Genomic DNA, 63,551 nt, shown 5'->3' with positions numbered 1-63,551 from the left:
AAGCATGGATTAAACCACTGTTCGCTCATTAGATATATACGAAAGCGAGATGCATCTGGTGAAGAAGAAAATGGGATATAAACCCCACAACAAAGTTTTAAATAAATAGCAGGAGCAAGAGCTTGCAAAATACTTGCTACTAAAAAAAACAGAGAAAGAAGAGATAAGAAAGGAGCATAAAATAAGATTGAAACGGATGAAAACTAAGTAAGTAAAGAAAAGATTGGATGGAGGAAAAAGTAGAATGATCGTTAAAGGAAAAAAATAATCATAATACGCAACAGGAATCATCATCAAAAGAGGACGAGTGCTATTGTCTTGTTTGTCTGTCACTGTATTCAGAGAGCAGATCCGGTGAAAAGTGGATACAGCACCACTTGTAAACTGTGGACTCAAGAAGACTGCACAAAAGGTGGTCTTAGCTATATTTGCCACAATTGCGACTCGGAATGATCCCAAAGCTAGATTTCCGCTTGATTTATGACTAATCAAAATGACAGAAGTGTTTCCTTTTAGTTTATTCACAGATTATTTTCGTTCGATTTGTTTTTTTTTTTTAAATGCCATTGTTTTTAGTTGTTTTTGTTCATTACATATCTGTAGACTGATTAATATTGTCATGCGGTGCCATAATTATTTTTAACACAAAAATAAATAATGAATAAAACGTCTTACAAAATTAAATATTGATTTATTTATGTGTTTCAACTGACCCCAATCACTGTTTCAACTGCCCCTGGTATGGGGACGGTTGAAACAAATCGGATATATTTTTTAAATTTGATCTGCCACTAAAAATAACACACCGGGTACTGAAATAATACTTCCCATTAGTAGACAGAAACACGGTCTTGTATTTAATGAATCTTCATCATCGCTTGACTTGTAAAGAGCAACGCTATGGACAATATAAGCAAAATTGTTTCAACCGTACCCAGTCTACCCTACTAAAATACCCTGTGAGTCCTGAGTCCAGTACCATTTCAAGTATTGTTCAATTTAAATGAAAAATATGGAAAAAAAAACCTTGTATAAGACCACTTTTGAGTTGATTAATGTAAAAATTACTATTTTCGAGAACTACAGTTCTCATCAACTAGTGAAAATACAAACTATGTGTTTTCATCTGTTGTTGAGAAGATCTGTAGTTCTCGAGACTAATCTCGTTTACATTAAACAACTCTTAATTTAACTCAATTTTTACATTATTCATAAATGTGGTTTACTACAAGCGTTTTATTTTTATATTAATACCATTCTGTTATTCCACAAATTCAATGTAAAATCAAATAAAAAATGTATGTTAAATTTACATTTTTATCTAATATGTTTTTGGTACGTTAGTTTATAATGTTCTCGTCAAAACATTAAAAAGACAACAACAAATATATGCAGTGAATAATGTGAAATAAGTGTTATTAAAAACAATAAAAGCTCGTTAATTCGAAATCGAATGGACTGATAAATTTAAAAATGATTATATGGCAAAATCGACAAAAAAGTCATTATTCATATATAAACTGATGACTTTTTAAACAAAATAAGAAAAGCTGTGTTTGAAATCGTAAATCATTATCTACCAAAAAATAAATCTCTAAAAAACCAACTTTAAAAAAAAATCTAATTACTTTTGTATTTTTTTCTGTAATTTTATTTTGAATTATCGAAGGTTTTGAATGCATGTTGTCGTTGAAGGGACCAGAATTTTGCCATATTTCAAAATATTTTTTTATTTATGGCAAAATTCTAATTTTGTTTGTTCGAATTAACGAGCGGTTGCTATAGATACATATATTAAAATATGTGAATGCTATTTTATCATTTGTTATTTCCATTTAAAATTTAACATAATCGATTAATTTAACGACCTTATATAGAATTTATATTTTCAAAAACTTATCCTGATATAATTTTTTTTATTTTATAAATACCTACGGTTTTATTTTTTATTAAAAAAAATGCATCCTCATCCATCCAAAAGATTCTATCGAATAAAGTGCCGTGGTGACCATTCTTCGGACATAGTTTGCAGCACTGAATATTATTGCTCAAAATTTAACTTAGGTGTAACTGGAAAAATGAATATAATTATGATGTTTTTATTATGGTTTTTAACATTATAGTCTGAAAGAGATCACTATGGCACTTGTTAGATAGGGACTTAAACTCGATCGACGATGTTTTAATATTCCATTAGAATAAATTATTTATCGATTTATCATTTCACTTCATTATTGCTTCGTATTAAACATTCATCAATAGCACATGACTGTTGCTTCTGTAAGTGAAGTTCCGCCCGTTGATAAACATACTATATCAAAGCAGTTTTTTGTCTATTCTTTAAACGGGGATGATTTTTAATAAAATTTAATTTTTACAACTGACCATTTTTCTTTAAAAATCTTAGTTGTATGTGTCGTAAAATTAGAAACAACACATTCTCCATGTAACAATATATAGAAGCAGTGCCTTCTAAATTGAATACAATTCGTTGCCTAAGTTTAGCTATGATACTTTATCTGCGATCGGTAAACCTTATTTAGTAGTTTAACAAATTTTATAATTGTATGTTATAACTTAAATCTATCCTTTTTATATAAATATTTAGTTTGTTTTATAATTCCTCCTCTTCCAACTCTTCCCTTCTTGATACTTCTTTTTCATAATGTTTCAAATGCTAAATGAAATTGTACAAAGTACTTTTTTATCATTTTTTCTAAAAAACTGTATAAATTAATAGCTATATAATTTATAATTCATAAATTTCCATTTGATAATTAAATGTAACTTTGTTTTAAAATCACTAAAAGTATTTTATTATAACTTAATTATAATGTCTACCGGTTTTGAAGCTAACCGCTTCTTTATCAAGACTGATTAATACTATTATTAATCAGTCTTGATAAAGAAGCGGTTAGCTTGGAAACCGGTAGACATTAAAATTAAGTTATTATAAAATATTTATAGTGACTTTAAAAGAAAGTTACATTGTCATTATAAATTAATATCTGTTAAACTGTGTTCTTTGTGATTTTTTAACCTTCTTGAATATTAAAATATCGATTTTTTTTAATTCATGGAATTTGCAATGATTACCATAGTAAAAGATTATTCGAGTTGCTAAATCTGTCTTGTATAATGTCATTGTACTATCTAGGAGGCACTGATAGAAGGGTAATTAAAAAAAATGTACATTACTCAACTAAATCATAGCAGTGATATTAGATATAATACTAAACACTTGTGTTGTCTAATCAAAGATTTTGAAATCTAACTAGTCATATTTATCATAAATACTCATAATTATTGTTAGTTATAAAATTGTGGTTGTGCATGATGAATTAGATAAGTCTCGATAGCTATACGTATTTCTGAACTATTATTATATACTTGTAAGGAAACAGTAGATGTGTTAATTTTAAATTGTTTGTATATTATGGATGTGTTCACACTATGTATTCTCGTTATTATTGTTAATTATTAATTATGAATACTTTTTACTGATCTTTAAAAAAAAGTTATTTATTTTAATTACGTAGATGGAATATTGGATTAAATGGCCAAAATATCAATAGACCTACAGCAAAAATATTGTATTTAAGCATTTAATTTTGTTTAATCACTTTTTTTAAAGTACCAAGCAATAATATAATATTAATTGAAATGGAAAGAAATATATTTATATATATATATATATATATATATATATATATGTATATATATATATATATATATATATATATATATATATATATATATATATATATATATATATATATATATTATATATATATATATATATATATATATATATATATATATATATATATATTATATAAATATATATAAATATATATATATATATATAAATATATATATATATATATATATATATATATATATATATATATATATAAATATATATATATATATATATATATATATATATATATATATATATATATATATATTTATATAAATATATATATTATATATATATTATATATATATATATATATATATATATATATATATATATATATATATATATATATATATATATATATATATATATATATATATATATATATATATATATATATATATATATATATATATTTATATATATATATATATATATATATATATATATATATATATATATATATATATATATATATATATATATATATATATATATATATATATATATATATATATATATATTTATATATATATATATATATATATATATATATATATATATATATATATATATATATATATATATATAACATATATATATATATATATATATATATATATATATATATATATATATATATATATATATATATAATACTTTAGCTTTGGATACAGGCCTTCCACAAACTCCGCCAGTTATTCCTACCTTTAGTAGTGCACACCCATCCCCAAGGTTCTTTACATTCTTTCCATTCTTTTTAAAGTCGTCATTCAGTGTTTATGTGGTTCCCTTTGCTCCGCGCTTCCAAAATTAGGATCCGGTTCTCAATCATGTGAACAGATTTTTAAGAGCTAGTCGTTCATGACCCACGACTACTCAAGTGTGGCATTTGAAGGAAAAATATTTGATTTAAAAGATTGATATCAATTTCTGTACTTTTCGACCAATTCTTTCATCTTGAATCAATAATGCAGTTAGAGATTATCAGCACATTGAATACCAATCCACTCCCTATGCTTACTCTCGAAAGTAGGCGAAAATCATCTGAATAAAAACCGTTCTCTTAAATGAGTGCTCTTTCCTACATTCATTCTTCATTTCTTTTCCCATATTGTGGCAATTTCCGTCACTTTGAGCTCACTCAATAGCGTCAGATGTATCCCATTAAGTGTATTGTGCTAATGGTTTCAAAAATCTGTAACCCAGGACTGATCTTATTGTCTTATAATTATCGATCAAGCCAATACCGTGCCAATTCGATGCGGTGCCCTATGCACAATTGAGTGTAGATGAGGTGATTAGAGGCTTTTAACTTTCATTGGTTGGCTTCCATTTAGTAATTTTAAGATTAACAGAATAAAACTTATCTGCTAACATTCCAATATTAGAATTTTAAAACTTTTTTCATTGTACCAATCAGTATGTGAATTTTCATTTAACTATTCATAATGAAACGAATTTAAAAATTAAGAAGTTTATTTTAAAAATTCTACTATAGCAATATTAAAAATAGGTTCATTATTAAGTTATGAAAGTAATAAAATTATATTTAGTGTAATATTCGTGTAATTTCATCATGAATTCTCTAATTCCGCCTATTCATTTGTTTCTTACTAATACAAATTTTAAAATATATACAATACATATATATTCGTTTTGATTTATTTTCACCCCAAAATGTAACTCCGATTCCTTAATATTCAGAATTTAAAAAAATATATATCGAAATATAAATTTATAAAGCTTTCTTCTTTTAAATTTAAAGAATCATATTATTTATTTAATATAACTCTTGTACATAATGAATGTACATTGCTGGGATTATTGTTATTAGATATTTGCAGGCAGGTGTGTGAACGGGTTCAAGCAAAATGAACGATCCGTTTTAAGCAGTTATTATGTTTGACCCGGTACCTATACAGAAATGACTCGGTCGTAATCCGTAGACGTCTCAGCTGTAGAATTCGTCTTAAAAAACACCATAGGCACCTTGCACTCTAAGGTAGGCATTGAAGTATCGTCAATGTACAAGCAGAACTCACTAAGTTAAGGAAACATGTTTTGAGATATTCGAATTTAAAGGTTACTTCCTAAAATACTTTTTTTAATAGGCAGTGCACGCCAGTTTGATTAAAATATGTAATCGTAATCATTTGTGGATTCTCATCGAATTCAGAATTCAAAATTTTAAATAATAATGTATTACAAACGCAAATTTGAAACAAATAAATAAATTGTGCACTCTACCCGTATACTGACGATATCTACACGAATCTTGAATTCGTTGTCTTTTTCTTTCTTTGTAAATGTATATAAGAGGAACAAGAACAGATACATATTTCACTCTGATCATCATCATACTAAGCTTACAGTACTTTAATGTAATGATGAGATTAAACGAATAAATGTAATAATCGATGGAGAATGATATATGGAAACGAATGAAAATGTTCGAGATATTTCATATTTTTAATAAAATACCGTGCATTCAAATGCTGTCGTTGAAGGTGTGGAAATCATCATTATTTAAGTGGGAGATTATTTTTATCGACAAAGGTAGGAATATCATGAGAATTACTGTAAACTGGAGGAGTCATCGAAAGAGATCAATAAAATGGTGTTTGATCAAGTAGTTTCTGATGTTTGTCACCCTTCGTAGTGTAATTGTCAGCACGCTCGGCTACCGTGCTGGAGGTCCCGGGTTCAATTCCTAGGGGTCAAATAAATATGATTTTTTCACTGTATTTTTATTCAACAAGATAACACTGCGTTTATATGATGCAGTGCTCTATGCACCTTCGGGTGGGGATGATGTTTTGAAGAAGTTTTGAAGAAATGTGAAGAAATGAAGTCAGTTCGATTTATTTACTTAAATCAAATTGACTTTTTGCTGTTTATTCTACTCGCAGTATTTGCATCTAGCGGATTTGGTTAGAACTGACTTTTAACATCTCCCATTCTAGAATGAATATTTTTAAATGGATTGAATACTCGAATGCGATAATAGAATATCTACTATTTTCATTCGTTTAATCCCCTCACTACTTTCACAAAACCGCTGCCGATCGCTGCATTCTTCCTGCCCGTAGGTAGATTTTTTATTTCTTTTCTACTCATACCATATACGTAACAGCTGTACTCTTCTACTCTTTCGTGGGAACCGAAAAATGCGAAATGTGGAATGTTTTAAGTGGGATACGTAGGTACTTGTAAATACTAGTAAATAGTAAATATTTTCGTGTCGGGTATACAATTTGTTCGTCTGGTGCCGGGATAGCGGGTTTCTCGGCGTCCGATAAATATATTTATCGGGATATTTACCATAAAATTACAATATTGGAATATATTGCTAATAAAATTCCTACCGACAAGTAAATACATGTTTGTGCTATATTTAAATTTTAATCGCGAGTGCGTCAGCTGCGCTTGATTTGAAATAGATCGTATTTGAATCCCGTGATATTTGACAGGTGGTGTCGTCTCGTCGTTCCATGTGAATTATTTATTGTTTTTTACTACTAAATATGTCGGAAACTGAAGCATCAGTCGGTGAATTAGTTACCGGAGAAGATATTAGACCAGACAGTGCGAGTCTTTTGCAAAAATGTTGCTGGGTTTGCTATGGAACCGAGTCAGACGACACATTAGCATCCTGGGTTCAGCCTTGCAATTGCAAAGGAACTAGTAAATGGGTAAGTTTGAAAAATATAATTATACAATATTTTGTTTTAAATGCTTCACCGTGATTATTCGGTAATATTTCGGCAACAGATCTCATCCAATAAGGCTACAAAAAAATCTTTACATATTGTCTGACTTATGTAAGTGCAAAGTGCGTGAAATTGCGCAAATATAATTCTTTTTGAATTAATATTTATTTTCAAATTATTTCTCGAATAATCGAATAATATTATATATTTTACATTCTGATGTCGAAATTGTAATGCTGATGAAATTTTGTAGCCAAATTAACATAAAATAACCATTTTGTCACCTTGAAATAAAAATTACGTTTGTTTAGCCTTCCCAGAGGTACTTACATATTTATGGGTATTAGCCAAATAAAAAATAAAAATTGTGTTAAAAAAGGCTATGAATCAATATCTTCTAACCTTCCAAAAACAGACCAGTAATATTGGTTGAGGTTTGTACCTTATAAAGCTGTCGATAGTGCTTGTAAATATATGTGAAAAGGAGAATGACACAGATTTTTATACTATTAATTCCGTCGTAAACAATGTATTGGGAAAATTGTCACTTACGAGATATTACTGGTGCAACAATATCCAACATATGATATAAAGAAATTTTTTCTTTTATATGTCGGATATCATTGTTGCGACGGTAATATGAAATCCAAAAAAAAAAAAAAAACTCATCCTTTTACACTTGTTAAATTTGCTTATCAAAAAATAGTGTCGTGATTAGTTGGTACTGATTTTACCCGCTAACTCCTTAATTAATTATAAATAAACTGGAAAAAATAACACATATTTTTTTAATGAATTTTTTTTACTGACATATCGCTCACTCCTTTTGAAAACGTCATATCAAAATATTTGATTTTTCAGGAAATCGTTTTTAATGTTTAAAAAAATAATAATATGTATTAAAAATAAATATCAAGCAACTTATTGAACTTTTTACTGTGCAACAGATCTTTTTAGGTAAAACCTGAATGTTATTTCTCCATTTGAAATATATTTAGTATATTAAAAAAAAAAAAATTAAACAATACCTTTTCTTCAAAAACAACGCTTTCTGCCCTGTAGCGGGTAAATATTAAGTTAAAAATATGCCCCTTTTGCTGGGATATAGTACATTTTCTGGGCATTCGGAAAACATGCACAACTGAAAATTGACGATTTTTGATATATGACGTTGTTGAAAGGAGCGAGTGATATATACTCTATAGCAGCCATTTCGGGGCAAAAATAGGACTGAAAATTTAAATGCAAATGACTATCATAAAATAAAAACCAACAACAATTCATCATCAATAAATAGCCTAAAATACTGCAGCACATCATGATCGCCTTGTAAAGCAAAAGTGCAACCAGTATTGCCGATAAATGGAAATCGTGAAGGAGATACATCAGGTGGATCGATATTTACTCGAAGCCAAACACTTGGTTCATTATATTCATCATCACTGGAACTATCAGAAGACACGTCGCTTTCATCACTGTCCTCAATGTCCTCAAATTTGCAAATTTAAAGTTTGAATCGTCAAGATCACTCATTATAAAAAGGTTTAAAATCTTTAAAAGTTTTTGGAAATCACTTAACCTTTAGCCGCCCAGTGGTCCTTTACGGGACTGCGGATTTGTGTCTTCAATGCCCACCACCGGTCCCATACAGCATTGTTCCGCAAAGTGTGTGCCGCGGCACACTGGTGTACTGTGGTGATTAGTTGATGTGCCACGGAAAATATTCTAGTTTTGTGAAAATAACACAATTGCACATATTTCAGAGGTGCATATTTACCATATCATCGTAACATATTTAACATATTATGCTTAATCCAAAATAATCGTTTCTCGATGATGTGTACCTACAATCTACATACACACCCAAAAAGTATTATAGTCTTTTACAGCAGTGTTCCGCAAACTTTTTCTATTCATGGTACACCTACCAAATTAAAAAATTTCAGTGGTGCATATTTACCATATTATGGTTACATATTTAACATATCGCTCACTCCTTTCAAGAACGTCATAAATCAAAAAACTTGACTTTTCAGGAGAGCGTTTTTAAAGTTTAAAAATATAACACAATGTTTTAAAAATAAATATCAAGCCACTTATTGAACTTTTTACTGTGCAACAAATCTTTTTAGGTAAAACCTGAAGGTTTTTTCTCCATTTGAAAAATGTTTAGTTTATTTAAAAAAATAATTAAACAATACCTTTTCTTCAAAATGCAAAAACAACACTTTCTGCTCTGTAGCGGGTAAATATTAAGTTAAAAATATGCCTCTTTTGCTGGGATATAGTATATTTTCTGGGCATTCCGAAAACACGCACAGCTGAAAATTGACGATTTTTGATTTATGACGTTCTTGAAAGGAGTAAGCGATATTATGTTTAAAGTGAGCCTACTTAACTGAGCACAGGCAATGAAAATTTGGAGCAATTGTGTTATTTTCACAAAACTAGACTTTTTCCTCGCCACACCAACTAATCACCACGGTACACCAGTGTGTCGCGGCACACACTTTGCAGAGCAATGAACTAGAATAGCATCGCATAAGATAAATACCATAAATCGTATTTATTTTCACCCGAGTATATTCATGAGTGGTCTTTTCTGCATGTAAAGCTTGCCCGAGTCAACTCGGGTGTGTGTATTTTTGCACATAATAGCCGCCCGAGTATATTCAGGTATGCTCCTTACGCGGTTGAACTAAAGCAAAAAAGTTTCCAGTCCATTCAGTTTCCGCTCCGAGTATTACACCGAGTGTGTCATGTGATTATTGGTCGTTCCAGGTGCATCAGGCGTGCCTGCAGCGCTGGGTGAACGAGATGCAGAAGGGCAGCATATCCCGGCGGGTGACGTGCCCGCAGTGCAAGGCGGAGTATATCCTGGTCTTCCACTCCATGGGCCCGCTGGTGGGAGTGCTTGACTCGGTGGAGGAGATCACCCACAAGCTGTGCCCTTTTGTCGTGGGCGGAGTCATGCTGGGCTCCATCTACTGGACGGCCATCACGTACGGGGCGGTCACCGTGATGCAGGTCAATATTGATCAATATTTGATTTTTCATACTTGCTACTTACTTCAGCCTTCTTCTTGTGTCCAGTGTTGAACAAAGGCCTCCCTCTTGGACTTGCACAGTTGTCTGTTGGACGCGACTCTCTTCCAGTGCAGCCCGCCACTTTTTTAATGTCATCGAACCATTTTGTTTGGGACCTATCCACGCTTCTGCGTCCTGTTCTAGGCTTCCAGCTAAGCACCTTTTTTCGCCCATCTATCCTCAGACATACGTGCCATATGATCTGACCAGTTTCACTTTTGTTCTACGATTCTTTGTGGAAAGCCTGTACTAACACTTTAACCACAGTTGAATTTTGGCTATAAAATTTGCCGGTGCAAGAAATCGTCACCAATAACTCGAAACAAGGCTCCCTGAACACCGCTCGGGTTAAAATAGGATCAATGAAAACAAATACATAAATATATTTGGCCCAGGCAAATCAACACCGAGAAGTCGGAATACGATTTTCCCGAGCAGGCCCGGGCTCATCACTACAATGATGGAATACTCCTTGGCCGAGTCACACTCGGGCTAAACTGAGAACTGGATAACTACGGCATACACTGCGTTGGCGTCCTATTTTAGTCATACGTTATCAGCTCTATACGCCACTTTGTTTACAAAAAAATACAATATTTAAGATTCGAAATTTCACAACTCTATGCCAATGAATACATTATTGGTGGGTGGTTTTTTCATCAACCCTGACCCTAATTAGTGTACTAATTGCAAGCCCTATTCCGATATGTGCAATGTTTTTTGCGTCTCTCGCGCTCTACGAAAAGTAAGCAATTATGTAGTATAGTAAAATATGATTTTAACCGTTTCAAGCAAACAATGTGTCATAAACAAATGACTGACTACCTTTGAAAACATGTGTTTTTTTAAAAATTCTTTAATTTGTCATTTGTGCGCAGGTGGTGGGGCATCAAGAAGGCCTGGAGATGCTCGAAGGAGCGGATCCTCTGGTGCTGATGGTCCTCTTGCCGGCCGTTCCAGTGCTGCTAGTCTGCTGGAGGGCGCTGCGATGGGAGGATGCGCTACTCGCGGCCCTGCGCACCACCTGCCGCAAGCTTCCTGGACTGACGCTGCTGCTGCCATTTGGAGAGTGAGTAAAAAAAACTGATACCAATAGAGATGTGGCGCAGGAATAATGCACCTTAAATGGCAATAGTCTGGTTTACAATATGTTCAGGTTCTCTATGTCCAATGTGCCCATACCATCGCAATTGCCTTTCTTCTATCTTATTATTAATGTCTGTTACACATTACCATTTTAAATGCTACTTAACCACCCTACCTTCGGGTTATTTTCAGGGATATTTTTTATAAACAAGCAAAAAAAAACACAACATTTGTTGTCACAAAATATTGTCAGGCATGAAACCTGACAAAAATTTGTCGAGTGTATTCGGTATGCATTAAATATTTAGTGCTACTAGATATTATGTGCGCGTAGGTCATACGGGTTAGCGCAGAACGGTGAAGAAAAATCGCGTGTATCACGTACATTTGTATGTGTAGGGCGGTAAAAATATTTTTAAAAAAAATATATATTTCTTTTCATTTAGTGTTAAAACTGACTTTTTTTTTTACAGAATCGAAGGAGAACCAACCTCGAATCAGTCGGAACAAGCTGTGAATGGAAACGACCCAAATAATTTAAATCCTCAAATATATGGCAGATACGCTTCTCCAACAAGAGTTTTGTGCGGTGCTTTAATACTACCTACAATTTCAACGATTGTCGGCAAAATTCTTTTTAGTTCTGTCAAAAACAATTTCCACAGAACGATCCTGGGGGGCCTCACATTTGTCGTTGTAAAAGGGGCATTGAATATTTATCACAAACAGAAATTACACATTCGCTATTCAACGAGAAAGATCCTCGATTATACGGAAGAGAATGTACGACAATATGTTAATAAACCGCCGGGAGCGAGTAGATCGAGTGCCGACCCCAGTTTGGCCCGAAGCTCCGGGCAAATTGTCGACGATTCCGCCATTTTCGCATCGGAACAACGGGTCGTGTGATCAAACGGGATGCGAATTCGAATCCTGAATATCGCTTACACGGTGACGAGATGATGAATCTAAATTTTAAACAGTAGTTAGAAAAATCCTTTTATTTATATTTCTCTATTTATTATTAAAAAGAAGTGCGCTTTTAATGATGTACAAGGCTTTGAGATTGATGACGTGAACACTATTATGATAATAGAAACAGACATTGAATTATCTTTTGTAATATGTAATGTATAGTGAATCTTAGTTATAGTGACTAACGACAACTGCTAAAATTTCATAGTTAGTGTAAATCGTTCAATACAAAATTGATCAAAAAATGACTAAATATTAAGTCAAAAATAACAACATCAAAAAAAATTATAACAATTTTAAAGTATTTTTGAGATTTGGCTGTTAATTTATTTTTCATCTAAATTCGGTCACGTTACTATTATGATATGAATAATATTTGGTTTCTTCAATGACACTTTAACCGAGTTTTACTGTTTATTGATTTAACAAATAACAAAGGTTTCATTATGCTTGTTATAACTGTGGTAGACAGTATTTAAATTACTTCAAATATTATGACTTTTTTTTTCGGTATTTGACTTATATTGTAATTAACATATCTTGATACATACAATTTGAATGATTAAAAACATAATATAAATATTTTATAAAATACTTATTGATATTTACTTGAAACAATTATGTAGAAGAAGCAAAGACATGGAATCGATTTCCACTAATTTAAATCATGTGTATAAATTTATTATCTAGTAGTGGCAATCTAAATTGATATATTTGTAAGTGTTTCAAATAGTTATTTTCAACAAATAATATTCCAGTTTTTCCATAAATAGTACATCGAATATATCTTACACCAAAAGTATAATTCAGAATAGGAAGCCATATATATTTGTCTCATTATACAGTTTTATAATCATTTTTACATTTGTGATTTTAGAAAAACGATTGATTAATCATTGACAAGCCATTTTGGTTTTTCAATTTCTCAATGTAGAAATCTTCAAAAACTTATATTGAAGAATATAGAAGTCTGGGCATTTACGGGGCTGACGACCATCATAGGCTGGTTTAAGTGATCACTTTACACACGTGTAACATTATATTGAGATATTGTAGTCGCAATATCAGGAAGCGTAATTTTCTTTAAAATTTAAAATGTATCTCCAGCTTAAGTGACGAAATGTTGTACATATACATAATAGACACACAAACAGTGAAACACAGAACTAACGCAAGGCTGAGATTTATTATCGATATTGTAAAGAGAGAAGTTGGGCATGTGGAGCAGATGAATAATTGAAACAGATTTACAGTATAAATAAAGCTGAAAGTAGAAACTGAGTAAGGCCGAAGAAGATATGGGTAATCAAGTACAAGTAAGACAGAAATGGGAATAATCGGTGTACGTGTGTGAGATCTGAATAAGGCAAAGTATGTATGCAGTAGTTTTGGTGATCTCCGCCTCCATAGTTTAATGGTCACCACCCTCGGCTACCGTTCTGGAGGTCCCGGGTTTAATTCCCACGGGGGATTCAAATAAATATATGCGATTTTTTCACTCTAATATTTATTACAATAATTAAAGAAAACACCAATATTTATTCAATATGTATTACCCTGGACTGGTTGGTACCTGAAGCGGAGGGCTGATCACCTTTCCCTCATGTTTTAACAATCAAGATAACAATTTGTTTATATGATGCAGTGCCCTATGCACCATTGGGGTGCGGATAAGGATTTAAAGAATAAAAAAGTTTCGGTGATCTATCGTCTGTATTTATCTTTGTGGGAAGCAGTCATTTTGTGGTGATCAATTACATTATGTAATTTCTGAATTTACAAGTGCATAAATGGTTTCCAAAGATTAAAACTAAAACAACACAATGGATGTATGGACATTAAATCAGATGGATGTCTTCCTAAACTAGTAGCTATTTTCAAACAATCATCTATTTTGCGCATTAGTAGACAAATATTACAGGATTATTTTTGTATTCAATAAAATTGTCAGATTTGTGCTTTTTAAATACACTAAAAGCAATTTTAGAAATCTAGATAGATATGTATTTATAACATTTTCAATACGTACTTATCAAAACTAGTTGGTACTACATACATACATTAACAGTGTTAAATATTTTTACTGAAGTAAGGCAATTACTATAAACCTTTTCTTCACGTCTTTGGTTTTGTGAAGCGCAGGATGAATTAATTACCTTACCCACATATAACCTTCTAGATAACACAGCATCAATACAATGCTCTATGTACCTTTTAATATGTATATGGAAAGAGGAAGTGTGAAGCTTTTAAATTATATTCAAATGATTCTGAAAACTAATTTATTATGTTTTACTTTTCATTATTAAATATAATTTAAAACGTACGTTTGTATTTATTGGTAATTTTATAATAGTTTTAATTAACTTATTTGTATAAATCTAGGGCTATTCTCTATCTCAAAACTATTACGAGTTATTTTTAAATTAATTTTATAACCTGTCTGCAAATACTTTACACTTACTTTTCTTTTATCTGAGGAAACAAAAATAAATTCAATAATTTATTTTTCTCACAATATCACAGAAAATTAAAAATTGACTAATATCGTAATTATCTAATATCTACATCTTACACATAAAATATTTTACAACAAAGTTAATAATGATACTACTAAACATTTCAGATTTTAGTTGAAAATAATCCAATTTCTTAATCTATGCCAGTTAGTTTGGATTGAAGCATTATAGGAATTTGAAAAATTAATGCCATTGCTGAAGAATGTCACCTCGTATTAATTTATCAAAAATAGCATTATATATTTACATACAGTGAAACCTCTATCGTTTTTAAGGGGACCTATTGAAATAAACCATGAATGCGGGATTAAGAAATCAATACATTTTCAGCTTGGCTAATAATATTTTTATTGGTATCAGTTTTTTAATGTACGTAGTAGAAAGTTTTCAATCTTTCAAAGAGTGTGCATGCTTCTGAAAATGAAGATACAGGCAGCGGCTCCTCTTCTGCTGTATCCGTCAATCTAGCATCACACAAGCTTTCGATAATTTCTATCCCCGCATGTTGGAATATTGTCTTTGAATGTAACAAATCTGAGAAAATTTATAATAATGTTACAAACACAGATAAAACATATCAAATATGTAGCGTAATTCAAACGATGAATGCGGTTAAATGGTGATAGAGAAACGATCAATGCGATCTATTTTTGTATGAAATGAATTCGGGGTAGGAGAAATAAACGACTCATCCGGGAAATTGATTATTTGAGGAACTATATAGGTTTCACTGTTATTATAATTTTATTTAAAATAATTTGAGATAGGAATGAATAGCCCTATTTGTTTCCTGCACACCTACGCTTAAAAACATAATAAAATAACTTAAGAGAATATATATAGGTATTCATAAATAAAAAGGTAATATGAAATAATATTATTTATGTAATACTATTAATAATAAATTAAGACTTTTATTAATAATTGCAACAACAACAAAAAAACAAATTTGCCTGAGTTTACTGTTTTTTTAACACATTTTGGACGGGTGTTTTTCAAGCCTGTGGACCGCTAGCGACGGGATTTGATAATTGTGTATTTATAGTTACAACCTTAACAAAGAGATTGATACATAATATTCTTATAAAAACATTAAATATGTAATTCCTTGTTTTATGACTTTGAAACGAGGCCGGCGCAGAAGATAAAAATACCCTTCCCGTCTTTAAGCATCAATCAACCGAACGGGTAGAAATACCTTTCCCATACTAAGTGTGTTAATATTTATTTATTAGTAGGTTAACATTTATGGATATAATACATTGGTTTATATTAAATGTATGCCATTTTCCTTTATATATTATTTGTAATGTATAAGTGCCCATTTTCTTTATAACTCGAGAAAAATATTTTTACATTAATTAATTTTTTTGGTGAAAATTCTAGAAAATGTGCAGTTTTTTATTGACATTATATTTTAAAATTGCATTACTAGTTGAAATTGAATAGTCAGCACTTTCATGTAAATATTATTTAAAGTACAACATGAGAGATGGCGTCTTGACATACATGTACATTATAGAACATTCTACTACTATTTATCGCCCAAATAATAAAAACACTAAATTCTTTCTAAAATTGACGATCCTATTTCAAATATGATTTTGCCATAAATTAGCTCGTTTAAATAGGTTTTTCAAATGATAGTAATAGATCTACTGTTGTTTTTTTTTGCTTTGAATTCAATGTGACAGTAAAATTATAGTATTTACAACTTATAAACCTAGTATGACAGTAAAATTATTGTATTCACAACTTGTAAACCTAGTGTGACAGTTGAATGGTGGTATTTACGACTTATAAACCTAGTGTGACAGTATTATTATTGTATTTACATCTTATAAATCTAGTGTGACAGTAAAATGGTTGTATTTACAACTTAAATTCACTGAAACAGTAAAACGGTTACATTTTCTATTTTGTAAACCCAGTGTGATCGTAAAATTGTACATTTTCAACTTGTAATCCAGTGAAATGTAAAATGGTTATATTTACGACTTGTAAACTGAAAAAAAATGTAAATAAAAATCATGATTGAATTATGGTATCTTAAATTTGATTCGACTTAATCATATTTTGTTCATGGAGAAAAATAAAATGGTAAAAAAAAACAATAGAATATAAATGTGTTTTATTAACCCTTTCAGCAGTATTGCCATATATGTATAGCAAGAATTAACCTTGCCCAGTTGAGTACTGACATATACAGAAGTTCACTGTAGGACATTGTTCCGCAAAGTGTATGCCGCGCCACACTGGTGTGCTGAGATTAGTTGATGTGCCGTGGAAAAAAGTCTAGTTTTGTGAAAATAACACAATTGCTCCAAATTTTGATTGCCTGTGCTCAGTTAAGTAGGCTCACATTTCACATTAAACATAATATGTTAAATATGTTACCATAATATGGTAAATATGCACCGCTGAAATTTCTAAAATTTGGTAGGTGTACCTTGAATACAAAAAGTTTGCGGAACACTGCTGTAAAAGACTATAATAATTTTTAGGTGTGTATGTAGATTGTAGGTACACATCATCGGGAAACGATTATTTCATTGGCGTAGTATATTTTTGTAGAATATATTTATTAGTTTAAAATTCATGTGCAGAAAAGAAATAAGTACATTGGCGGGCTTATAGCTAAATAGCAATATCATCCAACCAATCAAAAACAGACTAGTGATATTGATCAAAACGTTTGATACCATATAAAGCTCTTTGCAATCAGAGGGTAGAAAGTGCTTGAACATTAAAAAAAAGATAAATTAAAAGTTGATACAAAATATCTGCTCTCCCGGTAGTTTTATTTCAAAATGATCTTCTTACAGGGTGAATTTGTAAAAAAAAACACATTATGGTGTAAATAAATGAAATTACTCCTCAAACTTTACTCTTTTGTGACCAGTGACATTTTACAGAAAATTTATGTAAAATCATGGTTTACAACCCCTGCCTTGTTGTGTATGTATATAATAGAATTTCGTCTAGCCTCCCACAAGTCTGATGATATCGGTAATGACGAAACTCGGTCAGTAGTAAATAAAATAAATGGAAAAAACTATATAGTAGTTATTTTTTTATACATGTCGCTCACTCCTTTCAAGAACGTCATAAATCAAAAATCGTCTATTTTCAGTTGTGTATGTTTTCGGAATGCACAGAAAATGTACTATATCCCAGCAAAAGAGACATATTTTTAACTTAATATTTACCCGCTACATGGCAGAAAGTGTTGTTTTTGCATTTTTAAGAAAAGGTATTGTTAAATTATTTTTTTAAATAAACTAAATATTTTTCAAATGGAGAAAAATCCTTCAGATTTTACCTAAAAGATCTATTGCACAGTAAAATTTCAATAAGTGGCTTGATATTTATTTTTAATAGATAGTATTATATTATTAAACTTTAAAAACGTTCTCCTGAAAAATAAAGTTTATCGATTTATGACGTTCTTGAAAGGAGTGAGCGATGTGTACATATCCAAATGCATTTTTTTTGGTATTTTGCGTTGCATCACTTTTTAGCCTTGTAAAGATATTCCAAAGCAGAATCAATCAATTTACACAATATTGTTGAACGCTTATCTAATTTGAAGTCAATTGTACGGTAATATTCCCGTTTGGATTGATATTTTTGTAAATTGATAAAAACCATATCTTATCACCGATATTGGTACAAAGAAGTTGGCAAATATATTGTCTTGTGTTGAAATACATGCAGATAATATTGTCTTTGCATTTGTGTACCATTTCATATAATATTATCTACAGCAGGGGCTGTCAAATTGAATATTTATTCCAAAAAATGTGGGTACGGTTCATAGGATTCTCAAACCGAGTTGCCAGCTTAAAAAAAAAGGCGGTATGGTATTATTATTTTCAGTGGGTATTTTTTTTTGCCTCCGTAGTGTAGTGGTCAGCTCGTTTAGCTAGTGCACCGTGGGTCCCGGGTTAGATTCTCAGAGACGACTGAATAAATATAATAGATTTTTAGTATTAATTTTTTTATTTGTCTGTCTTTGTAGCGTAATGGTCAGCACGCTCGGCTACCGTACTGGAGGTCCCAGGTTCAATTCCCAGAGGGGCTTAAATAAATATAAGTGATTTTTTCACTGTAATATATGTTAAATATTACCCTGGACTGATACTGGAAGCGGAGGGCTGATCACCTTTCCTTCATGTGTTAATGATCAAGATAACACTGCGTTTATATGATGCAGTGCCCTATGCACCACCAGGAAGAATAATATTCATTGAATTTTACCCTGGACTGGTACCTGAAGGGCAAAGCTGACTTTCCTTCATGTATATAATGATCAAGATAACACTATTTCCATACAATAAATTACCCTATGCACCATTGGGTGCAGATGAGGGTTAGAAAAAATTTAATTAATAATAAAAAAAATTCAGATCTAAACATACAATTTGTATTTTATAAAATTTAATACAGTCCTCTACAATATCTTCTTTTGCTTCTAACCTTTATCCATACCTAACGGTGCATAGAGCACTGCATCACATTGACGCAGTGTTATCTTGATTGTTACTTGCATGAAGGCAAGGTGATCACTCTTGCACTTCAGGGACCAGTCCAGGGTAATACTAAAGTGTAAATTCACACCTCCAGCACGGTAGCCAAACACGCTAACCATTACACCACGGAGGCGGACATTGCTACAATATGGTTGTTATTAAATTAAAATCCTGACCGTAGGAAGTTGAAGTTGAATACCCCTGTAGCTGATCAGATAAGAGAATTAAGTGATAAGTCACCTGTCCTCACAAATTTGCACCGCATATTTTGTTAGGACGTTGAGTCCCAGTATGTGTTAAAACTCAATTACAGTACTAAAAATTATTATTAAACGTTCTCACTTGTAAACCTGTGATTAATAACTTTTGAAAAACTCTTATTAAACAATCTGTGATAAATTAATTATCATTACAAATGTCTCGTGATTGATTTGTTTGTTTTTTCTGGACTAAATTGAAATCTTCAATCGAATGCGAACAAATGTATACTGCGAAAGTGTAAATTAGTATAATAATTATTGCCAGGGTCATGTTTTAAAAGTTAAACGTTTGTAAATGACAATTTCGCAATTTATTGATAAAACTTAAAACGAGAATGATAAGATGATATAGGCATAATTGTTATCATTGCGACAGTGTGCTGAAAGTGTATGGGACACGATGGCCAAGTTTTTCAAGAATCTGTTCACACATGGATCACTGTCGACTGAGAAGAAGAAATATTCCAAGAGCAAACCCGAGTTGATGAGCGAAGATGACAATAAGGAGTTTACCGCTCCTTACGATACGAAGCGGAAGCTGTCGGTCTCGCGTTCTGGAAGGATGAAGCAAAACCTCAAAGTGAGAGGGCCTTTAGGAAAGGATTTATACGGAGATGAAGTAAGTATGCTCCTGCACTGGTATTCTTCTTTTGTCTTAATCCTGTGGATTGGTCTGCAGCAACAAATGACACCTCCTTTTCTACTCCATTCTATTTTGTGAAACCCTCTTCAGCTCCTCATACGTCGAACAGCCCATGTCTTCCTATAAGTTGCACTAGTATTAACTGACGTTTTTAGCTATTAATTTTTTTATAGATAAGGATTTGGCAGTTTAAAAAAAAGATCAGTTGAAGAATTTACACCCATATTGAGATATTCATGGATATTTCAACAGAGATAAAGAGCTTTTTTTCATCATTTACAAGGCTTACGACCTATACTCTAATAATTAGAGTCTAATTGGTAAATTTATTGGTAAACAAAAAGTTTTAGGATAAAATGAGTTTTTATCAAAGCTTCCTCTTGTAACAATATAACATTTCTTTTCTCAAACAATCACGGAGAATGTTCAGGTCTCACATATTATTATATACAAGTAAATGTATATGGTTATCCAAAAAAAGACTTTCCCCAAAAGAGTATGGGCGTACATGAACGGCCGCGTTTAAAACTAAAGCCCGATAACATTTATTTCTAAAATGGCACTTGTACTATCATCTGTGGTTATGTTTAAACACGTAAATACCACTTTAGACTATTTTTCTATTCTAAACATGACATTTTCCTTAAAATAAAGTTTGTGCGACGTCATCGTAATGACATTGTCAAAAAAAACCCAAGAAATAAAGCATTTATAAATTTGATATGAAATACGTTTACTGCTGTGAATATTTTTTTTTTCATTCAAGAATACATGTAGCTTATAAAAAAATATTTAAAGTTTTAAAAATAAACTCACTCCCTAGATATAATTATGTCCACAAAAACTAATTCCCGAAGGAGATAAAAATGTCCATCTGGGTGGACAAAAATAAACATTTAATTAATAACAAAGTGTTACAATTGAAATATTTGTGTATTTGAAAAGAACACAAATAATCATATTTACTTTTTTATTAAAGTTTGTGAATAAATATTGACATTACCTTCTCTCACATATATTCAAACAAAATTATTTGTTATCAAGTAAAACGAACTAAAAAATTATGTAAAAAAAATGCAATTTCTTGTACCAAAATTGAAAAATGACAACACTTATAAGTCAGTTTAGTGTAAGGGTTTATTATCATCGTACCTCCTACTGAAGGTATTTATTTGTTATCTAATCCATTACTGGCTATCTGCGTAATCCTTTATTCATGCGTTTAGTACAAAAACTAAAATATTATCTTTTTAATCAATCAGTTAATTTTATGTGACTCCCCTTTCAATACTATCGTATCTCAACAACAATATTCTTGGAAATTATCAAGTGGTAATTTTCAACAGATATTTATCTCATAATATTATATATTTATCAGATAGGTCTGAAGATGTCTGACGGTGAACAAAAATGCTAATTAGCCAAACAAAATATACCAAGTGTTTCAATTCTAAAATTTCAAATGTAAATCGAGGTGTACTGATACAAATTTTTAGTCAAGTCAAGTATAGGGTATTTTTTTGAGGTTTTATTTTTAAACTGGCAGCATTATTTCTACAGCTTGTATTCAGCTTGATCCAATTTCCAACTCAAAATTTTGTTCACCGATGAGGCACATTTTTGGTCAAAAGGATATGTCAATAAGCAGAATTGCCAAATTTGGAGTGGAGAAAACCCAGAAGCATTTGTCGAGACGCCATTACATCTATTAAAAGTCTGAGCGGTTCTGAGCCATAAAAATGGATTAAAGCTGGCGCTAGCTGGTTGACACCAATAAAGGCTTAAAGCATGCGGCTCGCAACGCCCTTACGTGCGGCCCGCGGCCATGTATTAAGAATATATTTTTAAACCAGTGATATATTTGTGATACACGGTTTGATGCATCAACAAAATTTATGCCCCCAAGTATTCTATGAGCCAAGTCATGCATGTTGTTATAAAAACAGTGAACAATATCCGTTCGCACGCTCTTCAGCATTGCCAATTTAACGCAATCTCAAAAAATCTCGAAAACCAGTAAAAGTGTGCAACTTTAACAATTGAAATAGATTTAGAAAATGTAAGTAAGCGAAGAGAACTCAAATCTCAAACTGAGTGGTCATATATAAATTGGTTTTTATTGAAATAAAAATGTTACTATGGTTTGATTTATGTGTCCTAATTTATAATTTTGATTGTTAAAAATTTTCAAAATGTTTATTACTATACAAATACATTTTTTGTTAGTTCATTGTATGTTTTCTACTCACTTTTGTCCGTAGTAATGTTTTCTTTCTTCACAATTAAAATGATTTTACTTTCTGATTACCTCCGCACTCAAATTATTTATATTTGCTTACAAAAAATCAATAAGTATGAAATTCGTTATTATAAAAATCAATTCTAATGTCTGCATGCGGCCCTTGGGAAAATTTTAAGTCATCGATGCGGCCCGGGATTCTATTTGGGTTGGCCAGGCCTGGCTTAAAGGCTTATCAATATTACAGCAGAGTATGTAACAGTTTTGTTTACTGCTATTTTTCTATTCAAACGTGTTTAAAAATATACAACATTTTGAGTGTGTCCAAATACTTGTTCACAAAATCTGGATTATCTCCAATTACAGGAGTTATTTTCATATTATTTTTTGACATCTCATCAAAGATGAAAAAGAATATGGAAGTCTGGGCATTTACGGGGCTTACGACCGTCATAGGCTGGTTTAAGTGATCACTTTACACACGTGTAACATTCACCAATTCTACCCATTATTGACAACCACACTACTCAAATTCTTGGAAGTTCTATATATATGAACCAATTTAGAAACCTTGTTCATGAATCACTAAAACTTCACTAGAGACATCTATTGGTGAGATGTAAAGAAGCTTTTTTATTAAGCAGAAACTCTTATATTAGTATGTGAGATCCGAATCCCGGATTATAATCACACACATGAGAAACGCCAGAAAATACCATTTTCATTTTTATTATTAAGCTTATAATTTGACCAGATAACTTATTTACAACATTTTGAGTGTGTCCAAATACTTGTTCTAAAAAAAAATAAAAAAATAATAATTTAAAAATATAAATCAATATGATTCAATTCATTAGATTGGGTTAAATCCTGTATTTGAAACTATCCTAACAGGTGAAAATAAATAATAAAGATACCTATGACCAGAAAAGGAAAGCTATCTACTTCACAAAATACTAATTGAGATATGAAAGCGATTATTATGATTATCCATATACTAACTTCCAATAATTCAGGCAACATGGATGTTCAATTCAATACAGATATTAGGCCAGAATGGTGAATATTACACAGTATATAGACTGATCGCTTAAGCCAGCCCATATTAGGTTGTGAGCAGCGGTGGGCTGCAGGGGGCTCGGAGGGGCTCGCGCGAGCCCCTTGTTAAATTTGACTTGGGCCGGCGAGCTCTTTGTAATTTTAATCAATATTCTCTGATCAAATCAGTAAGTAAATGCAATTTCAGTGGTTGGTTTAAATGTATTATGACACATAAAACTTTGTTGCCTTTTAAAATTTCTGGAGAAATATATTTACTACTAATATAAATATTTGATTCGCTGAATTAAAGAATTTTCTACCATAATAATAAGTCATATATATATTTGATTGTGTTTTTTATTATTTTTAATTATTTTGTATTTTGGATAGTTAAAACAAAATTATACATCTACCCCTTCCCCCCACACCCCTTCCACATCTACTTTGGCAGCCCACCCCTGGTTGTAAGCGTTTTTAATGCTCAGAGTTCATGAATTATACAGAACAAGTGTACATTGGCAGGCTTATTGCACAGAAGCAATATCTTCCAAAATAAACAGTGATACTGTTTAAAAGTTTGAGCCTTATACAACCATTTGTAATTACAGGGCAGATAGTGCTTTTATATATTTATTCAAACCCTTATCCGCACCTGATGGTTCATAAGGCACTGCATCATATAAACACAGTTTTATCTTGATTGTTAACACATGAAGGAAAGGTGATCAACACTTCGCTCAGGTATCAGTCCAGGGTAATATTGAATAAATATTAAGGTGAAAAAATCACTTTTATTTATTTGAACCCCCTGGGAATCGAACCCGGAAGCTCTAGTATGGTAGCCGAGCATGCTGAGTATTACACTACGGAGGCGGACAAGCAAATTAAGTATCAATGAATAAAATATACAATGAATTGCAACATAAATAGTTACACCATTAAATATTAAATGAACTCTAAATTTATGAAAGCAACGAAGGCAAAAGAAGTAGGATCAGGTAAGGTGTTGAGGGGGGAGAGGTAGATGGAAACAAGGAAGAATGCTGTGATATTATTATATGAACAGTTAGGGTTCCAATGATAGATAGTAAAGTTGTAGGTGTTTCATGAAAGTCATCAGAGTATTTCCTTATTGCATAAGAAACGCCAGGATCAGGGAAGTATGCGAGATCAAAGATGTCGTTAGGTGGGGAAGGCAACGAAGGAGACAATGGTATGCCAACCCCATGGTAGACGACTCCCGGGCGGACTGCCAAAGAGATGGGTCGATACCTGGGAATCGACATCGCAGGAGGCTATCCCTTTTAAAATCTGGCCACAAGGCCTACAACAAGATGAAGAAGAAGATAAAATTAAATTAAAGTATTTCTTATTTGTAAAAAAATATACTCTACCTCACTTGAGACAACTTACATATCTTAAATTAATTCTATCATTCAATTCCATCAATAAATAACGTCAGAAGAAAAATATTAATCTGATTTGAATATGATTCATCATTGAAAATATAATGCTATCATATTTAATGATAATATTTTTGTAATTATGTAAAAACATCAAATTTATTAGCATTATTATTTACCAAATGTCAAAGGTTTGTGGAAAAGAAATTTCTAATACAGCAGAATCTCTATCATCCGAACGCTGAAAATTTACCCTCTGTTCGGATAAGTGGAGCATTCAGATTACAGAACAGAGAATCTGTAGGGTATTTTTTATCAAATATGTAAAACAAATATCGTTCACTCCTTACAAGAACGTCATAAATCAATAATTGTCAATTTTCAGTTGTGCGTGTTTTCAGAATGCCCAGAAAATGTACTACATCCCAGTAAAAGTGGCATATTTTTAACGTAATATTTACCCGCTACAGGTCAGAAAGTGTTGTTTTTGCCTTTTGAAGAAAAGGTATTGTTTAATTATTTTTTTAAAGATACTTAATATTTTTCAAATGGAGAAAAAACCTTTAGGTTTTAATTAAAAAGATCTGTTGCACAGTAAAAAGTTCAATAAGTGGCTTGATATTATTTATTGATTCGGCATTAACTTTGTGGAATGACATGATTATTTTATTAAAATTAAACACTTGAATAATCCACTTTATCGAGTTTTATTTTTATTTACGACTAGTTTCAATAACGACAATTGTTTTCATCTTCTGGTACAAATTAAAACTAACAAATAAAAATAAATTTAGGTGTTTATATAGGTTAATAAATATAGGTAGGGGGGTTAACAACTTGGGTCAAATTCTTGGGTCTTGGGACGACGGGCCTCCCAGTGGCATAGCAACACACGTAACGTCGGTTACATGTATTGTGAAATTTTGAATGTATTTATTCAACTTTTTTAAGGAAATAAAAATTTTTAGTTGCTCGAGATTTAATAAATGATAAGTAAAAAGCTTTGTCTTGCAATTTATGTAAAAGCATCTCCTTGACATTTAGTAAGCAACTGGCATAATGGTGGTGGTAGCATGGATTTCTGTTTTTAAGAAGAGCGGGAGGGTTGAGTGGGCGTATGGATTACAGGGGTGTTCAGTTTAGCGGGGGTTTCGATTATAGAGGTTCTGTTGTATTTGCATACAATTTGGAGATATTGCGCATTGAAACTGAATTTGCCTGATTTCACCACTGGAGAGAGTACGTTCCATAATTGGTAATGAGATCATGAGTGAATAAAATAATACCTATGCAGTCACCACTTTATCAGATTGTTTATTTTTTAAGAATTAGTAAACAAATATGTCTAAGCCAACATGCAGGTCCTCCCTGCTACGTAAAAAACAATAAATCTCTTATCTCGTAAGAACGTCGTAATAAAGATTTTGAATTAAAAAGTTAATCTTTAAATGAGTACGACGTATGGTGCATAGTGAGTTTATTTATACCTCAAGAGACTATGGCCATACATGGTACATTTGATGCTTTGATTCTTGAATATTCATGTGAAATTATGCATAAAATAGACGTTGCACTGCCATCTTTATTTTTTATCTGTCAAATTAAATTTTCAAATAAATTTTTTTTAAACCACACAATTTAATAAATAATTTTCAAATGTAAGAAAAATTACACTGCATATACTTGTATATTTTAAGAAATCTTACTCGCTTAAAAAAAAAAAAAAAAAAACTTACTCGCTTAGAGGTTTAAAAAAAGTTTACTTTCTAAAGGAGTTTTATCAATTATTTTATTTATTTACACTCAGACCTCGCTTTGCGTCGTTACTGAAACTCATTTTCGCTGTGCGTCGTTGTTTTTCGAATTGCATTGTTTTTTTGAATTTTGAATTTAGAGAATCATTTTTGAATTTTCTAAAAGGTTATTTTCTGTTTTGTAAATTTATATTTTGTTTAAATTTCGGGGAATCTTTTGGAACGTATCTACGTAAGTTTTTAAATATATTCATAAAAATAGTGCAAACACATTTTAAATATATTACAAATATTGACAGTAAGTTTGTAAAAATGTTTAACTGTAAATAAATCATAATACCAAATTACAGAAAATTTTATTACAAGAATATCTTTATGTTTGAGTAAAATAAGACCAAATCTTCGCAAGCCCTCCGTTTTACTACTTTATGGGAGTAAATTTGGCACCATATTTTCCATATTCTATTTTTCTACAGCTTTTTGACATTGGACATACTCAAAATATTGTGAGAATGTGTATCATTTCATTAGATGTATTCAAAGGTTCAAATTAATATCTTTAAGAACATTTATGTCTAAATTAATATCTGTTAACAATGTCAATGAAATTTTTTTCTAGACAAAGGAGCAGAAAACGAAGATCGAATACCACGTCCATGGAAAATCTTATTTGGAAAGTCAGCGAGGCAGCTTATCAAACGGAAACACCAATAGATCCACGGAGGACCTGGACTTACACCAATCTCATCTTTCCAATAATATATCTACTCAAGATAGTGGGAGGGGTACGCACATATCTCATACCGGCAGTGACAAAGAACGAAGGAAAGATCGAAAGATTTCCGATGTCAGTTTGGATGACAAAACAGACATGGATAAAGAAATTGAAAATGCGTTTGTTATTTTAAAAGAAACAGCGTTTTAATTTTATTTTGTATATATAATTCTTGATGAAACTTCGTGGTACATACAGTTGAACCTGGATATAAGAAGTGTCACCTCTTTAAAACAGCTGGCTTAATGCTCCGTCATTTTACCCCTCTTTATAAGAGAAAAATGCTCAAGTCTGTTGGGATCTTTTTTATCCAGGTTTGATGTACATGGATTGGATGAAATAAAACAATTTAGAATAATTTGATAGCTTATGTATGACTAATATTTAGGCCACAAAAAGCGTCTTCTGAATAAACACATTCACTGTGTATAAAGTACTGTCATACATATCAGGTACCTGAAATCTGTTAACTTTTAAAAGCCTGTTACTTTGTTAAAAAATCAATCCTCACGAGCATTTTAATCAGTAGTCTTGTTTATTAATTCGCGTCTTCAAATCACATGATACGTCAAGCTGACAATTATTATTACCACATTGTTTGCTGAAAATGCTTCAAAGTGTCTTTTACAAACTGTTGGTAGAAAGGGGAACACTTATGCGCTCTACTTTCACTTCTACTTTACTTTTGGTAGAGCGCGAGAGATACCAAAAAACATTATGCAGATCGAAATTGGGTTTATGGTTACTTGTGATTAGTATACAACCCTAATTAGAATACTAATTAGTGTCGGGGTTGAAGAAAACTACAACAACAATGTGTTAACTATTTAAGCTACGCAGTAATATTTTCAATCCATCATATGGTAAAGATGTTATGAAGATACTTATATGATTGTATGAACACATGACATGTTCGACATACAAAATGTTTTAAGAAAACAATTGTTTTTGTTAAAATATTATCATGGTAGTAGGCATTGGGCTTTTGGGCAATTTGCAAATGAAGGGACGCAGAAACCTTTATATTTATCTTTTTTGTACGCAATATGTGACATTATTAATATAATTATGTATTTTTATATTGATTGATTGCATCAGAGCCTATTTATAAAATATTGTTTTTAATAATTTATCGTTATCTATTGTTATCTGAGAATACTTGCAGCAAGTGTTCACATATAAAAAATTATAGAACTAAGATTAATATTAAAGATAATTTTAAACATATGGCCACTGCGGCAAGCTCATTCTGAATGTAAGATTTTAGGTTCTTTTTCAAATTAAACGGCTTTTAAAATGTTAGTAAGGAAATTGGCAACCGAGGTTAATTCACAAGACCTTGGAGCCCATTTTTAAAAATCATCTTTTTGCCAAATTTTGATTTTAACAAGTCAATAGTTGCGGTCACTGTATGGCAGTATGATGGTCTTGTGGCATTCTTTTTATGTTATTATCTCTTTGAATTCGTCTGCACCGGCTAGATCTTATATGGAAATATTTAGTACAGTGCATCAATGTCAAACTGATGAATTTGGATCTTCCTAGACAGTTTTGTTTGCAGTATCCAAGTTATTTCATTGATATGTTTGTATTATTGAATTGCTTAATGGGTGTGGTAACAAATCTATTCACAATTTGAAAGAGGACTGGCTGAAAAATATGTGGGCCCAAAAAGTAACAATGTAGTATTTAAGTTATAAATGTCTATGACCAATTTTCAACCAAAGTAAATTAATCCATGATAATGTGCCTAACAATAGTGATATTTTATTTATTGTTTCGGCATTAACTTTGTGGTAAGACATGTTACAATAATTAAAGAAAACACTTCGTTTTTTACCACTTGAGTTTAATTATAGACTACATGTTTCAGAAGCTAAACTTCCATCATTCAGGTCTGTATAATAACTAAATATAGAACAATTTTATATTTTATATTTTAGTTATTATACAGACCTGAATGATGGAAGTTTAGCTTCTGAAACATGTAGTCTATAATTAAACTCAAGTGGTAAAAAACGAAGTGTTTTCTTTAATTATTGTAACAATAGTGATCATAAAAGGAAGCAGAGTATGAAGTGCCTGCTATTAGTTATCCATTTTTGAAGCTCTATCAACATTCATCATCAAAAAAAAAATTCATTGATATAAATCAGATTAAAACCGAGTGCATAACTTACTTTTTATCTATAAATATGTTATTAAAAGATACAAATAACAAAATCAAATATTTAAAAAACATTTTATTTATTGTTTCCGCATTCACTTTGTGGTAAGACATGATGAAATTTTAAATAATAAACACTTGTTTTTTTGCCACTTGAGTTTATTTTATGACGACTAGTTTTGGAAGCTATACTTCCATCTTCAGGTCTACATTTATTTCTATTTAGACCTGAAGATGGAAGTATAGCATTCGAAACTAGTAGTCATAAAATAAACTCAAGTGGTAAAAAAACAAGTGTTTTTTATTTAAAATTTCAAAATCATTGCGTGGTTTATCAAACAGATGCAAAATTGACAACTTATTTGCTGGTAGTCTTAAAAAATACTCTAAATCACCAAAATTTATTTGATTTAAAAAAATAATTTGAATGAATTTATAAATTATTTATAAAAATACAATGTGTATTACCAATACCCAGATTGAACAATGCCTCCATTTCACTGGATTTTCGAATGTTTTTTAAAAAAAAAAATTACAGCAAACCCTTTTGAAATGTTTTTAATATACTTAAAATTTGAAAAATATATAATTTATATTACGACATACTTTAATTAATGATTATAATTAAGAAGATGACAATCGGTGCTATCTACAATAATATTCTTGATTTAAAAAAAATTCTGTGTACGTTGTTTTTAATGTATTTATGATAATTTTACTGTAATCAGATAACAGAAAACATTATTTCAACATCGGTATGAATAAATCCTCCATACTTAAATCATTTATAGAACGGTTTAATATTGCAAAATTTTCAAACGTTCACTTAACAAAAATAATCCCAATTCTGTCTTTGGAGGTGATATCGTTCTAAGATATGTAAAATAAAGCCTTTATCTTTCAGTTAATCTTTGTTTTGTACAGTTAAACTTGTTTATGACACTTTAAAAAGTCTTACCTTATTGCTAATGGGATTTTTTCTTGCTCTCATAAAGCATATTTATTTTTAAAATATTTAAAAGATCAACTTCGTATAAAAGTTATGTAAAACTTGACGATTTGTATGTTTTTTTTGGTATCTTATTTATACGACAAGACACATTGTAGATGTAAACTACATCACTATATTTAAAAAAAAAAGAGAATAATGTAGCCAGTGTAATAAATAAGATTTTAATAAGGTGGCCAGCTATGCAAATCCATGTATTGACAAGGTAAACTGTGATAAAAATAAAGGGTGAATATTTCCCATACTTAAACATACATAAAAAACTCTATCCCGATTTGAGTAGGGGAATAAACATTGGAAAAGATGATAGATATATCTTACCCAAAATCTCTCTCAGAAGAACAAAAATAGAATCAATAGTTGAAGCACTAACCTTGTAGTTTTCCATTTTATAATTTACAAAATAACTTTGTTAAAAAAATATAATATATACTAGAGTAAGAACATTAAAAAAAAATTGTGTCTCTTTTCCATTAAAGAGATGTTCAATTTAACTGAAATATGTAACCCTACAGCAATTTGATAAGTGTCCTACGCACTATCAGACGCAGCAGAAACATGAATTACACTTCTCAGGATTCAAATGTATTTCATTAAAAAATACATATACATATCTACTGATGCTTTCAAGTATTTTAAGTAAACATCTAAAAAAAAAACACCACTTTTACAATGTAATATGTATTATACATAAGACTTTTATACAAAACAAATATCACTTGTAATAAGAAACAGGACAAATTATTTTTTAAATTTCCAACGATCTCATGTATTGATATTGGGAGATCAATTTATATATTTCTTATTATAAAAAAGATACATATGAACTATGTTTAACAATGTGAAATTATGGTAATAAACAATAAGTTTTCAAATACGATAGGAAAAGTAAATAAAGAATAATCTAAATTATGTTTTGAGTTTTTTCTTCTTTGGTTTTATAGGGAGAGTACCACCCATTTTGAACACAGTGCTGAAACAAAAATAATCAAAACATACACATGATGTCATTTAATACTTAAAAACTAAAGTACTTGAATATAATGCAAAATGAATGTATGTATTATTAAAATGAATGCACGTGTTATAAATAAAAAATAAAACTTACTGGCAAGTTGTGCAGATAGGACTAAATTTGCAGAAAACTGAAAAAAAAACAATGAATGAATTATAAAGGTGGATTATAAACAATTATTATTTCGTGGGTGTACTGGCAAAAAATATTAACTCGAAAATATACAATTTTGACTTAATGATAAATAAGTCAAAATTGTATATTTTCGGCATATTATAAAGTTTTCAACGTTCTATAACCTGGCAAAATACACTAACTAGTTTGAAATATCGTATATATGTGGTTTTAAAAGTAAATTCAACTTTAAGTTTAATAGCGGGTATTTTGTTCAGGCTAAAATCTATAAATAACAGGGATTATTCAATTGTTGGGTAATATATCAAAAACAAAACAAGGTTTGTTGGATTGAATTCTACATTTATTTATGTATATGTTAATACGTGACGCGTTTCGTCTTCTGAGGACATTTTCAAACGCTGTGTTTGATAATGTCCTAAGAAGATGATTCAAGAAAAATGATATCGGACCCTCCAGGCTACACAAATTAGACACTTCATAGAATGCCAATTTGGATGGTTCCAGCATTAATACATCTCCACTCCTTGGGACATTTTCCTTTTGGCACATTTGAAATCCCAAGTATGCAACAAATCGATGAAGAATTCTCAGTATCTTGGGAAACTATATTTTTGTACATTAACACATTGTTTGCGGAAACACTTAAAAGCGTCTTTAACATGCTGTTGGTAGAGAGCAGGAGACGCTTATAAGCTTTCTATTTGCTTAATTTTGGTAGAGCGCGAGCCGCCATAAACCACTGTACAGATCAGAGTTTGGTTTGCAGTTATTTGTGAATTTCTATACGACTCTAATATGTATACTAATTAGGGTTGGGGTAGATAAAAAACCCCCCGCCAACAATGTGTTAAGAAGCAAACAAGATAATAATTTTATTTATTATTTCGGCATTCACATTGTGGTAAGACATCGCGCACTCCTTTCAAGAACGTCATAAATCAAAATACTTGATTTTTCAGGAGAACGTTTTTAAAGTTGAAAAATATAATACAATGTATTAAAAATAAATATAAAGCCACTTTTTGAACTTTTTACTGTGTAACAGATCTTTTAGATAAAATCTGAAGGTTTTTTCTCCATTTGAAAAATATTTAGTATATTTAAAAAAAATAACTAAACAATACATTTTATTCAAAATGCAAAAACAACACTATCTGCTCTGTAGCGGGTAAATATTAAGTTTAAAATATGCCTCTTTTGCTGGGATATAGTACATTTTCTGGGCATTCGGAAAACACGCACAACTGAAAATTGACGATTTTCGATTTATGACGTTCTTGAAAGGAGTGAGCGACATGATGAAATTGTAAAAGAAAAACACTTGTTTTTTAACCACTTGAGTTTATTTTATTACGACAACTAGTTTCGCAAGCTATGCTTCCATCTTCAAGTCGAAATATAAAATGTAAGTTTATATTTAGACCTGAATATGGAAGCATAGCTTCTGAAACTAGTCGTCATAATAAAATAAACTCAAGTGGTAAAAAAACAAGTGTTTTTCTTTTACAAGATTATAATTAATGTTCAATAGGTGTGAAGTTATCAACATACCGCTAAGGCAAACAGAACATACGAATCCAATAGTGATTAGTTCTCTGTGACAGAAGCAGGCGGCTCTGTAGTCCACTCGACCAGCTGGTGGCAGAACTAGTTTCTTCCTTACGGGGCCTTCCGGAAGGAAAACCCACTGAAAACCATTCAATCCATAAAAATATACCATGGGAAACAAATACATAGTGTTTTTAAATATGGTAGTCTAAGCATTTACAGCATTAAGAAAAATTATTAGCTGATCATTCAATAATCTACATTAAATTAGAAATTTTCTATCAAATATGTATTTACAAGATCTAAAAATCAAAATGATATGGAAGTTCAATCATGGGCAGAAAAGCGAATGTTACACAGTATTTATTGACTTGGTGATTATTTAGTAGAACTCCATGTTTACACATTAAATGTTTCACCTTGTTAGGGCATTTTAAAAGTAATGTCAAAACAATTGCCTCAGAATTATTGATTTTATGTTTTAAAAATAAAATAAACATTTTAGTAGACTTGAATCAGTGTTTGATTAATATTTAAAGCATAAATATAGAGTTCAACAAAATAAATGTAAAGTCAATAAATGTTTATTGAATTCAAAATTTTCTATTGAACGAACAAGATTTAAAAATCATGGTGATATGGATGTTCAACCATGGGCAGAATAGCGAATGTTACTCAGTGTATAAAGCGATCATTTAAAACAGCCGATTAAAGATTATAATTGTTGGGTAATATATCCAAAATAAAACAAGGTTTGTTGGATTGAATTCTACATTTATTTATGTACAATATGTTAATACGTGACGCGTTTCTTCTTCTTAGGACATTATCAAACACAGTAGTGTCTCAGTAGAGAGTGTAAATAAATGTAGAATTCAATCCAACAAACCTTGTTTTATTTTGGATATATTACCCAACAATTCAATATGGAATTCTACCAACTGTCTGCAGTTACAATAAATACAGATTATAAACCTAGCAAAAGTCTAGACTTCCATAAATCTACTCTGTTGAGATAGCAAGATTAATTTTTTTATCAGTATTTAGGATATTACATATTTAAGAGGTTAAATAATAATATAAATTATGCTAATTACACAAAAACATTTGAGCAGCCTTACAAGCAAATATTGCAATAGTCCTTCCAGCGCAGGAACCTTGAGATAGAGTCCTCCGGTGATGTCACAACCTTGCTGTAATAAACTGAGGTGCTTATCCAAAGAGCATACGTCAATAAGGACTTGTTGTTTCTGAAAAAAATAGGTAATTTTTTATATTTTCTTCGGACCCAGCATCTGCAAATAGCACACATACTAAGGACCTCTCAAAATTGAAATTTGTGTTTGTAACATTGACATATTTCATTCTTAATCTATATAAATAAAAATGAAATTCTGTTAAAGTCAGTATGAAGTACCATGTCAGATATGAAAAACACATTTGATATTAACACATTGTTTGCGGGAAACACTTAAAAGCGTCTTTTACACACTACTAGTAGAGAGAGACACTTATAAGAATTCTACTTGCTTACTTTTGGTAGAGCGTGAGAGACTCCAAAAAACATTGTACAGATCGGAATTGGGTTTGCGGTTACTTGTAATTATTAAACTGATAGTCATAAGGCAGACTGTTTGAGCATAATTAGGGTCGGGGTTGATGAAAAAACCGTATGACAATAACGTGTTAATAGGTGTAGGGATATTGAATATTCAGCAGGCTGGGGTCTATGAGAAAAAAATTGGCTAATCTTCTATGAGGCAAAAGAACTTTGGTTTACATAAAGTATGTAGTATAAATATAAATTATTACCTGTGCTGTGAAGAACACATTCATGTAGTTGATATATTGTGCTGCCGTGTCACTGCTGCCAGTAATAACTAGGACCCGACTATTTTGCTTTTGCCCGGGAGGTAATTGGCGTTTCATCTGAGGAATGAAATTTTACAGGAAAATGCATTAACACGTTCAATACGTATAAAATAATGTCAAGAATTCGTAAATTTTCAACATTATTTTATAATTTTCAACATTATAAAAGAATATTTAGTAAAATAACAAGAAAGCGATGGTGGCACAGCAATTATAATGAACTGCGAAACTGCAGATTGTCATTCTATATCATGCTATGATAATTAACTAAAATTTGCTGATCAATACTGACTATTTATTATTTTAAAGAATTACTTCAACAAACTCTCCACAAATATGGTTATATTTAAAACCTGACATGAACTTATTTCTGTACATGCCCAGCACACACTATTACACTTCAATAATTTATTTTTATCTAAGGAAATTAGCTCAGGTCTAAATGGTTACTAAATAGAATTCCATTTAGTTTTTTTCTACCGATATTGTTACAAACTTGTACTACAATAAATACAAATATTTAAATAAATATTTTTCACCCTAGCAATGTAGCAGAGAGCCATAGCTATTGTTCCGGCTAATAAAGATTCTCCAGGAGTGGAGTCTGCTTTGTCTTCATACATTCGAACCAGTTCACCTAATCTGGAAAAAATAAAAATAATATTCATATCACAAATCTATTTAAATCATTACAAACATATTCTTGAGTAATTTTTTAAATATGTCAAATAAGAAAACATTTGATTATATAAACATTGGATGGTAAGATAACAGAAAAATTAATTGTTTTTATTGATATTCATTTTTTCATTGCTTATCTACTGCGAACATTAAATTGAAGCTGGATGAAATGAGTTTTTCAACATTTCAATTTTGATAAATTTGAGTATGAAAATCATAAACCCACAATATATAAACAATGCGTTTGCGATATTTGAGCCAAAACAATGGACACCCAATTGGTCTTCTTTTTTTCATGGTTATAACTCACTGAGAGTCAATGCTTTCTTTAGTAACAAACTTTTCCATTGTCATCTAATTTAGCAGACAAACATCCAAATTTCTAGAAAAGTAGGTACTGGTAGGTACCTTTTGAGAGGCAATTTTTAACGTGTCTAGCCCACCAAGGTGGTTTTCAGAGCTGGCAACACTATCAAAAGGCCTGCGATGGACATACAATTTACAAATTAGGAATGACAGGAACATAGAGTTAGGAAGGTATAATGAAGTGCAATAATTATTGAGTAAATATAAATGAGCAACATTAATTTTTTTAAGCTGTATATCTACTATGATTGCTAATAAGTAGCATTCTGCGATGGCTACGAGTGGATACATTCATGAGCTCCAAGTGTACAACGGTTCGCACTCCATGAATATATAGGGTATTTTTTTTAAAGGTAATATTCAAATTTCCCGCAGTAAATTGATGGTAGCACCCGCAGTGTGGCATGTTGTCGAAACCACAGCCCTGTCACATCAATGCCATTCAACTGAGGTACGAAGAAGTCAGTAATCATGGTTCTGTAGTGCTCTCCATTGACCGTAACATTCTGTCCAGCATAGTCTTTAAAAAAATATGGGTCAATGATTCCACCTGCCCATATAGCACTTTTGGCAATTCTGCTTATTGACATAGCCATTTAACTAAAAATGTACTCATCGACAAAAAAAAATTGAAAAATTGAAAAAGAGGAGCATGCTGAATATTGTTTTCGGCCCATTCACCGAACCTACGATGCGCATAATGGTCATTCAGTCTATTCATGGTGAAATGGCAAAACGTGCCGACTATAAATCAACTGTCAACTGTCAAATTGACAGTGCAAAAACAAATTTGTCAGTTTAAAAATCAAACCTCTAAAAAAAAACATTCTATATACCCATCTTGATCGGGTCAGAGAGCGAATACTCTGTGACTAATAGCAATCCATACTGCAGAGAGATACGAGTTGGCATAGTGTATACCCAGCTTTATGTGTCTAATAGATAAATTGCGCTTATTGGACGACTTATAAAATTCCTCATTAGCTTACCTCAGTTTTACTGTTTTTTCAACTAATGTAAACATTTCATATTGACCATCGATTTGTCGTATTTCCAGAGGCTTCCCGGGGCTTGGAAATAGATACTCGCTGGAAATAAATACAAATAAATAAATTATAATTCCCAGAAATGTTATAAAAATTATAACCTCAAAACGCCGCTACCTTTTATGTTGATGACATCCTAAAATAGCAACTTTGTTCTCGGCTTTTTGCATCAAATGAGAATTTGCGAAGGCGATGACGGAATCGAGACAGTGTACAAGTAATCTTGGATTGTCTTGAATAAAATTTTGGTACGGATTTGTATCAATGACTATAACCAGTAAACTTGATTCGGAACTCGCTGAAAATAAATATTGGAATATTAGACATGCAATGAATAATCACTTAAATATAAAAGCACCGATATAATTAAATATTACAATCAGTTTTTTCGGCCGCCATATCGAAGATTTTATTTCAGAGTTTCAGATACGGATATTCCGTTCCACATTCGACACTAATAAACAAAAAACAGAGTTGCTCGCAAGTTGTTCGTTTTTGACGTTTGTATATCTGGTTGCGTTTAAAAAACAAGATCGATTCAGTTCCATTATCACTCTGATCACTTTTACGATCGTTGACCGATTTTATACAATTTGTATTGGCCATAGACAAAAAGTTAACGAATCATCATAAATTTCCATATATTTCGCATAGTCGCGCATTTTGATGAGTATGGAATCATTTTTCATATCAAAATACTTTTTTTTTTTTTTTCAAAATCATACTATTAGTTATATTCTAAACCGTAATTTGATTTTCACTCGAATATAGAATAAAATAAAAAAAAACAAAAGTTTCGAGTCGTCCTTCATTCAAACCCTTATCCGCACCCAATGGTGCATAGGGCACTGCATCATATAAACGCAGTGTTATCTTGATCTTTAACACATGAAAGAAAGGTGATCAGCTCTCCGCTTCAGGTACCAGTCCTGAGTAATATTGAATAAACGTTGGTGTGAAAAAATCACTTTAATTTTTTTTTACCCCTCCCCTGGGCATCAAACCCGGGACCTCCTGAACGGTAGCCGAGCTCGCTGACCATTACACTACGGAGGTGGACGACAAAAGTCATCCTTAGGACATTAGACTTTAAAAAAGTCTAAATAATCATATTTATTGGACACAAAAGTTCCGTTTGATGTAATTCACGAATGGAATTTAAATGTAAGAACACGCAATGTAATCAACACAAATATATTTTTTGAACATTGTTAAAAATGTCTATGGTATGCCTATGACCCTATGGTCATGCGGTCATGCCATCTATTGACATTAGTACGTAAACTTGAATGCAGCGACCATAGAGACATCTATTGGAATTAAATAGTACTACATTCAACAGATTCGGAACAAGATGTTTTCTGCCCTTGGTGTTTTGGTTTATGACAGTTCTTCGTGCTCGAAACTTTCCGATTGATTTCCAACAATAACAAACGGCGAGTAATAAAAATAATAATCTGCCATTTTACGTTCCGCGAATCGCATGCGAACTTTCCGAATGCAGGAATCATCGATTCAAGTTTGAAATTTAGTTGTTTTCGGTTTGTCGCGAGTGACGTTTCGCGGGAGAATAGTTGAAAATGGCTAGAGAAAATAATAATTCGATGTACGTGTACGAAATACCGTACATGGAAAGAAAACAATTGTGTCGCATTTTGGATTTGAATAACGATTGGAAGGATTTGGGAGGGCTTCACATGGGATATCAAGTATTTGACATACAGGTTAGATACAAAAACTTTCTTTATACTTTGGAAAAACCCCTTTCTGATAAAATTATCAACTCACAAAATAATGACATAGGTGATTGTTTATTGTTCTTACGTTCGGGTGTTACATTCGTTCTAAATGGTCAATAATGAAATGTTATCGAGAAAATTTTCTTATTAGCACATTTATGTTTTTATTGAATGAGTCAACATCTCATATTTTAATATTATTTTTATGGATGGTTTTCCTTATTTATTTTTCGTGTTATGTATGAATTTTTAACATGTTATTTTTCATGTTTGCTACTTTATGGAATTTAACATTTAAATATTATATATTTTTTTGAATTTTTGACTAGAATACGAAAACAGTTGACAGATCTCTATGTTTAATTTAAAATATTAATTTTCTGAACTGTTTGAGTAAATGAATACTAAGTTAATGTTTAGGTTGTGGTCCTGTGTTCATAGACTGCAAAGTCAGGGTTAGATGGTTAGTTTCCCATTCTGCCACAACTTGATTCACATTTTCAACCAACAATATATCACAGGGTCTTAAACACTGTCCTATTCAAATTTTCTTCTTTTTCTGACCCTCATCCACATAGATGTCGTCATAAGAGCATCATCAACCATGTGGGGTAAGGTGATCTGTCCTGTATAGCATTTACTATAATATATATATATAGTCCGGGGTATATAAAGAAAAATATAAATGTTTGTTTCATTCAAAATTTGATCTAAAGTTATTCACCGATTGCTTTGAATTTTTGAGACAATATCTATGTAAATGAAAATGTAACAAATGAAAGATTTTTTATCGCAATGGCAGCGCCATCTGTTGAGCGTAATAGCAACTCACGCAATAACACACATTGCTTATGGCGGACAACATGCTTCTAGACAGCTGTTACCACTTAACATTTTTAGCGTTTTTAATTGCATTGTTGTTTCATAGATTTTTATTATTTTCATTGCTTTATAACAATTGTGGAATCAAATATAAAAATGTGTACTTTCTATTTGATTTATTTTCCATTTACCCAAAATGAGCCACAGCAACGCAAGGCTGGGTAGTTCAACTAGTATTAAATAAATTTTAGTGTGAAAAAAATCACTTAAGTATATTTATTTCGACTGGTTCATGCATAACTTGCTAACCATGCATATCAAAGGATTTAAAATCTTAACTGAGAATGAATATAAAATAATTTTGTTGGGTAATATATCCAAAATTAAACCAGGTTTATTTGGTTAAATTCTACATTTATTTATGTATATGTTAATACGTGACACGTTTCGTCTTCTTAGGACATTATCAATCACTCGTGTTTGATAATGTCCTAAGAAGACGAAACGCGTCACGTATTAACATATCATAGTCGTACAGGAGAAAGTGACTAACGAACAAAACGTAAAACGTTCAGGAGGGCCATTTAAGTCACCTTTGTTTGGCAAGAAAATAAACATCAATGCAGCTAGCCATTTTTAACAAGTCAATATATAATACTTCCAAGTTTAAAATCCTTTGGGATTTTTTCAGGGCAATATTAAGCTAGTAAGATATCAAAATAGTCAATGATCACGTGTTTGTAAAAAATGCACTGGTCACTTTCTCCTGTATGACTACGATACACATAAATAAATGTAGAATTCAACCAAATAAACCTTTTATTTTTTGACATCTCATCAAAGATGAAGAAGGATATGGAAGTCTGGGCATTTACGGGGCTGACGACCGTCATAGGCTGGTTTAAGTGATCACTTTACACACGTGTAACATTCACCAATTCTACCCATTATTGACAACCACACTACTCAAATTCTTGGAAGTTCTATATATATGAACCAATTTAGAAACCTTGTTCTTGAATCACTAGAACTTCACTAGAGACATCTATTGGTGAGATATAAAGAAGCTTTTTTATTAAGCAGAAACTCTTATATTAGTATGTGAGGTCCGAATCCTGGATTATAAACACACACATGAGAAACGCCAGAAAATACCATTTTCATTTTTATTATTAAGCTTATAATTTGACCAGATAATTTATTTACAACATTTTGAGTGTGTCCAAATACTTGTTCACAAAATCTGGATTATCTCCAATTACAGGAGTTATTTTCATATTATTTTTTGACATCTCATCAAAGATGAAGAAGAATATGGAAGTCGGACTTCCATATTCTTCTTCATCTTTGATGAGATGTCAAAAAATAATATGAAAATAACTCCTGTAATTGGAGATAATCCAGATTTTGTGAACAAGTATTTGGACACACTCAAAATGTTGCAAATAAACCTTGTTTAATTTTGGATATATTACCCTACAATTCAATATGGAATTCTACCAACTGTCTGCAGTTACAATAAATAAAATAAAATAATATCTTTACTTGATGTTTTCCACTCATAAATTTGCTCATATGCTGATTCATAGTAGAAAGGAGAAAGTGTTGGAAGAGTTATAAAGGAGGTCAGGAAGTAAATCTTGTTATTAATGGTACGTTGAACTGGTATAGGAGGTGAATGGCCACCTTTACATCACAACTCAACTATGAGGGGATTTTAAAGATATCCTAGAAGTGAGAACTACATTGCATATATTCTTCATCAGAAATCATCAACTAAATATTAAAACTTAATTCTTTGCTGACCGCACAATTTCGCTGCAAACTTATGCTTGAAATTGCATGTTTTTTTGCAAAAACCACCGTGTATCATTATACTCCTTACGCAAATATCATAAAATACGTTCAGTTTGCTTTGCGCTCTCCAGAAATTGATATATTAACATAATAATATAAATATGTCCTCGTATTGTGCTAAAAACCTGAAATCTCAAATGCCAAAAGTCGCTAAAAGTTATTAGTCATCATTACGCCTACATAGCATTAATAATGCTTCATAAAAACACATATTCTGCAACAACCAGAACATCTTAAAAATAAACTGGTTTAAAGGATCCGCCTCCGTAGTGTAATGGTCAGCACGCTCGGTCACTGTACTGGAGGTCCCGGGCTCGATTCCCAAGGCGCACAGTGTGTAATTTCGAGTATCTAGCTTAACTTGAATATTTTTCAATGTTTTTGGGACAACACAATATAATGTTTTTGGGACAATACATCCCAAGAGCGACATGCGGAGGCACTAACAAATCCCTAGGATCTACAAAAAGAAAAAAAGAAAAAGAAGAGAATACTTTTTTAATTTTGAGAATTAACTTTTTTTACTAATGTAAAAACACAGTACGAAAAAAATACAAAAAAGGAATAATATGAATCGAAAAAAGACCTATTTTTTTTATTTGTAAAAAGCATGTTTCTAAAAATATATATATTATTACAATAATTTATTCGCTTTCATCACAATCATCACTGTAATTGTCGCCATCATTGTCTAATAGAGGATTCAGACGAGAAGATAAATCTGAACATTTTAGTAAATTTTAAGTCTCAGTTCGGATTTTTTTTTCTTTATTTAAATTATTTAAAAAAATCTAACATGTCTGTTTATTTAAAAGCCTATCTAAAAATACATTTTAAATATATTTAACAAATAAAGTTTAAATTAGTTTATAAAATAAATAAATGCTATTTCACCTGTTTGTCGGTACAAAATTTAATTTAATTACTTCCAACATTTATCCGTACCCAATGGTGCATAAGGCACTGCATCGTATAGAAGCAGTATTATCTCAATTGTTAAATACACAAAAGAAAGGTGATCAGCCTTGCGCTCCAGGTACCATTCTAGGATGATATTAAATAAATATGACTGAAAAGTCACTAACATTTATTTTGACCCTCTTGGGAATCGGCTCCGGGACCTCCAGCATGGTAGCGCACTTACCACTACACTGTGGAGGCGGCCAAATTAAATTATACTCATAACTAATTAGTATTAACTTTCATGCCCAGCTGACAGTGATAAGGAATTTGAAAGTATTAGTAATAATTTTTTATTTAATTTATCTTTGACATCAAAAATTTTTGGATGATTGATCAAATACTGTAATCTTCTTACCTTTATCCGCACCCAATGGTGCATAGAGCACTGCGTAGTATTGACGTAATTTTATCTTGATCATTACTTACATAAGGCAAGGTGATCACTCCTGCCCTTCAGGGACCAGTCCAGGGTAATATTAAATAAATATAAAAGTGTAAAATCACTAATATTTTTTATCACCCCCCCCCTGGGAATCGTAACCGGGATCTCCAGCATGGTAGCTAAACACCTAACCATTACACCATAGAGGCGGATAAAATACCATAATAAGATTTAAAAAAATAAAATAAATGTGTTTTTTAATGGATGGGTCCAAATGGAATCCAAAGGTTTTCTATACTGGACCTAGAATACGTCGGGAGCTTTCAGAGAGATCAGTTTATAGACTGATGATTTTAAAATAATTTTAATGATATTTTACGTGCTATTATCTGGTATCATATTAGTAAATACCTATTACAAACTATAGTCCGCCTCCGTAGTGTAATGGTCAGCACGCTCCGCTACCGTTCTGGAGGTCCCGGGTTCGATTCCCAAGGGGGGTAGAATAAATATTAGTGATTTTTTCTCTGTCATATTTATTCAATATTACCCTGGACTGGTACCTGAAGCGGAGGGCTGATCACCTTTCCTTCATGTGTAAAACGATCAAGATAACACTGCGTTAATATGACACAGTGCCCTATGCACCATTGGGGTGCGGATAAGGGTTTTATTATTATTATTATATTACAAACTATTCTTTCTTTTTAGCGGTTGCGAGGCACAAAAGTTTTATCTATGTTTAAACAAATGTATAAATCAGTAAGGTACCAAACTTGTGGTTTTAACTTTATACGTTGGATGTTTCATTACTCATATCCTATTTATGATTTCTAAGAAAGGATTTACATGCTGTGAATAAAGTACATTGTTTTCCTGAACGGTGATCGCAACATTACACACTCGCATTCAACAAAAAAACTTTTTTTCCAGGAAGAACTTGCACTTTTTAAAATGTAAACAAAATAGACAATTTATATTCTACGCACATTTTCTCTTGTTCTTTTAAAATTACCAGACGAAATTGTTGATTCGTTTTATTGATGCAGACAGATACGCATAAATTTTTTCTAATAAATATATCTGGGAATTTATGTGCGACGCATATGAAATGAACGTCTGGTTTATATTAAAATGTTTACCTGCGGTCTGTAGATACCGAGTGAATAATTCACCTATATAATAAGTAAACATTTATTTATTTATTTATTTTCATAATACATAGATACATTCAATATACATATTCATTTCATAAACACATTTATTATACGTATTACGGCTCTTTAGGCATGGCCTGTGTTGAGCCGAATACTAACATGGTAATACATAGTTTATATATATATTTTTTTTAAATTTTTAATATATATATTTTTTATGATTAGATTTTAAACATAACATACAGGAGATACAAAAATAATTTATAGTTTAAGGTTTTTCAATGTGATAATTACACCTGGACTTTAATTAATTCACTTTCTACCTTGTCCCTTCCAATGTTAAGTAACCATCGACGGACACTGTTCTTAAAGACCTGATCACTCCTGGAAATCTTAATGGTTTCGGGCAGCAAATTAAATATTTTTGGAGCAAGGAATGAAAAATTTTTTTGGGCAAAACTTGTTTTAATGGCTGGGCCAATGTAGTTTTTATTTAATGCTGCCATTGACAGTTTAATGTGATTGATAAAAGAGGCCGTGGTTTTTTTTCATGATATTTTTATTAATACACAAATATTTCAAATACATATTATTTTTGTAGTATTAAAGGTGTCTCAACTTAATATGAAACATCCATTGTTCTTTTTATTTTAAAGAAGTTGAAAGCCTGAGCATCCCAGGGCTTATGACCTGGCATTTGGCTAGCTTTAGCGATTACTTTATACACTTGTGTAATGTACACCATTCTGGCTATTATTGAAAATCCATATTGCATTACTTTTTTTAAACTTGTATATATGCAAATGTCTCGGGTATTTTCAACATGCGGGTAGTATTTTCTATAGATTTGAATGTTTGGCTGATTGTGGCGCTATCAGTTGCGAAATTTGTGAAATATTTATAAAGCTTGCTCCATTTGAACACAGGTGAGATTCATTCTGAATTACTTTTCATATATTTATCAGGACACAAAGCCTGAAATAACATAATTTTTTTTAGAATTTTTTTTAAACCCTCATCCACATCCAATGGTGCATAGGGCACTGCATCATATAAACACAGTGTTATCTTGATCGTTAACACAAGAAGGAAGGGTTACCAGCCCTCTGCTCCAGCTACCAGTCCAGGGATATATTTATAAATATTAAGGTGGAGACTGACCGGAGCATTTCGTCGTAACATAACGTAACATCTCTCTCGCAGCGAGCATCACCGAGCATCCAAAACTACGGATGGAGCGCTCGGCTCGGTGTACTGACTGCCTGAATGCTCGCATCGTAACATGTTACGTTACGACAAAATGCTCCGGTCAGTCTCCACCTTTAGAGTGAAAAAATCACTTATATTTATTTGACCATCTCCTGGGAATCGAACCCGGGACCTCCAGTACCGTAACCGAGCGTGCTGTCCATTACACTACGTAGGCGGACACTATTTTTAGATACTATTTTTAGTCAAGTTTAATCAGTTCCGATCCATACAATGTTATTGGCGTCTCTCGCGTTCCTACCAAAAGTAAGCAAATAGAACGCTTATAAGCGTCTCCCACTTTCCACTAACAGTAAGTAAAAGACGCTTTAACCTTTTGACTGACTGCAGGTACATGTATGGCGGTACCCAGCACGCTGCGAATTTTACAACAAAAATAAAACCTTCTAAACATATCATTAAACTTACCAAATAAATGAAGAGCGAGCCAGTCGTGCAGTCATTTATCCATAATCATAAAATTAATTGTTCATGGTGCAGGGTTGTCACAAAATTTGTCATAGAAAATATGAAAACTAAATTATGTCAAAAGTAATTGTTTATGTTTATGTTATGTTTAATATTAAAAGTATACACACACACACACACTATGATTTAAAAAAATTAAAAATTAAATATCATCAGAATCGACACTAAAATCACTGTCATCAGATTCGGCAGTGACGGCAGCTCGGGGATTATTGGACAACCCTGAGCGCCATTAGTTGTTCCGACGACAAACTTATCTTTAATTTACCTTTAAAGTGGTAAAAACAAATTCCGTTTCAATTCTAAGTATGCAAAAATATTCTCAATAGATGTCACTATGCGTTTAATATATTTGTACATGTTAAATAATTGATTTTCTTTGGTAAAAGCCCATTTAAAACATCGCGTCTTAAGACATAATTTTTTGTATGAGCGGCGCTCCGCTCACAGAAAATTATGCGTCTTAAAACGCTCTTGGCAGTTTAACGGTTAAGCGTCTCCTGCATGTGTTAAAATCCAGCAGTTTGTATTGATTTATTTTGTGATCTTTTGTGTAGGAAATGGAGAATGAGAGCAGACGGTGCGGCTCTTCACCTACAGACCTGCTGTTGGAGCGCTGGGGACAGCAGAACCACACTGTATTGGAGCTGTTTGTGCTGTTGGCTCATTTCAAGCACAGGCCGGCTCTGGAGTGCATCCGGAACCTCGTGGAACCGCAGTACCATTGTCTGATCGCCCCCATCAACGGTAACACTTTCAAACCTTTTCGTGCTATGTTTTTCTCGGTCTTCCTCTGCTCCTTTTTCCACTTACATTCGCCTCATAAATTTGTTTACCGTTCTTTCCTCACTCATTCGTTTTACATGTCCAGACCATCTCAACACACCTTTCTTAATTTTATCGATAATGCTTATCTCAGCTTTGCATTCCTTCCTTATTTCACTATTCGCACATCTATTATACATCGTTTTGTCGCACATTCTTCTGAGAGATCGCATTTCGACTGCATTCAGTCTACTTTCATCCTTCTTTTGCCAACTCCATGTTTCACTTCCATACATTACAGTTGGAACCAGGACTCCATTGTGCACTGCCTGTTTAGCTTCCGCTGATAATTAATTTTCTTTAGTCTCTGAATTGTTTTAGCAACATATAAAACTGACTTTTTATTGAAATTTTTATTTTCTTCTTCGCGGGTCACAATCTGTGTGATGATTCCTTTGCTCCTTTCATTGTCAGTCTCCACCCGCCTTTATCCTCCGTTCATCTCTTCAACTCGTACCTGATACAGTGCAGTTGGAGATAATTTGGTCCATGTAGTTTAAGCGAGGTCGTCCTCTGTAGTTTGTGCCTTCGCACACACCCTCCGCAATCGCAAAAATCAGACCTGAGTGTTTTATATTATGGCCTATCCATTTGGGTCGCTGTTATGCTACTTCATTTAGTAAGCATCTAGACTCCCCAGCCCTGCTTAATACCTCCTCCCTACATGTGTGGACCGATGAATTTCTAACATGCGCCTGTAGCACCGTATCTCGAATGCCTCCAGCTGACCCCATTCTGTCTGCCCGATAGTCCACTTTTATTTTACTAACTGACAATTATTTTAACTAACTTACTAACCATCACGCCGCTTCCCCGTAGGGGTAGGCAGAGAGAATCGAACGCCACACCACTCTGTCTTTGCAAACATTCTTTGCCTCTTCTACATTCATGCATCTCCTCATACATACCCGACGATTATTATGACTCCTGACCCGGCCACTTTCAAGTATTTGACATACCTGATTGTGCCAAGTTTTCCTCGGTCGTCCTCTGCTTCTTTTTCCAACTACATTCGCCTCATAAATTTGTTTAACCGTTCTTTCTTCACTCATACGCTCCACATGTCCAAACCATCTCAACACACCTTTCTTAATTTTATCGATAATGCTTATCTCAGCCTTACATTCTTTCCTTATTTCATCATTCGAACATCTATCAAATATCGTTTTGCCACACATTCGTCTGAGCGATCGCATTTCGACTGCATTCAGCCTGCTTTCATCCTTCTTTTGCCAACTCCATGCTTCGCTTCCATACATAAGGGTTGGAACCAGAACTCCATTGTGTACTGCCAGTTTAGCTTCCGCTGATAGATTTTTATTTGCTTAAACTGATTTTAGTGCACCATTCACTCTGTTCCCAGCATTCACTCTCCTTTCTATGTCTTTATCAATCTTTCCATCCCTAGAAAACATACTACCCAAATATATGAAATCATCTACCTGTTCCAAAATCTCCCCATTTACCAATATTTCACACTCAATTATTTTTCTTGCAGATAATGAAACAACTACTGAAATGGAACCTCCCGGAAAACTAGTATCCTCTGATAACAACAACAGCACGTCAAACAATGTTCCTGTACACGTAAAATATATTGAACAGGTCAGTTGATTGATATATCGTAATTCTTCTTTTTCCTCCTATCCCCACTAAAAAGGTGCATACGGCATCTAATCCAAATGACGCTGTGTTAACTTGATCACAAATATTTAAACGCAGAGTCATTAGTCTTGGGCTCCAGATTCATAAATATCTTCTTCTTCATTCTGCAAACCCTTAACCGCACCCGATGGTGTATAGGGCACTGCATCATATAAACACAGTGTTATCTCGATCGTCACATATGAACGAAAGGTGATAAGCCCTCCGCTTTAGGTACCAGTCCAGGGTAATATTTAATAAATATTAGAGTGAAATTATCACTTATATTTATTTGACCCCCTCTGAGAATCGAACCTGAGACCTCCGTACAGTAGCATGCTGACCATCACACTATGGAGGCAGACAAATATTCATAGATATAGGAGTGGAATATGTTTGATGCAGATGATGTGAGTGAAGAGCTAAGGGTGAATATTACTGCTATTTATGAATGTCATTACATTTTTTATATTTTTCTTCCAGGGTGTAAAAATAGAGTCTTCAAGTAAAATATTAAATGGTCCAGTATACCAGAGTACCAAAACTTCCAATGTAAGTCATATAAATTAAAATTACAGTTAAAGCATTTACTTTGTAGAATAACATGATGATTCAAATATAATAAAATAAAACACTTAAGATATAAGACCACATTTTTGAGTTTATTAATTTAAATACAACTAGTTTTGAGAACTATAGATGTTCTCAAAAGTAGTCATGTTTTCATTAACACATTGTTGCCGGGCGGTTTTTTCACCAACCCCGACTCTAATTAGTATACTAATTAGGGTCGTATTCTAATCACAAGTAACCGTAAACGTAATTCCAATGTGTACAATGTTTTTTGGCGTCTTGCGCTCTACCAAAAATAAGCAAATAGAACACTTATAAGCGTCTCCCGCTCTCTATCAGTAGTATGTAAAATACGCTTTTAACCGTCCCGCAAACAATGAATTAATATACTCAATGAAGTAGTATTAAACAGGTATTTGATTTTTTTAATATTTAAATTATAGTTATGAGTAAAAATTTTAAGTCGTATAGTATCATTTCCAATAATTTTTAATAAAAAATTGTAATAAAAACATCTAAATTAGTGATTCAGTTTCAATGTTCTATTTTCTGGACTTGTTTATGCTAAAATTAAAATTGAATACACTTATCAATTATTTCATGATAGGAAACACGATCACCTTCATCGGCAGTATCGGATGGGAGAGTTGCAGAAAGTGCCGGAGCCCTTCTGATGATCCCGTACAAAGAGCTCTTCATCGCCACCCAGGAGTGGGATCCTTCTAACATCCTCGGGAAGGGAGGGTTTGGAGTGGTTTACAAAGGTAAGGAAACGCTCGTGATAAAGTGCCGCATGGTATTAGTATGGCTGATTCAATTCAATTCGATTTCCAATTACAGGAGTTATTTTCATATCATTATATATTTTTTTGACATTTCATAAAAGATGAAGAAGAATATGGAAGTCTGGAAAAAAAAATTCAATAATGGGCAGAATTGGTGAATGTTACACGTGTGTTAAGTGATCACTTAACTAAGCCTAAGACAGTCGTAAGCCGTATAATTGCCCAGACTTCCATATTCTTCTTCACCTATGGTGAGATGTCAAAAAATAATTTAAAAATTAGTTAAATTTGCGGACATTATTCATAAATTGGAAATTTAGAAATGTGCACGCTACACAAAACCTTCCAGCTTTACCGCTAAAATATACTAATGTCATTATCAGTACATATATCGACGGCCGCGCTTTTGGCAAGTCCAGAGTCGATATATCGATTCCCATCACTCTAACGGCTAACACGAACAAATATGATTTCGAATAAATATTATAATCTACTTATGTATTTTCATGTTTCTTCTTCTCCGTCTTATTCCTCATTGCTGAGGGTAGTGACCCTTGCAGAAGCAATGACTCTTCTTCAGTTATCCCTTGACTGCGCTGCACGTAGCGCTCCAACCACTGAGGTGCCTGCTGCTGCCGTAATTTGATCGGTCCATTGTGTGGGGGAACTTCCTCTCCCTCTCTTTCCCTTCAGGCCACCGATCACAACTAGTCATTCCAGGCTATCCTCGTTGCCACGCGCAACGTGTCCAAAGATCTGAAGAATCCGTTGGGTACAGATATTGGTTTATTTCCTTTTATTGTTATTTCCATGTTTAGGTGATTGGAAACATACGGCAGTAGCTATCAAGCGGTTGAAGAGTCCCAACGGTGCTGGTGGAGTGTCCGCCGAGAGCCTGCGAGAATTGAAATACCTGAACGCCTGCAGACATGACAATGTGCTACCACTGTATGGGTACAGTGTCGGAGGTAATTTCACCTATATCTGTCGGCAATATAATAATTGTATCGCTTGATTCCAAACTCTGCTCTAATGGTACTTTTTTAAGGCCCAGAAATTAAAAAAAAATAAATATATATATTTTTTTTTATGCCACTTGCTCTACGAAACTTATTCTACGAAATCCAAAAAAAGGGACTTTTTTACCATGAATTTTTATGGCCAAAACTTTTGTTTCCCAAACAAATTATGACTTGAGTACATACATTTTTTTTCTAAGTCATCTTACAAATATTTAGTCTTATTGTTTATAAAAACACATTTTTTAATGTTTTGTATTGTTTAGTATATTTTTTTAAAGCAAATAATAGTGTCCGCCTCCGTGCGTAGTGGTTTCCAGCTTTGGCTACCATGTTGGAGGTCCCATATTCAATTCTCAAGGGGGTCTAAGTTAATATAATTAAATATAACATAAATATGAAAAGTGTTTTTTTTCTTCAATTAAATATTTATTTGATATTGCCCTGGACCTGAGAATAAGACTGATCACCTTGCCTTGGCATTTGATCAGGCATCAACACTCAACTTAACATTCCATCAATTTGATACAGTGCCCTATGGATAATTGGGTGCGAATGAGGCTATATAGTAGTAAATAATAGTTTTTTTTCTTTATACGACTGCATTCTAAGAACATATTTGCCTAATTTTGACTATAGCCCAATTTAGAATTAAGACCACAAGTTTTTAATTGTTTATTGGTTGTTTTCAGGTGAGGAACCATGCCTTGTGTATCAGCTAATGTCGGGAGGATCACTCGAAGACAGACTCAAATGTAAAAATGGACAATCCCCTTTACCTTGGAAACAGAGGTTGCGAATATCGCAGGGAGTTGCCAAGTATGTCAATATAACAATCAAAAAAAAAATATATATATGGGTCTTGTTGCAAAATATATTTTTTAATGCATTTTGTGAGAGCTTCGCGGTACACTGATTGGTGCATGCAGCAGACGAAAACCAAAAGAAAGAATTCAAATTAACCAAATTAACCAAAACTAAATTTTACTCGGCTACCGTTCTGGAGGTCCCGGGTTCGATTCCCAGGGGGGGTCAAATAAATATAAGTGATTTTTTCAGTCTTATATTTATTCAATATTACCCTGGACTGGTACCTGAAGCGGAGGGCTGATCACCTTTCCTTCGTGTATTAACGATCAAGATTCCTTTTATATAATGCAGTGCCCTATGCACCATTAGGGTGCGGATAAGGGTTTGAATTGAATTGAATTGAATTGAAATTTTACTAAAATCGCTGTAACAGATTTCTTCAATGTCTCAATATAGTAACCACATTAGCAGTATAAAGAACAAGCTATGTACCGTAGAACGGGGTACTTGAACTTTGATGTGTTACTTGAGCCCAGTACAAAAAAAAAATTAAATCTGTATTTGGTCTACAATAATGAATGTGTATCGACATGATTCATTGTTTCCTTGACAGGCGATACTTATTGTCACGATACTTCCATCGATACCACAATCTAATTTTTTTTTGTACTGGGCTCAAGAACACATCAAAGTTCTACGGTATATAAAATGCATTCTGAAAATATTGCCTTCCTGCTCTCCCATCAAAGAATAATCACTTGTGAAAAGAAGGCAGATATAATTATTACTGTCAATCGAAATTATTTCATTAACTCACTGTCTCTAATTACTAATTACCCTTTTAAGCAGTGAGCTGCACTAGAGTATATGTAAAATAAAGGATGGGCTATCTAATTTTTTTGTAGATGTGTGCGTAGTTTAAAACATCTTCAAGTGTTGACATTAAATACTCATACGAAATAATCGAGTATAAATACCTTACCCGCCTTTAACCGGTTAACTGCCAAATGCGTCTTAAGACGCATAATTTTCTGTGAACAGAGCGCCGCTTCTGCAAAAATTACGTCTTGAGACGCGCCGTTTTAATGGGCTTTTACTAAAGAAAATCAATTATTTAAAATGTACAAATATATTGAACGCATAGTGACATCTATTGAGAATATCTTTGCGTACTTAGAATTGAAACAGAATTTGTTTTTACCACTTTAAACGTAAATTAAAGAGATCTTTGTCAGAACAACTAATGACGCTCAGGGTTGTCCAATAATCCCCGTGTTGCCGTCACTGCCGAATCTGATGACAGTGATTTTAGTGTCGATTCTGATTATTTTTATTTATTTTTTTTTTTAAATCATAGTGTGTGTATACCTTTAATATTAAAGTAACATCAATTATTACTTTTGACATATAATTTAGTTTTCGTATTTTCCATGACAAATTTTGTGACAACCCTGCACCATGAACAATTAATTTTATGATTATGGATAAATGACTGCACGACTGGCGCTCTCTTCATTTATTTGGTAAGTTTTATAAATAAACGCTATAACACTTTCAATAACGATATGTTTAGAAGGTTTTATTTTTGTCGTAAAGTTGCAATGTGCTGGGTACCGCCATACATGTATCCGCCGGCAGTTAAAAGGTTGAAGTGCATCTGGCTTAGAACTACCCGTCCCGCAGATTAGCACTAGCTGGGTGGGCTGGTAGAAATACTATTACCGTACAAAGTGTGTTAATATATTTGTTTGCTTCACAGAGGACTTCAATATCTGCACACAGTTTCGCAAACACCACTGATACACGGAGACATCAAGTCGGCTAATATACTGTTGGACACTTGTGGAGAGCCCAAAATTGGAGATTTCGGCTTGGCAAGAGAAGGACCCAACACTGATGAGTTCACACATATGAAAGTGTCAAGGTCAGTTGGTAAAATGTATTTAGGAAGCAAGTATCTAACTTTTTCTAAAAAAAAAATTTTTTTTTTAACCACTTATGTGGTCAACCTCTTGGAAAAAAGTGGGTCAAAAAAAGCCACCCTTTTATTCACTATTATGTTTTTTTTTATCATATTTTGAAATATAATAAATCACTATAAAACATAAACAAACAATATAAGGAAAGAAAAAAAAAAAGAAGAATAGATATATCTAGACTGGTGGGGGAATGACCCGAGCTGCATTCCGGAAAATCACTAAAAAGTTTCGTGTACAATGTGCCCGAACTGGATTCGGGCAAATCACTGTGTCAGCTAAATACCTCCCCAAATTCATTCGAGCAAATCACACAAGGGGTTAATATGGTTACAAAAGTTCAAAAAAAAAATTTATTAATTTTCTGGACATTTTTACTTTTACTTTTACGTTCTTAAAATTAATAACGCAGTTCTCTCCAATGAAGAGACTAAGCTCTTGTGCTTGGAGAGGGACTTTTACTTATTATTTCACTGACTTCATTCCGCTGTTCAGGGTTTTTAACACAATTTGATTGTATATTCAGAAATAACTAAATACATGTTTTCAACTGTATTTATGTTCCGTTTCAATCTTATAAAATTTGAGAAAAGTTTTTGGCAGGGCTAATAAAGAGGAATTTCATACAGTACATTTTCACATTAAGAAAGTGTTTGATGTCTTTTAAAATGCCTTCATTACGCTCAACAACTCTGCCTCCATAACGTAGTGGTTAACACATTTGGTTACTATGCTGTAGGTCCCGGAATTGATTCCCAGGGGGGTCAAAATAAATATAAATGTGTTTATACTTATATTTATTTTATATTTATCGTGGACTGGTATCTGAAGCGCAGTACTGATCACCACTGGATATTGATCTGTTTCGTGTGTCTGAGGGAGTTTCCGAAGCAGGAATCTTCAACTACTTTCATAATAGTCTTTTTACATTTTGCATTTGTAAAAGTCTAATAGTCTAATAATCTAGGTCATATAATCCGCGGGTTTTTGCCACTGGATAGTGTTGATGCCCATATATGTATCAGGCAACACTCACCCGATTGTTTCAAATGAATATGTGCTTAAAAGGTGACATTTCAGTCTACATTTTTTGTACAAATAGTTTTGTAATGCGTTGCTTATGTAAAAGTTATATTGATTTAAAAATGAGTTAAATATCTGATGAAATACGCTATGTTATGCTTTTTTACCATAAAAAGGGTAAAAAAGTTGCAAAAATTGCTGAAAATTTTGTGAAGTACATATACGGTAAAAATGCTGTGAGTGAATGAAGGACTCAGAAGTTATTTGCTCGATCCCGTTCCGGAATTACTTAGACTCAAATTATTCCAAGCTTGTTTCCCACCTCTACTATAGTAATTTTAATATAATTTAGAGTAATTTTAACCTATCTTTTTAGAGTTCACGGCACACGACCATACCTTCCCGATGAATTCCTGAGAGGGCGTCGTCTGTCTATTAAGGTGGACGCTTACAGCTTCGGTGTTGTCTTATTCGAGCTGGTCACTGGATCTCTAGCTTACGACAGTAGGAGGAAACAACGCTTCTTAAAGGATCATGTCATCGAGTATTGCACGGAGAATCCCACCAATATGAGTTAGTAAAGAATACATTCTTATATTTTTATTTTATATGTAACTTGACACAACCAGACTCAGGAATTTTATATTTTTGCTGACATAGATCAAGGTATAACTTACTTATTGTCTAGCCAGACATATAGACCTTATTTTGCAGATTAATGTTCGAGTAAATTTTTATATCTTGCATGTAAAAACTAGACATGGTTGATATACATAATTACAAAAGTGAATTGAATAACGACTTCTTAAAAATAAGTGATGCAATTACAAAAGCAAATTAAATAACGACATCTTAAAAATAAGTGATTCAATTACAAAAGCGAATTAAATAAGGACTTCTCAAAAATAAGTGATGCAATTACAAAAGCTAATTAAATAACGACTTCTTTAAAATAATTTGATACTTTGTTCAGTTTTTGAAATAGATCGTTTGAAGTTGATTACGCCAATCAGTGAAAAAATTTGGTTGCGTGTTATATTTTTCTAGCTCCTAATATATTTTTAGAATTTGATATAAAAATTTATGCAAAAGAAATATAAACTGAAAAAAGTAGGTACATATCGCCCACTCCTTTCAAGAACGTCATAAATCAAAAATTGTCAATTTTCAGTTGTGCATGTTTTTAAAGCAGCATATTTTTAACTTAATATTTATCCGCTACAGGGCAGAAAGTGTTGTTTTTGCATTTTTAAGAATAGGTATTATTTGATTAATTTAAAAAAAATACTAAATATTTTTCAAATGGAGAAAAAACCTTCAGGTTTTACTTAAAAGGATCTGTTGCACAGTAAAAAGTTTAAGTGGCTTGATATTTATTTTTAAAACATTGTATTTTATTTTTAAACTTTAAAAATGTTCTGAAAAATCAAGTTTTTTTATTTATGACGTTCTTGAAAGGAGTGAGCGATATCTCAGATTTTTTTCAACGAGTTATGTGAATCACAATTCATTGTTTTTTTTTCATCACATGGGGCAAAAAGTCAGAAGGATTACACTCTAATTAAATAAATAACATCGTCGGCTGAGAAATACCTAATAAAGTTGGGCTTTTAATACTTTTGACTAGTTTTTTGCTAGTTTCACAAAAAACTGTTTAAATAATAACAGTTTTGAATCGTGACACTGTTTTATATAGTTAAAAAAAACAATTGTTTCTTTAAAATGACTAATAAACAGATTTTCAGAAGCCGCTATGGTTAACTAAAAAATATTATTGTAGAATACCGTCCTTTTGTTCGCTATGCTTGTATTTGACTTGAATGTTATTGTATATTGTTTCAGGTGGCTTGCAAGATGTTAGGCTCATAGAAATGGGCGACAATGACCCCGACCTGTGCAGAAAGATGATCATCATCGGCATCAAATGCGTCCAGAACAGGGCTTCAGATAGGCCCCACATGGTGCAAATATGGCACGAACTAGTCGCTATCGCCACTGTCGCTCCGGATATCCAACAATTTTAAATATGAAATGAAAGAATTGCTCATTCACAAAACGTCAATTTTTTGTTTAAAGGTATTAGTCATCCATCCATACATGTCTCGACATGAATTTAAGACACGGAGTGAATCAGTATTTGCGCCCGTTACAAGTTGCGTAATTGGACAGCGGACCGCCCGGTTAACAGGTTAAAGGAATAACGCGCAAAACCTCTACTTTTAGAAGCTTGTCAGCAGATAGAATAGTAAGGATGAGGTAGGTAAATGTAAAAAATGCATCACAAACATCCAGACCAATTGAAAATAAATCTTTCTTGAATTTGTTTTGCAATTGGCGGGAATCGAACCCGTGACGCCAGTTTCCCAGTTGAGCGTCTACCCAACTACGCCACGGCGCCTGCCTGTTTGAAAGAAAGGTTATGAGATCTTAATCTTGAGAAAAACAATTATTTTATGTATTTGATTAAGTAACCAAGATTATATTATGCCAGTAAAAAATCCTTTTTATTCTTCAAAATATGCATTTATTGACTCGTTTATCGAGAACCGCTGTGTTTAACTCTTCAGAACTCTTAATAATCTATAACTTAATGAGTGACAAGATATTTATATATTTTTGTTATTAACCGGATCCACGCGGCTCGCATAACCGTATGTGTTTTAACAAAACATGTCCCATGCGCGGCTGACATAACCAATTGTGTTTTTACTTTGGTCCAAGTTTCGAACCTCAGTTCAACTTGGAGGGATTTTTTCATGGTGTGGAACTTTAGATAAAATAATACGTCAATCCTTGGCCTTATGACATCTGTTGAAATATCTGACTAATGATTTGTAACATCACAAGGATAAATAAAAGAACAGATCCCTGATTTTTCTTGCGGTCGGTAATTAGTCCGCGCCATAATCATGCCCTATATCTGTCTCACTCTCGACGCTACGCATCGCCAGCGGGTAAGAGTGACACACGATGCGTGCTTTGATTTATTTATGTTACGATGTTATTTGTTTATATTATGATATATTTCAAGAATAATGTGACACACGTGTATTATAGAGTACCAAAAAGGCACAATGAATCCCATTGAACGTTTTTGTTTAGGAAAATAAATCGTTTCTTAACTAAATACATGATAAAAGTAATCATTTTAAAAACGGCGAAATACCGCTGTGTACGGGCGTCTCTCAGGAACAAACTTGACGCGGTTAAAAGGTTAATGGCCATAATTACATAGGAAAAAGCGGTGCTATGTTGCCAGCATAAAAAAAGTGTGATAAAATGAATTGCATTTAATGCTCTCATTAAAAGATATGTGTACCTTTTACTTTTAAGTAAACTAAATGTAATATTGTTTAAGGTCGCCTTATTTTTTAAAAATACAAATGTATTATTTTTTATAATTACATATATTATTAATCAATTTGAATAAAATGATATTGAATTTTTAGTAGTTAATTGTTTTATTTCGTTGTCATGGTTATTTTCTTATGAAATGTGAAATTACAATTTAATTGGGAAAGCAGGCTGATATACTGAATAAAGTAAGTTGCAAAATAAACTTCATTCTGTAAAGATACAATCATTTTATCATCTGACATTGAGTGGTCATATTACCCGACTTATGGCAGTTAAAGAAAAACTTTATAAAATAAAACTACTTTGTTTTTAACCACTTTTATTGGTTCTTTTCTTCAACTGGTTTTCGACAAGAATCATGTCATCATCAGGGCTAAACATGTATTAATTCTAAAAAAGAAATATTCATAGTTACGTGAGTGGGCAGGTTTAAGGAATGGGTTATTAGGTTACCGTAAATATTATTTTTTCTTTTTTTTTTTTGAGGTCAAGGGATCCTGCATCCCTTATGTCACCGCGACCATATTGGGTCTATTGTGACCTCCCTCTGTATCACTGCCAAGACCGACGTGAGTCATGTAACTCACGACCTGTCTTGGTGGTAGGAGCTTCACCTTCTCACAGTCCTGTAGAGGTCCTCCAAGGATGTGACTTCGTTTGTGAGCGAGTGCGTCACAATTAGTGTAAGTAGTGAAAAAGTGGTTTAAAAAAAGTAGTTTTATTTTATAAAGTTTATAAACTGTGCCACAAAGTATCTGCGAAAAACATTCGAGAAAAGTAAAAGATAAAAGCCAAAGGATGTACTTTATAAACAAAATGTAAATTAATAAATTTGTAACATAAACACATATTTCAAAATACCAAATTTATTTTAAAAGTTACTACCCAAATACGAGGAAAAATTATTTTATTTTATTTTTGTACTAGCTGTACCCGCCACGCGTTGTGGCTCATTCTGGTTAAATGGAAAAGAATGAAAATAGAAAACACATTTTTAATATGTTAAATTTCACCTTATATTTCACCAACCAATGAAATAATGCAATCGAAAATGTTGAAAAAGTGACATCAGCTGTCCAGAGGCACGCTTCCGCCATTAGCAATGTTTAGTATTACGTGTGTTGCTGTCTTGTGTTTTAAAAGAACAGGTATTGAAAGGTAAGGAGTTAAAAAAATATATATAAATATTTTTTTATATATGTTTATTCTAAAAACAAACAAATTCCAAAATATATTCCTAAAAAAAAAAAAAAAAAAAATGTGTGCGAAGACACGTGTGGCCCCTCGCGCAGCCGGTTGCGTACTGAACGCGAGTACCCCCTTAATCTGAGACCTGATCACCTTGTATTGATAACACGGCTTCTGTAGGATGCAGTGCCCTATGCACCATTGGCTATCAAAAAGTGTAGGTACATGAGCGTGTGTAATATGAATAAATATTTTTTTACATTCAAGGTCTTTTAGGCTTGCGATGAAACAATTGGGTCGTAAAGCATTATCTAGAAAATTTGGATTAAAAAACTGGAGCGACGGAATTTGATCGTGTTTTGTATATAAATTCGGCGAACTTTAAGCTAAAAATGCAATAAACTCGAAGTCCGTGATCTCTAGTCATATTCCAGTCACGTAGGTAAAGCGGTGCCTATCGGAATTTAAGTAAAAAGTCTTCTTTTGATCCAGAATCGAAAATCTTAGCCAATACGGCTTTTTCATTTCGTTATCTTTCCACATTATCAATCCTAAATCGTCTAAAATGAGGCTAAAAATTCTTGCAATTTCCATCCAGCAAAATGGAGCGAAACAGCAAATTAAAAGAAAATCACAGAAACCAACCAAATATACCTATACGATATTTGGTCAATGGTCTTTGAGTATCACGTCGCTAACTCCATTCAAGAACGTCATAAATCAAAAATCGTCAATTTTCAGTTGTGCATGTTTTCGGAATGCCCTGAAAATGTACTATATCCCAGCAAAAGAGGCATATTTTTAACTTAATATTTACCCGCTACAGGGCAGAATGTGTTGTTTTTGCATTTTGAAGAAAAGGTATTGTTTAATTATTTTTTTAAATTAACTAAATATTTTTCAAATGGAGAAAAAACCTTCAGGTTTTACCTAAAAATATCTGTTACAAAGTAAAAAGCTCAATAAGTGGCTTGATATTTATTTTTGATACATCGTATTATATTTTTAAACTTTAAAAACGTTCTCCTGAAAAATCAAGTTTTTTTTAATTTATGACGTTCTTGAAAGGAGTGAGCGACGTGATAAATCTTTACGACCTGGTCCTATTTTTCATAAAACCATTAAATAAAGAAAGTATTTATAAAACAGCTAATCATAAATAAATATGGCGGATGGATATGAAATAGATCGCGACATTTGGGCATGTCATCCATAATTTTTGACATTCGAGTAACTACCAATTAATTAATTAAAAAATTAAACTAACTAACCATCACGCCGCTTCCCCGCAGGAGTAGGCAGAGAGAATAGAACGCCACACCACTCTGTCTCTACAAACATTCTTCGCCTCTTCTACGTTCATGCATCTCCTCATACATACCCGCCGATTATTTCGACTCCTAACCTGACCGCTTTCAAGTATTTGGCATACCTGATCGTGCAAAGTTTTTCTAGGTTTTCCTCTGCTCCTTTTTCCAATTACATTCGCCTCATAAATTTGTTTTACCGTTCTTTCCTTACTCATCCGTTCTACATAAATAAAAATTTCATTAATTATTTAATATTTTAAAAGTTTTTTTACTCTTAAATATGCTTAATATAACTTACCGATAAGTAAAAATACCAAGGAATTCAAAGGCTGAAATCAGTTATAGCTAATAAAAGCCTAGCAGCGAAAGCTAATCTGGCAGTACACAACGGAGTCCTGGTTCCAACCCTAATGTATGGAAGTGAATTAAATAAGTGCCCTTTGTAAAATATGTCCTCGGCGCGGAAAATCTAACACATTAATTTAAAATATAAAATGTAAATATTTTTTTCATATGAAAATATGTAATAATAACAATGCTAGCGCTTAGCTTAGCCTTAAATAATCAAATACATGTAAAGTGTAGTATGAATATTTCACCTTGTGTGCAATACTTTGAACAAACATTTGAGCTTTGCCATCGCTTGTCCGTTTTTGATAATGAAAGCAGATTAAGTTTGAACGTATCATTGTTAATTAATTGATAATTAATTTATTAATTACCCGGCCTGCCTTATTTCCCTATACTTTTGATACGTGTGCGCTGTACTTACCCATAGAGCGTTTGTGCACTACACGGAATTTTACCGTCCGGCAGTCCGGTTTTTAAAAATAAAATGGACTACGACAGTTTATAGTGATCGAATTAACGCGCACCGTGATCACGAACCGATCCGAAGAAAGACGGCCAAAAGCACAAGCCAATCCAAGCCAATCATCCGTTTTATCATGCTAATCGGACTGCCGGACGGTAAAATTCCTGTAGTGCACAAGCGCCCATACGCGCATTGATCATGGATTATTTTAGTGAACGTGAATAAATAATGAAATGCATCATATTAAAATAAATCAGAAATACTACGCACACAAAATCATCGTGCGTTTCATCAGCTGCATAAAATAAAATAAAAAAATCACTAATGAAAATCATCACTTACGATAATCATCACTATGAATCACAAAAGATTTTCAAAACAATTCGTCACATAAACGACTTTACGAAAAATCTGGAAAGACTTTCAGATTAGTGTGATAAAAATAAACTCTGTCTAAACTCACAAAAATGCCAAATTATGATATTCTATAAAAACAAGAAACTACTATTTTTTTAATAACCCGATTTAATAACAAAGTATACCTATTAAAAATGGAAAATCTAGGTATAACCTTCGACACTAAACTCTGCTTTGTATCGCACATAAAAAAATAACCAATAAAAGAATGAGAATGCTCTTTTTCTTAAAAAGAATTAATTAAAAATGTCGATAGTATAAATACATTCAAACTCCTGTATACGACGTTAGTAAGGAGTCAATTGGAATACAATTTATCAGTTTGGGGAAAAATATCATTATAACAATAAAGAATACACTTATAAAAATCATCACTAACATAACTATCAACGAGCAGCTAAAACAGTGAAACACAATGTTTAAATGTATCTATTATAACATGGAGAAGAATTGCTCAGAAAGTACAGACTTCAAGGTGGATAACGATACATTAAACTAACTAACAAATTAACCAACCATCACAGACTTCGTCGTCACGGGAGACAGTAGACAAACTAATCATTAACACAATCTAGGGTTAAGTATATTTCTTCAAAGTTTGCGCTTAAGTTAAGTTTCAAATGTTTTCGAAAAGGCTTGCTTAAATATTTGAGCAAATATTGACTAACTTTTGTATTATACTTATACTTTGTTAGGATCATAAAACAATTTTAAGAAATTCCAATATTTTTAAAGGGCTAACCTTCAAAGCTCTTTTATAAGAGATTTGTCTGCAGGCAGGTTAGAGACGGAAAATATGAAAAGTACATAACATAAAACGATAATGTACACCAGAAAGAAGAGGACGAAATTATTTAGTAAACAGGACAGCATTTGAGGTATCCAGGGACAGAGATTTAATTTCTGAGAAATGCCAGATGCGACAATAGGGGATATTTCCATCTACATTATCAAGAACAAAGAAAATTTATTGGGTTCAATTTATTCCAAGGGAACGATTAACTGTATTTAATGGCTTACAAATTGAATAACTACATACTTATATATATATATATATATATATATATATATATATATATATATATATATATATATATATATATATATATATATATATATATATATATATATATATATATATATATATATATATATATATATATATATATATATATATATATATATATATTTATATACAACATTTTGAGTGTGTCCAAATACTTGTTCACAAAATCTGGATTATCTCCAATTACAGGAGTTATCATATTATTTTTTGACATCTCATCAAAGATGAAGAAGAATATGGAAGTCTGGGCATTTACGGGGATGTCTCTAGTGAAGTTCTAGTGATTCATGAACAAGGTTTCTAAATTGGTTCATATATATAGAACTTCCAAGAATTTGAGTAGTGTGGTTGTCAATAATGGGTAGAATTGGTGAATGTTACACGTGTGTAAAGTGATCACTTAAACCAGCCTATGACGGTCGTGAGCCCCGTAAATGCCCAGACTTCCATATTCTTCTTCATCTTTGATGAGATGTCAAAAAATAATATATATTTATATATATATTTTTTTGTAT

The 63,551-nt window shown here is 32.2% G+C and overlaps 4 protein-coding genes across 4 annotated transcripts; 3 read left to right on the top strand and 1 right to left on the bottom strand.

Annotated features, from left to right (window-relative positions):
- The first annotated feature begins 6,877 nt into the window (after positions 1-6,877).
- Positions 6,878-13,156, top strand: LOC148301319 (E3 ubiquitin-protein ligase MARCHF5-like). The gene is made up of 4 exons (XM_088273447.1): positions 6,878-7,398; positions 10,198-10,443; positions 11,382-11,572; positions 12,063-13,156. The coding sequence occupies exons 1-4, from the start codon at positions 7,231-7,233 to the stop codon at positions 12,496-12,498; spliced, it is 1,041 nt and encodes a 346-aa protein (XP_088129573.1). The 5' UTR covers positions 6,878-7,230; the 3' UTR covers positions 12,499-13,156.
- A 6,749-nt stretch (positions 13,157-19,905) lies between these two features.
- On the top strand, positions 19,906-29,163 carry LOC148301318 (uncharacterized). The gene is made up of 2 exons (XM_088273448.1): positions 19,906-20,494; positions 27,575-29,163. Exons 1-2 carry the CDS (start codon positions 20,276-20,278, stop codon positions 27,878-27,880), a joined length of 525 nt encoding a protein of 174 aa, XP_088129574.1. The 5' UTR covers positions 19,906-20,275; the 3' UTR covers positions 27,881-29,163.
- Positions 29,164-31,571: 2,408 nt separating this feature from the next.
- On the bottom strand, positions 31,572-38,130 carry LOC148301317 (general transcription factor IIH subunit 3-like). The gene is made up of 9 exons (XM_088273446.1): positions 37,950-38,130; positions 37,690-37,870; positions 37,516-37,614; positions 36,019-36,121; positions 35,420-35,536; positions 34,729-34,857; positions 33,611-33,746; positions 32,015-32,051; positions 31,572-31,879 (listed from the first exon to the last, which is right to left on the bottom strand). The coding sequence occupies exons 1-9, from the start codon at positions 37,969-37,971 to the stop codon at positions 31,816-31,818; spliced, it is 888 nt and encodes a 295-aa protein (XP_088129572.1). The 5' UTR covers positions 37,972-38,130; the 3' UTR covers positions 31,572-31,815.
- Positions 38,131-39,004: 874 nt separating this feature from the next.
- Positions 39,005-57,578, top strand: LOC148301316 (serine/threonine-protein kinase pelle-like). Its single transcript, XM_088273445.1, has 10 exons — positions 39,005-39,296; positions 46,787-46,976; positions 48,553-48,659; positions 49,182-49,250; positions 49,879-50,035; positions 50,875-51,024; positions 51,768-51,894; positions 53,645-53,809; positions 55,261-55,457; positions 56,727-57,578. Exons 1-10 carry the CDS (start codon positions 39,153-39,155, stop codon positions 56,906-56,908), a joined length of 1,488 nt encoding a protein of 495 aa, XP_088129571.1. The 5' UTR covers positions 39,005-39,152; the 3' UTR covers positions 56,909-57,578.
- The last annotated feature ends 5,973 nt before the right edge of the window (positions 57,579-63,551 follow it).

This window comes from Brachycentrus maculatus, unplaced genomic scaffold (assembly GCF_059751285.1).
Source record: "Brachycentrus maculatus isolate JH-2025_06_01 unplaced genomic scaffold, ASM5975128v1 h1tg000577l, whole genome shotgun sequence".
NCBI lineage: Eukaryota > Metazoa > Arthropoda > Insecta > Trichoptera > Brachycentridae > Brachycentrus > Brachycentrus maculatus.
The sequence above is the reverse complement of the archived record's forward strand: the minus strand, read 5'-3'. Positions and strand labels throughout refer to the sequence as shown.

Bases quoted from the DNA above. Each gene is read 5' to 3' on its own strand.
- LOC148301319 (XM_088273447.1), top strand. From the start codon at position 7,231: ATGTCGGAAACTGAAGCATCAGTCGGTGAATTAGTTACCGGAGAAGAT. The intron at 7,399-10,197 runs GTAAGTTTGAAA...TGGTCGTTCCAG, and splicing joins GCAAAGGAACTAGTAAATGG to GTGCATCAGGCGTGCCTGCA. The intron at 10,444-11,381 runs GTCAATATTGAT...ATTTGTGCGCAG, and splicing joins GGGCGGTCACCGTGATGCAG to GTGGTGGGGCATCAAGAAGG.
- LOC148301316 (XM_088273445.1), top strand. From the start codon at position 39,153: ATGGCTAGAGAAAATAATAATTCGATGTACGTGTACGAAATACCGTAC. The intron at 51,895-53,644 runs GTATGTCAATAT...TTTGCTTCACAG, and splicing joins ATATCGCAGGGAGTTGCCAA to AGGACTTCAATATCTGCACA. The intron at 55,458-56,726 runs GTTAGTAAAGAA...ATATTGTTTCAG, and splicing joins GGAGAATCCCACCAATATGA to GTGGCTTGCAAGATGTTAGG.
- LOC148301317 (XM_088273446.1), bottom strand. From the start codon at position 37,971: ATGGCGGCCGAAAAAACTGATT. The intron at 35,537-36,018 runs GTGAAAAATATT...TTCATTCCTCAG, and splicing joins CTCTCTGCTACATTGCTAGG to ATGAAACGCCAATTACCTCC. The intron at 33,747-34,728 runs GTAAGGCTGCTC...AATGGTTTTCAG, and splicing joins GACTATTGCAATATTTGCTT to TGGGTTTTCCTTCCGGAAGG.
- LOC148301318 (XM_088273448.1), top strand. From the start codon at position 20,276: ATGGCCAAGTTTTTCAAGAATCTGTTCACACATGGATCACTGTCGACT. The intron at 20,495-27,574 runs GTAAGTATGCTC...ATTTTTTTCTAG, and splicing joins AGGATTTATACGGAGATGAA to ACAAAGGAGCAGAAAACGAA.